Here is a 72089-nt window from a genome sequence, read left to right as displayed (position 1 = left end):
AGGAACTTGTGTTTCTAGCCAATGGTATTAGCGCATCTCGACTGAGATTTTTAAAGGAAAGCTATTAACACACGAAACCATGTTTTTCTGCAATTAGTTTGTGACACGTCATAATCCAGTACTAGGAATAAAATTAAATGTCGACTTATAAGAAGTTGGAGCACGTAGTCTGAGGAAGACTGCGAAAAGATATCCCGATTGGAACAGTTTAAGAAAAATATTCGAGCAGTCAGAACTTTAGGAAAATCTCTAACTTCGTATCCTTAATACTGTCCATGAAGAAATCTAGTCGACCTGCATTGTTAGCCCACTATGATTTATAGGAAATATTCGTACTAATCAGGTGGGAAGACATGGAACAGCTTCTGTCAGTAGCACATTTACCATCTAATCCTGATGACAGACGAGAACATTGCAGTTCTCAATGCTCGCCCAAGAACAATGACAGTCCACGAATTGTCTGTTTCGAGAGTAGACTTCCTGATACTTTCTGTTCATGTAACAAGCGATTCAGAAGTCGTATATTGTGAATACTTTGTTTCCTCTCACTCGCATTGGGTTCCAATAGTATATCCTTTTTCTAAAGCGTCATTAAACAATGCTCCTTTTCCAGATTACTGAAGTAGAAATAACTGTTTTTTCAGTTAACGTTTCGAGATAGAATATGTTGGAAGAGGATCTTAGATCGACGTAACATGTCAAGAAGACATAGGGTTTAAACTTTCAGCGACGAAAAATTTGCAGGAAAGCTAAATGTGGAAGACCGGGCGGAGTTTTGAACAGCTCTCCCCCCGAATGCGAGTCCAATGCCATTCCCATTCCGCGAGAGTACTTGCAATTTGCTACCAGAAAGTTCACCGGTTAATGAACACAATCATTTGTGCGAGACATTGCAGTTACTACGAAGACAAACTGTAGGAAGTTTCCTGCCGATTTTTAAGGAACTGAATGTGTGGCGAGTTACAAGGGAGCTAACATAAGGAGACTTAAGTAATGAAAACTCGAAAGAAGTACGGGTGCTATACAGAAGGGTATTTTGCATGAAATCCTTTTGTGGATTAGGCGGCGATGTACCGAACACGGAGACAACAAAAAAACTGACGTTTCGACCGTCTCTGCAGCGACCCACTTCAGGACGACGAAACTGTTGTTTTATAGTTGTTTTAGTGTTTCAGGATAACCCTTCCTATTACCGAAAAGGATGTTACTAAAATTGACACTCGCCGTTGAAGACTATGTAATATATATCGACGTTGTTCGAAGTTAATCTTAACCGGAGAATGTAGTACTGAGTCGTTCCTAACACTCGTCGCACATACGCACCGTCTTCATGGCTGTTGCTGCTCGTTGTGCTGTGAGGACCACTGTAGGTAGGATCACCGGATGGCGACTGATGCTGTTCCCTGCGCTTCCCCGGGTATTTATACCGTGCGGCGGGCATCCTCCGCTCCGCCCCCCACCCCACCCCCACAGCGGAGACGACGGCGGTGCGCGGGGACAGCTGCTGAAAAACGTCCCGGCACGGGCACGGTGGCTGTGGAGGGAGGCACGCCGACTCTGGGTGGCGGCTGCTGTGCCGTGTGTGTGTGTGTGTGTGTGTGTGTGTGTGTGTGTGCGTGTGCTGCTAGCACTCAGCGTCAGGGGTAGAGCGTGGGGAGATGAGGTCCTTTCTCCAGAGACGTGCGCATCCTTACCTCATCACCTCGTCCTCGTCGCTCTTGCAGCAGTAACCATAACGGTTCTCGTCACACACGTTGGCTCCACGAATTGTATTGCTAGCAATAGTGATGTCAGAAGTACTAATATAGAATAAAGTAGCAATTGTAGTCAGATGGGAAGGAAATACTTCCACAATCATATCTGGTAAGACGTACATCAGGGAAAGATAGTGTTGTAAATAAATGCACGAGTGAATGACTAATGGTATTCCCAAGAAAAGTTAATATCACTTTCGTGTAATTGGTGACTTTGCCGAGTTGATTACCGACGTGCCGTGCTTAGGAAACAGTGCCGGGGGGAAAAGGGTGGGTGGGAGGGGGAGGGGGGGGGGAGGGAAGACACTACCAGCTGCGCGTGTATCCAGAGCCCACGTTGCGACAATCGCCAGGCTTCGGTGCGCTCACGTGTTACGCTACTGGCTGTGGAGACGATTGGGTCCACGGAGTAGCATCAGTCTGGTGCCGGAAGGCGTTGCGTTCGGGCGAACTCGGCGGCAGCGTCGATCACGACTGTGTGCCGAGCGTACGGCGGGAATTCTCTTCGTGAGCGTCCTCGAGCCTCCTATTACAGCGACTTCGAGGGGATGCGACTTCTAACGGCAAAGAAGGATCCGGAGGATTTCTTGAGATGCGCATCGGGACGAGACAATTTTTACGTTGCAGTTTTCGAATGCGCAATGTTCCACCGCTATCAGGCTTTCGGTTTATGACGGTACAGCACTAAGTTCGTGCTTAGGTCGTTCGAGTCTCCTGGTGGCATTTGATAGTCCCAGGTGCTATCGATGTGCCTCCAGTGGTCACGAATTCGCCAGATTATCGCTGTTACCTACTTCGATTACTGAGAATGCATTTGAGATGCTGCTACATCAGGTAAAAAGTTTGGTTAGTGGAATTCTGGTAGTCAGATGGAGCCAGTTATGTCTACGCTTTCAGAAGTATGGTTCGGCATTTTCACCACATCGTGTTTTAACACTCTGGAATCACTTAACTGCTCCATGTCTTCTGAGCCCTGGATGCCAACATCGAAGAACACATACTGGCAATCGTGTTCCGGTAATGTGTTGTCATACAGAAGTCACCTTATCCTCAACAGATGCACTTAACTCTCTTGATGTTCCGTGCACAGTTCCACAGATAAGCCGTTTTTTGCAAGTGGGTGTAGTCTAACAGTTAATTCCTGTTCTTTCACTTCTTCATTGTATTGTTGTACGGAAAATATCATTAATTTCAACAGTTGTGCTTCTTCGTGTCAAATTGGTTGCTTCTTCAGACCCAAATAGATACGTAACTGCTTCACATGCTTTATTGTAATGACACATATTGTAACCTGGTGAGAGTCACTAATTCACGAAATTGATTTCAAGGTATCTTTTATGTACTTTGATCAAGACTTCAAATCAACTTTCCTCCACTCACTTTTCGACACTGCAAAGTTGTAAAATGCTGTTGATAATGAGTTGATAAGAGAGGGTCTCAAAGATCACATTATGCTAAGATTGGTCCGTATGTGGTCTGTAACCACCCCACGGAAACAAAAGAATACGTCTCTTACTAGGCGAAAGTAGCGTTCTGTTCCCAAACTAGCGTCAACTGCATTAATCCTTGGGACGGTGTCTACCAAATATGGGACTAATGCGACTACTCATTTTGGTACTGCCCCATGATGTAAAACTGCTCCTTTAATTCTCACTGGTACGAGAAGCAGGCGTAGATATTTTAATAAGTAAATTTGCTGATGCCTCCTTTTCGGTACTAAGAATAAATGAACGAAACTGTCATCTCTAAAGTGAGCAAAGGACGGAAATGATGAAGGTGGTATATTAACATCATATTGAGCTGATTGATCTCGTACTACACAGTTAAGGAAAATCAATACATTAATGTATTATTCCGGGCTTCGGATTAAATATCAGAGGCATTCAAGTGAAATCGATAGAGATGGAAGAAAGTAAGTAAACTGTTTACTATTTCAAAAGTAATCGCCGCTTTTCCCCACCGTGTGACAACATGGTTAATGCCTTCGTGGAAAAATGGTTGCTATTGCTTACGGAACCGTGATTGTACCTAGGCTCACACGTCTTTGTACAAAGCAAGTCAACGCATAGCTTTCATCAGGGCTCCAAAAACAATGAAATCTCATGGAGTGAGATCGGGCATCGGTTGAAGATGTGTAAAGGCTTCCCAGCGAAACGTCTGCCGCCTAGTCGAGACAACTGTGGCAACCTGTGGACGTACATACATGTTCCAAGGTTGTTTCGACTATGCAGCAGAAGCTACGCTGTGATGTCGACACCCTCTTCACAGGTCCGATCTCTCCCCATGTGATTTACATATTGTGGAAGCCCTGAGAAAAGGCATTCGTGGCCACCGATTTCCCTCAAAGAGGCGCACGTCTGGGTACAGCCATTTTTCTACGATGGGATTGACCACTTTGTCTCATGGTGGGGTAAATTTGTTAAAAATTACGGCGATTACTTTCAAAGTAATATACAGTTTACTTACTTTATTTCCATCTGTGTCATTTTCATTTGACTGACCCTTATAGTTAAGCACAGATACTAAGGTCGAAAAGCGGACTGGCAAAACTCCGCACTTCTCCATGTAGCTCTTGTTCAACTGATCTCTAGTAATGGTAAGGGGAAGTAATGTCAGGATATGTCAACGGATTTCGTAATCGACTGTACATTTCGTTTGCATCGTGCACGACATATTACTTACGGTTTCCACACTGCGTTTCGACCACTAAAGTACTGTGTCATGCCAACATAAATGATGTTTTTTCTCCTTTTAAATCTGTTGTAACCGAATTAAGTTACTGAAACGAGGCTTTCGGCAAATGAATGGTAGACCACAAAGTGTGATATGAATCAGCTCTCGCATTGCAACCACGTACAATCTTTTTGATGCCAAATTTAACAATGAAGGCTGGTGTGTGCCTCCCTCACTTCTTGTAACGATTCCAGCCACCTTGGAACACAAATTCAGCAGATTTATTAGATAACTAATTTGGAGAGATCCGCTTCAGGTGCACTAATATTTATTAAAACCACGACCGGTTTCGAGATTTTAAAAATCCTCTCTTCAGGTGGTTAAAATTATTGTAATGGTAACACGTAAGATGCCGTCTTTCCAGTCAGTGCAAGAACCCCAATCCACTTTTGGTTGGCGTTCCCGGGGTGGGAAGTTTTCTCAACCATGCACTGAATAGAGCTCTTGCATTGTCTGGCCCGACATAATGTTATGTGTTACTAAATACAATAAGTTCATACACCGGAATATGAGGTTTTAAAAATCCGAAACCGCTCGTGGTTTGAATAAATATTAGTGCAACTGAAGCCGATTTCTCTAAATTAATTATCATGCCTCTCATTTGCGGATGTCCTACATACTTAATCTTGTGCAAATTTCTAAGAGTATTTAGCAAGTAGTTTCAGACCCAACATTGTGAGCACATCGTTCTCGTGGTATTTTCGTCATTTTTCGAATGCCAATGAAAAGAAAGTTTGCTGTTGCAGTTTAAAAGCCAAGGTCAGGAATAAAAATGAAAAGAACAGTTGAAATCGCATATTTAGTTTTGTTCACCTGAGGATAATCGGTTTGGTTTAAAACACCCACCAGCAGAGCAAGAATAAGAAAAACCCATTAGGTGTTCTCAGAGCAATAGAAGACAATAACTTGTGGCATTACACAGCAGCTCCGGCGCAGGTTCTTCATGTACTGTGAATCCTTAGCCTTTGTTGATTATTATAACCAAAAGCGATTACCTCAAGTAGAACGAAAAGACATAACGATATGGACTGTTACTTTTTGTTTTGATACCAAGTACAATCGCTGAAGCTCCTGCATTATGCTGCAAATTCTTATTTCGCTGTAGATATTGGACACTCATTTAAATCTTTTGGACATGACAGGTTAAATCATCGCGCTGAAACGATATATCCTCAAACAGTACTTTAACGCCTCGCACAGCCTGCGAAAAATAGGTGTCCAGTTCGGATAGAAGTTTAAACACGTCAAACGGTATAGGGATGATTTCGCTAATGAACGCAAACAAGTGATGATGCACCTCGTTTGCTTGCAGCACTGGAGAGATTGGTGGTCTGCGGAGAACGAGAGGCAGGTCCGTTTCCCCGCGACAAACACCGCAGCCGTGGCTGGCAGTGGACCAGACCGAGCAAGGCCGGCCGGTACTCTAGAAAACCGTCACACGCGCTGCTGGGGCAGCCGCCAACAACGTCTCGCACGCGCATGCGCAAAGCCACAAGTGGTGATGCCCGCCGCTGCCAGGGTGCGTGACCGTTTAGAGTCCAGCCACTCCCACTACCTGCTCTACGACCGTATTCATTCTCCGTGCATCCCACAACACGATGAATTAATGTCTGGCGTACACCACCAGCACCCCCCCCCCCCACCCCCACCCATCCCGTCTAGGAATGAGGAATGTACTGCCGTGCTCCGGTAACTAAGTTATTCAAGGTGTTCATAATAAATTCCACTTACGACCAGAAGAAGAAGTTGTGTAGGTAATGTACAAGTTTGTAACGCACAACAGAGACCTCGTACACGAACAAACGTGTGAGACGTTGTGTCCTAATATCACTCGTTAGCTGGATTTACCTATCGAGTTCAGTGTTAATCGTCAATAGAAGTAGTAACATTAGCAGTCCAGTATTTAATATTGTAACACTGTTCAATGGTAACTGCATAACTGGATGGAGAACATCGTTGCAAAAGAGACACCGACTGCGTACTGTGAATCGTCAGTCTAGAATTTTACGTGAGCAGTTCCTTGGTAAAAATATGTTAATGTCGGTAGTAAATGTAAAATTATCTTGCTCTTTCACAGGATCAGAAGAATATCTCGAGTAGGACTAGAGGTGCTGTGCGTTTACAGATTTGGGTCCTAAGATTTGTTGAAGGGAATCAGTATCTACCGTCAGTGACTGCACTGGGTTTGTTTTTGGTAGAGTAAAAAAACTCCCTTACCGTCTGCAATAACGTAGTGTCTTACGGTAAAAAAAAATCGACTGATAGCCGCCTCTGTTACAATGTGAACATCACCGCAACACACGTCTACGGATTTGTGCAAGAAAGTCTCGTAATACCTTTCTTGATCCATGCAGGATGGCTCTAATAAAGGTCAGTTAATATAAGATATTTTTATTTTACATACAAAATATTAATCGCTGTGCTGTTTCCGTCGGGACTGGTTTATAGGTTTCAGAGTGTGATCGCGGAAGGATGCAGTTGTCCCGTCAACATCAGTGTCGTTCCACACACCTCACTGGATGTCTGGAAGGAAACCTGGACGATAAAGACCGGTGAAAATCAAGTATTTCGAGATTAAAGTGTTGGTGCACAATTAAACTTCACTTAAACATCGAGGGTAACACTACGAAATAGTCTAATGTGGTGACTGAAATCCATAACAGGAGAGCTAATAGTATATTGGGTTTCTAGAATTCCGATACTGAACAGAGTGGCTGTTAAGAATCAATCTATGCAACATTAAGAGTTCTGCTCCACTGTTTGGACACTGCCAATTCGGCCTGGTGGAACATGTTGAAGGGTTTATGAAACGCATAGGATAGTGTGACACTGATGTCCATAGAATTGTAAATGGTAATCACAGGAGAGAAAGGTGACGTAGTTCTTGCTAAACCATCCTGCCTAAATTTAGAGAAGCGGAGTTTGAGACAGGTTGTACAAATATTCTACCACCTCCATCATATATTTTGCGTAAAGATATGAAAACAGAGACAAATCGTGAAGGTTACATGGTGTACGGTCTCATTTTCTTCTCGCCATACAGGGTCACATAGTTTTTCACACTGTCTAAGGTAGAATTAAGGAATGAAAGAACATATTTTTGAATAGCATACCTATTTACTAGGTTAAGTCGTACGGATGGAAGGAAGCCTGGCCTTTGTGTGACCTTAGAACCACCCGTCAAGCCATTAGAAAAGGAACTATGGCTTAAAGTGGCATTTCCTGCGTACGAAATGCACGGTTCATTAAAAATTTTCGTTGAAAACTAGAAGAATGTCGTACAGAGAATCAGGAATTGAACTCTGGAGCGTACCCAAGAGTCGTGAGCTGACATTTAGTCGCTAGGTCACGAAGCCAAGTGCTAACGCTTCGGAAGGCGAAGGCATACACAAGTAAACTAGGAAGCGCAAATACATTCGCACAGCTTGTTTTCACTACTTGCTTGCGAAACTCTGCAGTGGTATCTGATTCAGAGTAGTTAGAACTTTGTAGTATCCTGTAACGTAAGAGCTTGCTGAGTGTTCAACAGTAAAGAATTGAAAAATGTAAGTGACATGGAAATGTCAGCAGGAGCTGACGGTACAAGAAACTGTCTGAAGGTGAGTAGCAACTAAGTTTCTGTCATAAGGACACTAAATGGCTCTAGGTACTGCGACGCTGCCGCTGTTGCCTGTACGAGTAGCTCAGTGACGTGATTGTCCTGCGAGTCTGCACTACCTTCTACTTCGGTATAGAAACTCGGCACGTTAAGTTTATTTTTTCGGAGAGTGGAAACCAATTTATGATGTCAAAACCTATATTGCACCAAGATGGTGTGCATTATAAATATTTGTTGTCATTAGCGTGAAACTGTATTGACTAAGTTTTGCTACGTCTCTACATGATCTTTTGTTTTCCGGCGGACTTTAAAACAACTGTTTTAATATCAGTCCAGTCTTCTTTGCCAGTAGGCCAATACTTCATATGCTATTAAGGCAGCAATGAAAGAAAGAATATTACTTCCAGTACTACTACTATTGTGTAGCATTACTGAACACAGTACAGAACTAAGTGTAATTGTAAAAAAATGTGCTGATCGCCGAGCTGGATTCCACGAGCACTCCGAGTACATTGATTTGTTGTCAGATAGTTTGGAACCGCTTTCAAACCTTCGTAATCTTATTGATAGCACTGGGAAGAAAATGATAAGCACAATGATTGAAAGATGTGGGGTACAGCCTATTTCCGATAGGTGGTTGAGGGATCTGCTCGACGCACCGTACTCACATTTGAAAATTCTCGTTGCTATGTTAGTAATTTTAGTTTTTTCCTTTGTTTTGTTTCCTTTACTTCTCCCATCGAGAAAATAGTAAACCACACTACTGGCCATTAAAATTGAGTGTACAGTTACAGCTGCCCATGCAGCTTCAACACGATACCACAGTACATCAAGAGTAGTGACTGGCGTATTTTGACGAGCCAGTTGCTCGGCCACCAATGACCAGACGTTTTCAATTGGTGAGAGATCTGGAGAATGTGCTGGCCAGGGCAGTATCGAACATTTTCCGTATCCAGAAAGGCCCGTACATGACCTGCAACATGCGGTCGTGCATTATCCTGCTGAAATGTAGGGTTTCACAGTGTTCGAATGAAGGGTAGAGCCACGGGTCGTAACACATCTGAAATGCAACGTCCACTGTTCAAAAGTGCCGTCAATGCGAACAAGAGGTGACCGAGACGTGTAACCAGGGGCACCCCATACCATCAAGCCAGGTGATACGCCAGTTTGGCGATGACGAATACACGCTTCCAATGTGTGTTCACCGCGATGTCGCCAAACACGGATACGACCATCATGATACTGTATAAACAGAACCTGGATTCATCCGAAAATATGACGTTTTGCCATTCGTGCAGTCTGTTTCGCCGTTGAGTACACCATCGAAGGCACTCCTGCCTGTGATGCAGCGTCAAGGGTAACCGCAGCCATGGTCTCGGAGCTGGTAGTCCATGCTACTGCAAACGTCGTCGAACTGTTCGTGCAGATGGTTGTCTTGCAAACGTCCCCATCTGTTGACTCAGGGATCGAGACGTGGCTGCACAATCCGTTACAACCATGCAGATAAGATGCCTGTCATCTCGACTGCTAGTGATACGAGGCCGTTGGGATCCAGCACGGCGTTCCGTATTACCCTCCTGAACCCACCGATTCCATATTCTGATAAACAGTCATTGGATCTCGACCAACCCGAGCAGCAATGTCGCGATACGATAAATCGCAATCGCGATAGGCTACAATCCCACCTTTATCAAAGTCGGAAACGTGATGGTACGCATTTCTCCTCCTTACACGAGGCATGACAACAACGTTTCAGCAGGCAACGTCGGTCAACTGCTGTTTGTGTATGAGAAATCGGTTGGAAACTTTCCTCATGTCATCACGTTGTAGGTGTCGTCACCGCCGCCAACATTGTGTGAATGCTCTGAAAAGCTAATCATTTGCATATTACAGCATCTTCTTCCTGTCGGTTAAATTTCGCGTCTGTAGCACGTCATCAACGTGGTGTAACAATTTTAATGGCCAGTAGTGTAGAAGCAGATGAATTACAATATTGGCGTTAAAACTCATATTTTTCCATATCTCGATAGTTAACTACGAGGGGACATCAATAATTAAGGTACAGATTAATATGGCACGCCAAGTAACTTTTATTGAAGAAAAGAAGGAAGACTTGGGTTCAGCGTCTCGCCGATATGAAGGTCATTAGAGACGGAGCACAAGCGCAGATTGTTTAGAGGATGGGCAAGGAAAGCGACCGTGTCCTTTTAGAGGAAATATCCCGGCATTTGCTTTGAGCGATTTAGGGAAATCACGGAAAACCTAAACCTGGATGACCGGTCGTGGATTTCAGCCTCCATCCTCACGGCTGAGTGTCCAGTGTGCTAACTACTGTGCCACCTCGATCGATAATTTTTGCCGAATGTTGCACCACACTTCAAAGGGACACAGATTCCTGACGCTATATTTAGCATATTCGTCAAGTCACTGTAAACAACGGTCGGAGCGCTCTACCATTCGTTCAGTTCTTCGAACATAGAAACCCGGTTCTTGGTCGGGGAGCCCATCCAAAATCAGCTGATTGGGCGTCCTCTTCGTTAGAGACCTCTTTTCTCCCGAAGATTCTTTCAGCTTGCCGAAAATACGGAAACAGCATGGTGCAAGATCTGAGCTTTACGACCAGCATCACCAACGACTGCGCAGTTTTCATTCATACACCGCGAGAATGTGTCGGCGAAGATATGTGCGATTTGGACGTTTCCCACACATAAATCGCACTGTCAGGCACGCTGCAGCTTTGGAGTACGTTTCCAGTTGCTGTGCCACTTCAGTCCCTTTTATTCTCAATATATCAGACGCTATAAAGACGGATTGTCACACTGACTGGTAAGTCCCTCAGATCACATAGTGAGTCTGCGCTAAAGCTATCGATATAAGCAAAGGAGGATTAAATTCATTAGATGAAGCTACATTAAAGGGTATATAAAAGGAAGAGGAACTTGTTCTCTAGCACGGTGGACCCATGTAGCTTCCATTGACTCATCGTATCCAATTCATACATCACACCTTACATGTCACTTACAGCATTACTGACATCTAAGCCAGTATATGATTTGTTACTCGTAGAAAGCACGTTCCGAAATGTGCGTGCAAGGAAACCAATATAACCTGTTCATATTCCTACACAGACGTAGACATCATGTTCCCGCCTGTCCCAAAAACGATATTGCCGAAACTAATAGGCTACGCACAAAGACATATAATTATAAGACCAGCACCCATCATCTTGTAACATGAGGTGACCAAGTAAGTATTCCGCGCCCGTAACGAGGATGAGGTATCGAGTCAGTTATCCGTTCGCCACGGCATTTACGACGCACCCCACTTAGTGAGGGGATGGTGTAACATAACTGAAGGTCCCTCGCTTAGTAACAATTTTGTCCGTTCCTTCATCATGCAACACGCGGAGATTATGATCTGCAATTTGCTTTATGTCTTCCTCGCTCTGATACGTCCTTAAACCTAATAAAATATAATATACGAGAATTCTCGTCGATGCTGACAGAGCAATCAAATAGGACGATGATAAAATACCGAAACAAAAATGGCTGTTTTATTCTGATATTGTTAATGCTACATGTACCACTATTCGTCAACGTACAGACATGCGAGGCGCATGTTTGGACTATGATGACGTCAAATAGAAGTAAAAATCATTCACAAGTCCTTCTTTACTTGCTGTAGTGTATGAACATGATATTTTTCTACTCCCATTGTAAGCTAAAATGTCCTCTGCTGTGAAGTGTCCCTGCTAAGGGATACATTCGACATTATTCCCTCTTCTCGTACAGCAGGAGTTCATTTTCAGTGCCTCATTTTCAGCAGTCATTCCGTCTCTCAATTTAGAGAAATTACTGGTTGACTTCGTGCATCAATTCTTCAGTGTGGGTTGTCAGTCTTCTGGCTGGTTTGATACGACCCGCCAAGACTTCCTCCACTATGTCAACCTCTTCATCTTTGGGTAAAGCTTGAGCCACTGTCCTTAAATATTTGTTGGCCATATTCCCTACACCTTTTATCCTCCACAGCTCATTCTTCTTGTGTTTGTTCTTCACTTGTTTATCAACTCTCCGTTTCTGCAGAGAACCTCATTATTTATCAATACACATGACTTTCAACATCCTACTGTGTAGTAGATCTGAAATTTTTCGGTTCTCTTGCTTTCCGATTATCCGACGGTACATGTCTCACTCCCACGCAATGCTGTGCTCCAAATTTACAAGCTAAGAATTTATTCTTCAAATAAACAGATTTGATCGTAGTAGACTAGTATTGGCCAGAAATGCCCAACATCATGTTTTCCTGTGCAAGTCTGCTTCTGCTTAGTCCCATCAAGTCATCTTTTGCTTCCCTGGTATCATAATTTCTTCACATTGTTACTTCGTGGGGCCAAATTTTCGTTTTACATTTATCGCGTATCGTATTTCTACAACTCCTCTTTGCTTTCGTCGTTCGAGGGAGTACTTTAAATTACTCTCAGTCCATGTTCTGTATTCATTAGAGTATTCACTCCATACAGTACGTGCTGTAACTCATCTTCACTTTCCCAGAAAGTTATTCAGGAATGCTATGATTCATAACCCTTCACCTTGAATTTTAATCTCGCTCCCGAAACTTCGGTGTATGGGGATAACAGCAGGGGTGAAAGACTGGATCCGAGCACTTTATCCGTGGTCTTCAAATTTTACTTTTCTCGCTTCTTGTTGTACATATCATAAAATAACCGTCTTTCCCTAGTGCTTAAACAAATTTTCCTGATAATTTCGACTACCTTGCACCGTTTTACGGCATCGGACACTATTCCTAGGCTAGAATGTGTCTTGAGTTTTTTTAAGTCTTGTTTCCATTAGCAAGTGCAATGTCATTTCCTAAATCCAAATTCATCTTCAGCTAAGTGATCATCAGTTTTCTTCCCCATTCTTTTGCATCTTATTAACGTCACTGGATTCGGTGCTAGGGCTCTTAAGTTAGATGGTTGTCGCACTTAAATGCTCTTGCTGTGGACGATATTTTCTCGAAAGTGTCATCGTCTATCTCAAAATTCTTAGATTCTACTAATCAACTTGTCTTGTCGTTTAGCTGCAACATTCCTTGATGATTTTAGAAATTCCGAAGGACAGTTTTCTATGGCTGTCACGTTATTTAACTGGAAGTCTTTCAAAGCTCTTTTTTATGTTGGACCCATATGTTCTCAGAAGCGATTCATCAATCACATCAAAGTCTTTAAAGTACTCTTTCTATCCCCCGCGAGTCTCCTTTCCGTTTAAAAGTCGAAGTTCCTCTTTCGGTCTTAATAATGAAGCTTATTTTTAATCTCAGTGAAGGTTGTTTCGACTTTCCTATATGCTGACTCAGTCCCTCAGGCGAACATTCTTTTTCCGATTTCTTCGATCATTTTCTACAGCCATTTCGCCTTAATTTCCTCAGGTGAACATTCGTTTTCCGATTTCTTCAAACTTATTCTACAGCCATTTGGACTTAATTTCCTACCTACTAATGATTAACGAGAGTTTTATGTTACTGAATTTTTGTATTTTACTGAATATTTTTGTACTTCCTTCTCCCTCAATCAAATGAAGTATTTCTTGTATTATCCAAGGTGTCCTGGCAGTTGCCTTCACTGTAACTATATCTGTCCACCCAACTTCCGTGATTCTCCGTTGTAGAGACTCCCTGTTCCTCTTCAACTCTACTCCGTTCTGTGGCTTTGAATGTCACAGTATCTACAGAATTAAATAGCTTCCAAAGGAACTACTCATATTCCATAACTGCAGTGTCCTACTTCTTTCCTCATTGATTCTTCCGGATAATTCACTTAAACTGCATCCTGCATTTCAACTTCACCAGTTGTGATCACAGTCTTTATCTGTTCCCAGTTACGCCTCACAATCCAATATTTGATATCGGAATATGTGTCTGGCAGAGGTGGAATAGAGCTGGTTTCTTCCCGTTCTCCAAGTATTTTCGAAGCATATCTTCTCTACTTGTGACTCCTGAAAAGCGCATTCGCTATTGCCAGCTGAAATTTGTTGCAGAACTGAATCAGACTTTGTCCCTTGTTATTCCGACTATCGAGCTCATATTGTACCGTCGGAATGTCTTCCGTACCTTCCTCTGCTACGAACTGCGCAATTACGCACGGATCTTAGATTATCAAATTTCTTTACATACCGTATTACATGTTCAATAGCCACATATCTGTCTCTCCCTCTTCATCTTCTGCTTGTGACATCGGTACACACATTCAGCTACATTTGCTGGCATTAGTTTGTTGTCGATTCTGATGAGAACAGTCCTCTCACTCAACTGTTGCCAGTAAATCTCTGAGCCCCACTTCCCAACCAAAGGAACCTTTCTCACATTGAACATTTATCTGCTACTGTTGAATATTTCTCCATATTCGTCTGAACAGAAATATTTACCTTCATTCCATGTCATTTTTCAAGTTGTATTTGTTTGGATGAGAGGTAGAAGAATATTGGCTTTGAATTTCCATATTTTAAAAATAAAAGAAGGATTGCTCCTTACTTCCTAGGGATCTTCCGCACAGGAATTTTTTAGGCTCAATTTCTTGTCCACATATATCGGTTAATTAAAGACACATACTGTCACCAGTTTGTATAGTGACGTTTGTCTCTATTGCTATCATTACCTTCAGTTCAAAAGCCAAAAGTCTATGTTTATTTTAGGCATATTGAGTGAGCTTTTGGAAATTGTTACTGCTGCAGGTATGATTCTGCGCTGAATTTCCGCAACAGCTTCAAATTGACCACTCGAGCTCACGGTGCGGTATATGGCTGTCCACATAGATTTGTAGTGTTTAATCTTGGCTTTCCAAATTCCTCGGAAGCTGCGCTGCTTGACTTGTAGATCTTACCGTCGTAGGACAGGTCTTATAGTTGACTTACCGGAAGTTTCGTAGGGACTTCTCTAATTTATTTCTGCAGAGGCATTCAACGAATATAATGTGTTTCGGGACACAGTTCTTCTTAATGGTTCACTGTTTTGTACCACAGGCCCAAGAAAAGATTGCGTAGAATTTTTTTACAAATATTTTGGAAGTGGCCGCGTCTCACATGCAATATTGTAGGTTACTGGATCAGTGGTGCTTAATTCGAAATGTGATGTAAGATTGTTTTTATTTTGTCTCGAACTCGCTAACTTTTTATTGTGTTTACATTTTTCTCGTAGTTTCAGTCGAATAGCTTCATAGAGTATTACTAATTTTCTGAAAATGAACGGTTAAGGCATATCTTTCGAGTCATTGCTTTATTGAAACTGATAGATGCTCCATTATCACCACAGTTTTAATTTTGGGCGTGTAACACAGAGATTCATTGAATAATGACAAATTGTTTTAGCTTCTAGCAAGTATTATGCTATTTTGACACATGCATGTATATTTCATTACAATTTTATGTCCGATTTTTTTTTAATCCTCTCGCACGATGTTCACCAGCATTTATACTGAAAGAAGCCATTGTTTCGAAATAAATCGCTTATCTCTTCAGGAAGATAGCCATTTAAGTACCTTAGTGTTTCTGAAGAAGATTGTTATAGTGAACGTTAAAAGGAAGTGTACATAGCATGAATAAATCTTGTGTTATGATAGTCCAGGCGGAGAATCGAAGAGCAATGATAAGGAGAACGATTCTTAAATGTACATATTGAGGATAGTAATTAGTAATGACTTCTTTCGAAAATTTCTCCTATGTTGTCGTTGTTACTCAGAATTACGGTTGTCAGTTATTTTCAGCAATTGTTCAACGCAAGCAGTGTGATGATAAACGCATATATCTGCTGTTGTTGTCTGGGATTCAATGTGCATGCACACCGGTTGACACCCGATTCAGAGCTACCTGTAACAGCACTTCTGTTTAACAAGAGTCGAACAGTCATTTCTTTCAATTTATTTCTTCCGAGCGGTAGGCTATTAAGTTTTGATGAACCTTTCAGTTAATAAGGAAAATGAAACACAAACTCTTCCCGACTGCACGTTAATTACTTTGTCGTCAATGCCAGCAGGGTATCCTCAACCTTGTCCTCAGCAGGAGGCCTTGTAAACCTGCTACTGCACAACCGTTGGCTATTATCCAGGCAGTACTGGCGCAGGGCGTCCATTTCCTGCTCGCAGTGACACAGCTATCAGAATCACCTCGCTCTCTCTGGTATCAGGTCGTCTACTAGGCACAAATTATAGAACATCGAGATGAAAACACTGCACTCACTTACCCCGATGTCTTCGGCAAGTTAAACGACAGTATTTCTTGTGTGACTTTCAGTACATCGAGTACCATAAAGTCAACCTATACTTTTCTGGAGACTATAAATCTACTCTGTAGGAGTCAGCATGGGTTTCGAAGAAGACGATCGCGTGAAACCCAGCTCGCGCTATTCGTCCACGAGACTCAGAGGGACGGACACCGGTTCCCAGGTAGATGCCGTGTTTCTTGACTTCCGCAAGGCGTTCGATACAGTTCCCCACTGTCGTTTAATGATCAAAGTAAGAGTATATGGATTTTTTTTTTGGTCGTCTACTGACTGGTTTGATGCGGCCCGCCACGAATTCCTTTCCTGTGCTAACCTCTTCATCTCAGAGTAGCACTTGCAACCTACGTCCTCCATTATTTGCTTGACGTGTTCCAATCTCTGTCTTCCTCTACAGTTTTTGCCCTCTACAACTCCCTCTAGTACCATGGAGGTCATTCCCTCATGTCTTAGCTGATGTTCTATCATCCTGTCCGTTCTCCTTATCAGTGTTTTCCACATATTCCTTTCCTCTCCGATTCTGCGTAGAACCTCCTCATTCCTTACCTTATCAGTCCACCTAATTTTCAACATTCGTCTATAGCACGACATCTCAAATGCTTCGATTCTCTTCTGTTCCGGTTTTCCCACAGTCCATGTTTCACTACCATACAATGCTGTACTCCAGACGTACATACTCAGAAATTTCTTCCTCAAATTAAGGCCGGTATTTGATATTAGTAGACTTCCCTTGGCCAGAAATGCCTTTGTTGCCATAGCAAGTCTGCTTTTGATGTCCTCCTTGCTCCGTCCGTCATTGGTTATTTTACTGCCTAGGTAGCAGAATTCCTTAACTTTATTGACTTCGTGACCATGAATCCTGATGTTAAGTTTCTCGCTGTTCTCATTTCTACTACCTCTCATTATCATCGTCTTTCTCCGACTTACTCTCAAACCATACTGTGTACTCATTAGACTGTTCATTCCGTTCAGCAGAACATTTAATTCTTCTTCACTTTCACTCAGGATAGCAATGTCACCAGTGAATCGCATCATTGATATCCTTTCACCTTGTATTTTAATTCCACTCCTGAACCTTTCTTTTATTTCCATCAATGCTTCCTCGATGTACAGATTGAAGAGTAGGGGCGAAAGGCTACAGCCTTGTCTTACACCCTTCTTAATACGAGCACTTCGTTCTTGATCGTCCACTCTTATTATTCCCTCTTGGTTGTTGTACATATTGTATAAGACCCGTCTCTCCCCATAGCTTAGACCTACTTTTTTCAGAATCTCGAACAGCTTGCACCATTTTATAATGTCGAACGCTTTTCCAGGTCGACAAATCCTATGAAGGTGTCTTGATTTTTCTTTAGCCTTGCTTCCATTATTAGCCGTAACGTCAGAATTGCCTCTCTCGTCCCTTTACTTTTCCTAAAGCCAAACTGATCGTCACCTAGCGCATTCTCAATTTTCTTTTCCATTCTTCTGTATATTATTCTTGTAAGCAGCTTCGATGCATGAGCTGTTGAGCTGATTGTGCGATAATTCTCGCACTTGTCAGCTCTTACCGTCTTCGGAATTGTGTGGATGATGCTTTTCCGAAAGTCAGATGGTATATAGGCAGACTCATATATTCTACACACCAACGTGAATAGTCGTTTTGTTGCCACTTCCCCCAATGATTTTAGAAATTCTGATGGAATGTTATCTATCCCTTCTGCCTTATTTGACCGTAAGTCCTCCAAAGCTCTTTTAAATGCCGATTCTAATACTGGATCCCCTATCTCTTCTAAATTGACTCCTGTTTCTTCTTCTATCACATCAGACATAGCTTCACCCTGATAGAGGCTTTCAATGGATTCTTTCCACTTATCTGCTCTCTCCTCTGCATTTAACAGTGGAATTCCCGTAGCACTCTTAATGTTACCACCGTTGCTTTTAATGTCACCAAAGGTTGTTTTGACTTTCCTGTATGCTGAGTCTGTCCTTCCGACAATCATATCTCTTTCGATGTCTTCACATTTTTCCTGCAGCCATGTCGTCTTAGCTTCCCTGCACTTCCTATTTATTTCATTCCTCAGCGACTTGTATTTCTGTATTCCTGATTTTCCCGGAATATGTTTGTACTTCCTCCTTTCATCAATCAACTGAAGTATTTCTTCTGTTACCCATGGTTTCTTCGCAGCTAACTTCTATGTACCTATGTTTTCCTTCCCAACTTCTGTGATGTCCCTTTTTAGAGACGTCCATTCCTCTTCAACTGTACTACCTACTGCGCTATTCCTTATTGCTGTATCTATAGCGTTAGAGAACTTCAAATGTATCTCGTCATTCCTTAGTACTTCCGTATCCCACTTCTTTGCCTATTGATTTTTCTTGACTAATTTCTTGAATTACAGCCTATTCTTCATCACTACTATATTGTGAGCTGAGTCTATATCTGCTCCTGGGTACACCTTACAATCCAGTATCTGATTTCGAAATCTCTGTCTGACCATGATGGTATCAAATTGAAATCTTCCCGTATCTCCCGGCCTTTTCCAAGTATACCTCCTCCTCTTGTGATTCGTGAACGGGGTATTCGCTATTACTAGCTGAAACTTGTTACAGAACTCAATTAGTCTTTCTCCTCTTTCATTCCTTGTCCCAAGCCCATATTCTCCTGTAACCTTTTCTTCTACTCCTTCCCCTACAACTACATTCCAGTCGCCCATGAGTATTAGCTTTTCGTCCCCCTTTACATACTGCATTACCCTTTCAATATCCTCATACACTTTCTCTATCTGTTCATCTTCAGCTTGCGACGTCGGCATGTATACCTGAACTATCGTTGTCGGTGTTGGTCTGCTGTCGATTCTGATTAGAACAAGCCGGTCACTGAACTGTTCACAGTAAGACACCCTCTGCCATACCTTCCTATTCATAACGAATCCTACACCTGTTATACCATCTTCTGCTGCTGTTGATATTACCCGATACTCATCTGACCAGAAATCCTTGTCTTCCTTCCACTTCACTTCACTGACCCCTACTATATCTAGATTGAGCCTTTGCATTTCCCTTTTCAGATTTTCTAGTTTCCCTACCACGTTCGAGCTTCTGACATTCCACGCCCCGACTCGTAGAACGTTATCCTTTCGTTGATTATTCAATCTTTTTCTCATGGTAACCTCCCCCTTGGCAGTCCCCTCCCGGAGATCCGAATGGGGGACTATTCCGTAATCTTTTGCCAATGGAGAGATCATCATGACACTTCTTCAAATACAGGCCACATGTCCTGTGAATACACGTTACGTGTCTTTAATGCAGTGGTTTCCATTGCCTTCTGCATCCTCATGTCATTGATCATTGCTGATTCTTCCGCCTTTAGGGGCAATTTCCCACCCCTAGGACAAGAGAGTGCCCTGAACCTCTATCCGCTCCTCCGCCCTCTTTGACAAGGCCGTTGGCAGAATGAGGCTGACTTCTTATGCCGGAAGTCTTCGGCCGCCAATGCTGATTATTTATCAAAATTTAGGCAGTGGCGTGGATCGAACCCGGGACCGAAGACGTTTTGATTATGAATCAAAGACGCTACCCCTTTTTTTTAATCTCATTTTGTTAGTTTTCGTTCGTTGAATATGCTCGGGGCGGACAACCGTTTAAGTTCGCTGTTGATCGATTAGCTCAGTTTTTTTGTTACAGCGGGCTGCTAACCCTCTGACCGAACACGCTGAGCTACCGTGCCGGCTACCCCTAGACCACGGGTCTATCAGACCAAGTGTGTGATTGGATTGCAGAGTTCCTAGATAACAGAACGCAGCATGTCATTCTCAATGGAGAGAAGTCTTCCGAAGTAAGAGTGATTTCAGGTGTGCCGCAGGGGAGTGTCGATGGGCCGTTGCTTTTCACATTATACATAAATGACCTTGTGGATGACATCGGAATTTCACTGACGCTTTTTGCGGACGATGCTGTGGTAGACGAGCGGTTGTAACAATGGAAAATTGGACTGAAATGCAGGAGGATCTGCAGCGAATTGACGCATGATGCAGGGAATGGCAATTGAATCTCAACGTAGATAACTGCAATGTGCTGCGAATACATAGAAAGAAAGATCCCTTATCATTTAGTTACAATATAGCAGGTCAGCAACTGGAGGCAGTTAATTCCATAAATTATCTGGGAGTAGGCATTATGAGTGATTAAAATTGGAATGATAATATAAAGTTGATCGTCGGTAAAGCAGATGCCAGACAGATTCATTGGAAGAATCCTAAGGAAATGCAATCCGAAAACAAAGGAAGTTGGTTACAGTACACTTGTTCGCCCACTGCTTGAACACTGTTCGGCAGTGTGGGATCCGTACCAGGTAGAGTTGATAGAAGGGATAGAGAAGATCCAACGGAGAGCAGCGCGCTTCGTTACAGGATCATTTAGTAATCGCGAAAGCGTTACGGAGATGATAGATAAACTCCAGTGGAAGAATTTGCCGGAGAGACGCTCAGTAGCTCGGTACGGGCTTTTGTTGAAGTTTCGAGAACATACCTTCACCGAGGGGTCAAGCAGTATATTGCTCTCTCCTACGTATATCTCGCGAAGAGACCATGAGAATAAAATCAGAGTGATTAGAGCCCACACAGAGGCATACCGACAATCTTTCTTTCCACGAACAATACGAGACTGGGATAGAATACGAGACTGGGATAGAAGGTACCCTCCGCCACACACCGTCAGGAGGCTTGCGGAGTATGGATGTAGATGTAGATGTAGAAGATGTGACGACGTGTGTTTGATGTATGCTTTACAATTGCGTCAACAACTCCGTCATAACAACAGACGGTGTCCCGCATAATTCTTTAAGAACAGCTTCGCAAAATGATAAGTAACAGGGTAGAAATGATCATAAAGGAATTTATTGTGAGACTCATCTACACACACAGGTATTTCATATTACTAACCCTACATCGGCAGAAAGAACCGCAGTCTACCATCTGAAAGCTGATCCCTGCGTTATAATCCTGCCTGCAGATAACAACTCCTCCATTGTTGTTTTGAACCTGGCAGTAGGAACCTGCTAGCTGTCAGATACATCCACCTGCAAACCTTGCCAAAGTGACCCCATTCCAGAAATCCAGCAGGATCTCCAGTCACTCCTCAAATCCTTAGACTCATCCCAGAACCTCTCTCCGGTGTCCATCTCTCTCTGCTCACCCCTACCACTCCCCGCACTCCTGCCTTCTACATGCTTGCTGACGTCTATGAACTGAACCGCCCAAGATATCCCATTGTGGTCGGTTACGGTGTCCCCACTGACAGAATGTCTGCTCTCTTAGACCAACATCTTCAACCTATTACACGGAACCTATATGATGAAAGTATAAGATACCAACCATTTCGCCTACCAACTCTCCACAGTACCTGCCCCTTTGCCACACAGTGGCCTACTCATCACTATTGATGCCACCTTCCTTTACACTAACAACCTTAGTGCACAACCTTAGTGCCGATGACCTTACCACTACTGAGCACTAACTTTCCCAACGACCTCCTTCCTAGTCGCTATGACCTACTATATATTCAGCATCAATTACTTCTCCTTTGAAGGCATTACCTACAAACAAGTCTGCGGTACGCCTATGGGGACCCGCATTACACCATTTTAACGCCTTGGTTCCACATAGCGCACTTCTTAAACACGCGGAACAGAACTCCCCCATCTGGATGCAACGTTGGTCTATTTCATTCAGAAATTGAAAGTGTTCTGACCAGTTAGATGCTTATTCCGCGAGTAACTGGAACAACATACAAGGTGAGGTAGGTAAGGCAATCCACCCAGCATATATAAAAAAACGAAGAAATAGGTAGACGTTCAGTTTTCGGTAAGTTATTGCAGAAACTGTGTCGAATTTTCTGACTTATGTAAGTAATTTAATACACTACTTGATCAGACGTATCCGGACATCTGTTTGAGGACAGTGGGGTTTGTACTCTCTTATTCTTCACAATGGCCTGAACTCTGATTTGTCTGAATGTCTGTGGAGGAGTGGCAGATCATTGTATCTCAAGAGTAGGAAGCAGAGATGGTCTGGTGCGAAGTCGTCCCAGCCCGTCCCATAGGTGTTCCATTTGGTACATATTGGGACTCTGGGCCGGCCAGTTCATTTCCTTGACAATCAAAGCTTCCTTTTATTGGAAATACTATTTTGACACGATTTCATCTCTTATTGGTATGAACGAGAAATTGACGATATACGAACACCGCATGGTTCTTATTTTCTCCTGAGCACGAATCACAGGGTACTACAATACCCCTTACTTTTGTATCAAGGCTTTTACTCACGTAACTGTGCATAATACTAATAACTTCATTCCGTCCTTTATTCCCTACATGTTGAGCCTAAGTGTAAAATATAGCTGTTAGACCTCGATGAATGCTGAAATAGCAAAACGATAATTCCTTGAAAAGCAATGAAGACTTTTTGACAAACAGGAATTTCCCTCATAGTATCATTTAATTTAATTCTTCCAGTATATCGCAAAGAGAAATCTCTGCCACTGGAATCATCATACGTAGGCCTTCTATGAGCAATAAATGTCACCGAAATTTAGCTGGTGTAACAGGAAGATTTGTTGTTCCAGTCACCTAACAAACTGATAATCTGTATCATGGGAGTGATTTGTTTGAAACACGAAAAAAAATGAGTATTTGGTGTCTCTGCCTAACTCATGAGATACACCCTACAAACGTTACTAATACTGTCATTTTTCTCGTTTTAGCTGATTCATTAACAGATGGCATCTCACCTTCACACTTTGATGTTCCACAGATTTTAAGGATCCTAAGAGGATCTTCAAACTATACACTACTGTTGTCCAAAGCAACAGAGAGTAAGAAACTCAACCGATCTTGTCTACATCCGCAGCCTGATGACCTAACAGGTGTACTTCAAACAGCTGAGGCAATCCTTTGACTTGCCTCATTCTTACCGTGAGAAGATCGACTTAGAACGTTCTTTCCGTCACCATTGAAAGTGAAATCGTTCGTACGTCGGTGCCTTCCTACGGTATTTGAAAGTCATTTCAACTGCCTTGTGGTACCGATGGCTGGCCATCATAATTTTCCATAAACTCATTTTTTAATGAAATAGACTTATCCCTTTTTTCCGTGGGGTCTTCATATGGTATTTGCTGCCTTATAGACGCTGCTTTACGACGTGGTGGGTTGTCGTAGTGACAAAACCTTCCTCTCCGAATTGCTGCTCTCCTTTACGCAGTGCACAGTACTGCAGGATGTGTCCTTATTCATCTGCTTTTAAAAGTTTCTTATCCTCCGTAAGGGGACCACACCCCAACCACGACAACTCTCTCTTCCGCACGTCACTGCTGGCACAACACAAGATGACAGGTGAAGTTCTCCAGGCTTTTGCCAAATCTAAACCTCTTCATCGAGCTGCCAGAGAGAGTAGCATGATTCATCATTAGAAATCATTCATTTTCAGTCATCTGCTGCCCAGTGTCGTCACTTTTTACGTCACCTCAAGTGTCGCATAATACTGACTACAGATATTTGTGGCTTATGAGGAGCTGCTCGACCAAAGTACAGTAATGCTTTTAACCGCTTACACACACTCATTGTGATAGCTGGAATGGTGGTAGCAGTGTAGAACTGGCGAAACTCACAAGTGATTCTCTCTGCTGATTCCACTCTATTTTTACAACCACCTTCCGCAATGTTCGACTGTCCCTGTCTGTCATTGCACGAGGCCTGCAGGTTCTCGATTTAGTCACACAGCTCTGCTGACCGTCCTTTTCTGTTCTTACTGTTTCTCTTTCGCAACACAATACTTCGCACTTCCTATCGTGACATTTAGTAGTAAATTTCGCGTTACACAGGAGTGTTCGGATACTTTTGATAAGATAGCGTATAGCTGTCTTATTGACACCGACATTTATCACACAGGGAATAATCTTCGATGGGTACTTCAGAATCATAATAGGTATGGAAGTTGATAAAACACCAAGAAGCTAAGAGAGCTGGAAACCACTGTCCCGTCCTCAGCTAAAGTGGTCCCCCAAACTTCCGTCTTAGAGTTCCAAATTCCGCTAACAGGAGAGCTGAATTTACACATCAATCTGTGCTGTGCTGTTTCAGCGGTCAGTGCGATCAATCGACCTGCTCGTAAAGTTACTAACACATTCACACAGGACAGTAACGAAATAGAACGAGTGTGTTTCTGGACTATTAAAGTAACTCCCATACAGGGTGGTCAGAAACAATTTGAAAACTCTTAAGAGTTTCGCAAGGTTGGTTGTGCTGATAAATATTTGTTAAGAAAAAAATTCGACAGACGTTGCACCGTAGCCGAGGTCATTAGCATTGAATGCGGATTTTCGCGGATGATGCTGTAGTATACAGAGAAGTAGCATCATTAGAAAATTGCAGCGATATGCAGGAAGATCTGCAGCGGATAGGCACTTGGTGCAGGAAGTGGCAACTGGCCATTAAGATAGACAAATGTAATGAATTGCGAATATATAGAAAGAAGCGTCCTTTATTGTATGATTATATGATAGCGGAACAAACACTGGTAGCAGTTACTTCTGTAAAATATCTGGGAGTATGCGTACGGAACGATTTGAAGTGGAATGATAATATAAAATTAATTGTTGGTAAGGCGAGTGCCAGGTTGAGATTCATTGGGAGAGTCCTTAGAAAATGTAGTCCATCAACAAAGGAGGTGGCTTACAAAACACTCGTTCGACCTATACTTGAGTATTGCTCATCAGTGTGGGATCCGTACCAGACCGGGTTGACGGAGGAGATAGAGAAGATCCAAAGAAGAGCGGCGCGTTTCGTCACAGGGTTATTTGGTAAGCGTGATAGCTTTACGGAGATGTTTAGCAAACTCAAGTGGCAGACTCCGCAAGAGAGGCGCTCTGCATCGCGGTGTAGCTTGCAGTCCAGGTTTCGAGAGGGTGCGTTTCTGGATGAGGTATCAAATATATTGCTTCCCCCTACTTACACCTCCCGAGGAGATCACGAATGTAAAATTAGAGAGATTCGAGCGCGCACGGAAGCTTTCCGGCAGTCGTTCTAACCCGCGAACAATACGCCACTGGAACAGGAAAGTGAGGTAATGACAGTTGCACGTAAAGCGCCGTCCGCCACACACCGTTGGGTGGCTTGCGGAGTATAAATGTAGATGCTGATGTAGATGCAGAATGTAGCCACCTAGGCCGTTTTGCGTGTAAATTCAAGCAGCCCGCCAGAAACGGTGTCGTCAAATGTGTTCTTTGTTTGATTTCCTAAAACCGAACAACACGGCCATCAAATGTAGGACATGCGACGGTAGTAAGGGTCGAACCCGAGACAAAGGCTCTGCTGTCTGTCACCTACTCTGTGAGACCGACTCACACTAATTCAATTTGACAGTCCGATTGACTAGACGCGGAAAAGACGCAACAGACAGAATTTTTTTCTTGACAGTTATTTCCGAGCATAAAGTGTCCTGCAACCCCCCTTACAGTCTTTTCAGACTGTTTCTTGCCACCCTGTATCAAAGCGGATACAATTTTACCCCCTCAGAGAAGACTTTATGTAAAATTAAAATATTCTGATTTAGAATAGATGTGGCTGTGTAGGAGAAATTGTTTCGCACCAAAAAATAACAAAATATAAGTTACCCCTGGGTGAGCTGAAATAAGAGAGTTCTTCTCCAAGCGGGGAGAGTTCGACAAGCTGGCCATTGTGACCGAGTGGTACTAGGGGCTTTAGTCCGGAACCGCGCAGCTGCTACGGTCGCACGTTCGAATCCTGCCTCGGGCATGGATGTGTCTGATGTCCGTAGGTTAGTTAGTTTTAAGTAGCTCTAAGTCTAGGGGATTGATGACCTCCGATGTTAAGTCCCATAGTGCTTAGAGCCATTTGAACCATTTTTGAGAATTAGTCAAAATCGTGCGACGTCTACCTCAGAAACCTTCGATTCGTTGGAAGATGACTGAAGTAACCATCATCCAAACGTCGAACCATTTCGGTTAATTCATCCGGCTGGAAACAACAAAACTCTTTATTATTAAAGCACAAGTATCTCAAAAAACGTACACTTGCGGAACTGCAGGAGTTACACAGAAAAAAATCTTTCCTCTTGTTTCCAAATCTAGGTTCACGGTGTCTTTCGCATTTTATACAGTATGCAGGTAAGTGATCATAGATGTTTGTAGTTCTGTTATTTATCCAGTTCTGATTTAAGGTCAGAACAAGGAAGGTAATTACTGCGTCCATTGTTGACAATTATGTTAACATTCATTTCTTCGGATCTGTAATGAGTTTTTTTTCTTTTTTAAATCGAAACACAATGCTGGCACTGCAAAGCTTGCCATCTCTTGAGACACTTCTCTCCAGAATACCTTTGTTTCGCTTCTGAGGGGTTGTTACCATCACACAGGTAAAGATTGCTGCCACCCTCAGTATTCTCACTGTTCGCAACTCACAAACTGTAGGACAGTTCCTCCAAAGAGTCTATATATCAGGCAAAGAAAACTGTCGCTCAGTGGTCACCTCTGCTGCCCTCTGTTGTGGTCCTGCGGTTGAGAACAGATAGACTAGGGTGGAAAGCTGCTTGGTCGCGTGACTAGGGCCGCCCGTCGGGTAGACCGTTCGCCGGGTGCAAGTATTTCGATGTGACGCCACTTCGGCGACTTACGCGTCGATGCGGATAAAATGACAATGATTAGGACAACACATCACCCAGTCCCTGAGCAGAGAAAAATCTCCGAACAATCCGGGAATCGAACCCGGGTCCTTAGGATTCACACTCTGTCACTGACCCTTCGACTTATCTTAGAAGAAAGATTAAGGAAAGGCAAACATACGTTTCTAGCATTTGTGGACTTAGAGCAAGTTTTTGACAATGTTGACCGGAATACTCTCTTTCAAATTCTGAAGGTGGCTGCTGTAAAATACAGGAAGCGAAAAAGCTATTTACAATTTGTACAGAAACCAGATGGCAGTTATAGGAGTCGAGGAACATGAAAGGGAAGCAGTGGTTGGGAAGGGAGTGAGACAGGGTTGTAGCGTCTCCCCGATGTTGTTCAATCTGTATGTTGAGCAAGCAGTAAAGGAAACAAAAGAAAAATTCGGAGTAGGTATTGAAATCCATGGAGAAGAAATAAAAATCTTGAGGTTCGCCGATGACATTGTAATTCTGTCAGAGACAGCAAAGGACTTGGAAGAGCTGTTGAACGGAATGGACAGTGTCTTGAAAGGAGGGTATAAGATGAACATCAACGAAAGCAAAACGGGGATAATGGAATGTAGTCGAATTAAGTCGGGTGATGCTGCGGGAATTTGGTTAGGAAATCAGACACTTAAATTAGTAAAGGAGTTTTGCTATTTGGGGAGCAAAATAACTGATGATGTTCGAAGGAGAGGGAATATAAAATGTAGACTGGCAATGACAAGGAAAGCGTTTCTGAAGAAGAAAAATTTGTTAACATCGAGTATAGATTTAAGCGTCAGGAAGTCGTTTCTGGAAGTATTTGTATGGAGTGTAGCCATGTATGGAAGTGAAACATGAACGATAAATAGTTTAGGCAAGAGGAAAATAGAAGCTTTCGAAATGTGGTACTACAGAAGAATGGTGAAGATTAGATGGGTAGATCAGATAACTAATGAGGAGTAATTGAATAGGATAGGGGAGAAGAGGAGTTTCTGGCACAACTTGACTAGAAGAAGGGATTGGTTGGTAGGACATGTTCTGAGACATCGAGGGATCACCAATTTAGTATTGGAGGGCAGAGTGGAGGGTAAAAATCGTAGAGGGAGACTAAGAGATGAATACACTAAGCTGATTCAAAAGGATGTAGTCTGCAGTAGATACTGGGAGATGAATAAACTTGCACAGGATAGAGTAGCATGGAGAGCTGCATCAAACCAGTCTCAGGACTGAAGACCACAACAACAACAACCCTGTCACGCTGACCATACAGCTATCGGGGGAGGACGGAAAGCCGCATGAAACCAGTCTTCACACTGAAAAGACGTGGCGGAATAGTGACAAAAGGCATCGAGAATAGTATGAGCCTGTCAATATTCGGTTTTCGATTACAGCGTGGTACTAAAGTATGTAACTAGAAGCCCCTCTCGCTGTCTGCCGGGAAACGACGCCGGCCCGCGGCAGGATGTGTTACAGATGCAGTGATGGACATCTGGGCCCCGCCCTGCGCCACAGCCGCCTAATTACTGTTACGAAAACGAGGAAGCGCCGGCCGATTGCTGGCGTATTGTCCGCGTCGCGCGGCGTTGCGCCAGCTCCAGACGCCGCTCCGGCGTGTGCGTTCCAGCGGCTAGCCGGCCGGCCGACCACTGTGCAGCGTGTCCGCCGTCAGACCGCACAGTAAATCGCGAGCGTCACATCTGCGGCCGGAGGGGGCAGCAGGTGGGGGAGGCTGACAAAGCACTGCGCTGGGCGGGAGAGCGTCTGCACGAGCTTCCCACCGGCCGCGAGGGAGATCTTCCGAGGCTATAGTAGCGAGGAGCCGACCCCTGTAGTCTGCAGCTGCTACGGCGCTGCCTTGTAAACCGCTGGCCGCAGTTTCCAGTCTGCGTTTTTTTGGTGACACAACTAAGACAGGCCACTCCGAATACAGATGCCACTACCGATGGTTTGTATGCAACCGGCAATGCCTTCAAATACCAAGAGCAAGACTGTAATACAGTCTCGCTCGTTACGTGCAAACTTTTAGTCGTATAGGAAAAAACTAAGAAAAGTAAGAATTTTTAACATGTTGCAGCCCTGTCAGCAAATGCGATAAATTAATACGTCAAGGATCCGCCTCAGTCGCGAAAAGTTACTGGTCTTAACCCAGGTTTCCGTTAATCTATCCTTCTTCAGAAGTATAAAATAAACTAATACATCCCATAATAAGGCACGGTCAAACATAAGAAGCTAAAGTACCGTGGTACCATCTGAAGCTGTTCCTTGGCTAAGTAACGTAGCTTGACATGGAACCACGGTACTTTAACTTTTTATGTTTGACCGTGCCTTACTCTGGCATGTATTAGTTTATTTTATGCTTCTGAAGAAGGATACATTAGCGGAAACCTGGGTTAAGACCAGTAACTTTTCGCAACTGATGCGGATCCTTGACATATTAACTAAGAAAACCTTTTAATTGGATACTTACGCTGGCTACCGACCGGCCGCCATGTCATTCTCAGTCCACAGGCGACACTGGATGCGAATGTGGACAGTCATGTGGTCAGCACACTGCTCTCCTGGCCGTTTTGTCAGTTTACGAGACCGGAGTCGCTACTTCACAATCAAGTAGCTCCTCAGTTTGCCCCACAAGGGCAGAGTGTACTCCACTTGCCAACAGCGCTCGGCAGACTGGATGGTCAAGTGCTAGCGTAGCCCGGCACCGCTTAACTTCGGTGACCTGACGGGAACCGGTGTTACCACTGCAATCACATATGAAGACATACATATACATGTACAATAAAATGTAATATTATTGTAATGTCAAGTGATATTACAATGTCACGTGATAAAACCACATTGATCATTTGGTAAGATGTATAAAATATGAAAATATTCATAGATATGTAATGCTGAACAAAATCCAGTTAAACCGCAATCATTCAAAACAGCAGCAGCAAAACAACTCAAATGTCAAACTCATATCAGAGATTTCAGGATACAAACAATGTAACGAAATGAGGAACTGCATACTGAAAACAGTATTATGTGATATAATAACAACATGATATCATCCGTGTGATATTACTATGCCACAATACAACAAATTAACCATTTGGTGAGAAGTACAACAAATTAAACATATGCTAAAACATTACAAGAGAACAAAAAAATAGCAATAAGGAACCCAACATCATGTCCATACCACAAAATCAAGGACCCATGTAGCATAACCAGTTGCAACACAAATGCACTCCTTTTATTACAACATGTATCACCTTACCATGAAAAAACTAACCACTTTTATTGAACTAATTTACCTTTCACATGCCCAAGACTCCTTACATGATCCAACAGCTTCACTTAAAAAATCTAGTAGTGTATTTAATAATCAGAACACATCTATGATCTTAAAAAAGTTAATCTAGCTGTGAAATTATTTCTACATAATAAAAATGAAAAAGTTTAAAAAGAGGAAGGTGTGGGGGCAGAGATGTGAGTAATATAAGATCTATGGCCTATCCCTTGGTATATACATTATGTAATATTTGTACCATGTGTGTGGACCTGTTATAGTATTGGGTCCTTAACGATAATGCAGGACACATATTAAAATTTGTAAAACTGTTCCGGCATCTTGGAAATGTAGAAGTTTAAAAGGAGGTTTGGAACGGGGGTAGATGTGCAAGTCCTTGTGTCTACAGCATAAGCAGTGTTAAAAATGTTATTAATCCTTAGCAACAGGTGTGCAGAGCCATTTCAATGTTACGTCCCTAGTTTAGGATGAGATACCACATTTCATTAAATGTATAACTTTTCTGTTATGAGGGACCTACTACTAGATTAGTTCTGCAAGCTTGTTGCATATATATATATATATATATATATATATATATATATATATATATATATGAATGAAAATGGAAATGAAGTCCCATGCTTCTTTACAGAGCGTAGGGGAACGATGCGGGAGACCCGCACCGCCTTACTAGGCAAGGTCCTAATGGAGGTGGTTTGCCGTTGCCTCCCTCCGGCCGTAATGGGGATGAACGATGATGATGAAGACGACACAACAACACCCAGTCATCTCGAGGCAGGAAAAATCCCCGACCCCGCTGGGAATCGAACCCGGGACCCCATGCTTGGGAAGTGAGAACGCTACCGCGAGACCACGAGGGTGGATATATATATATATATATATATATATATATATATATAGAGTAGACTCTAATCTGGCACCTTTGTCTATTACAGGAAAGTTCTCTACCAACTGAGCTATCCGAGCACGACTGACAAACCGTCATCAGAGCCTTACTTCAGCCAGTACTTCATTTCTTACCCTCCAAACTCTTCAGATGTTTCTCCAACGTTCCGTTAAGCGATTAGTACTCCTGGAAGAAAGGATTCTGAGGTGACATGAGTTATTGATTTCGGAATGAATTTTTCATCCTGCAGCGGAGTGTGCGCTGATATGAACCTTCCTGACAGATTAACACTGTGCGGCGGTCTTGGACTCGAACACAGAACCTTTACCCTTCGCGGGCTAGTGCTCTACTAACCGAGCTACCCAGCCGTGCTTGAGTAGCTCTGTGATCAAATAAAAACAAGCAAACAAAAAAAGAGAAACGAAAGATGCTAGTGATTTGTCCACGAGGCACCAAGGTCCTGGTTTCGGATCTCAGTCAGATGCACTGATTTAATGTGCCAGCATATCAGTGCTCACTTCGCTGCAAAGTGAAAATTTCGCCCTCAAAACTAGACTTATTTGGCCGCAATCCTTGTTTTCAAAAAATACCATTTTCCACTCTGTTCCAGACTGTCAGGTTTCGGGCATCGTCAGAACTGTTTAAATAACAGCACTCAAATTCGGAAGTAGGTAACGATAAACAAATGGCTCATTACACGGGGTTTCGATTAATTTATTACCCTTGTTCCGAACACTCACAGTTGGAACCCGGGATCTCCTGTTTACTGTGCAGGTGCGGTAACCACTGCGCCATACGGGACACAGCACCTGCTTAGTAAGCAGGAGATCCCAGGTTAGAATCCCGGTCCGGTACACATTTTTGTCCGCTCTCCGTTGATTGCGCTTGATGTCCCGTTCTAGTGAAAGCAGTGATCCCCTTTTAATGTTTCACAGCTGTAGATTCTTCTTGGTGTCTGTTCTTTCGGACAGAGGCCGCGCATTCACGTAATTGATAAGCCCAGCTGGGTAATGGATCCACATTCTACAGTGCGAATGCACAGATACGTCAGACCTCCTGTGGGAATCTGTAAATAGCGAACAGGAGTATATTGGAAAGGGACTGCGGTCAGGTGGCGCTCGATGGAAGTGTGGATCGGCCCTGAGGAGTACCGAGATAGTCCGTCCAGTTGCGATAATGCTGAGTCGTGGTTGGTGCCATGGTTAAATTTCCTGGCTATTAAGCAAGAGATCCAGAGTTCGAATTCTGGTCCGATATACACTCCTGGAAATTGAAATAAGAACACCGTGAATTCATTGTCCCAGGAAGGGGAAACTTTATTGACACATTCCTGGGGTCAGATACATCACATGATCACACTGACAGAACCACAGGCACATAGACACAGGCAACAGAGCATGCACAATGTCGGCACTAGTACAGTGTATATCCACCTTTCGCAGCAATGCAGGCTGCTATTCTCCCATGGAGACGACCGTAGAGATGCTGGATGTAGTCCTGTGGAACGGCTTGCCATGCCATTTCCACCTGGCGCCTCAGTTGGACCAGCGTTCGTGCTGGACGTGCAGACCGCGTGAGACGACGCTTCATCCAGTCCCAAACATGCTCAATGGGGGACAGATCCGGAGATCTTGCTGGCCAGGGTAGTTGACTTACACCTTCTAGAGCACGTTGGGTGGCACGGGATACATGCGGACGTGCATTGTCCTGTTGGAACAGCAAGTTCCCTTGCCGGTCTAGGAATGGTAGAACGATGGGTTCGATGACGATTTGGATGTACCGTGCACTACTCAGTGTCCCCTCGACGATCACCAGTGGTGTACGGCCAGTGTAGGAGATCGCTCCCCACACCATGATGCCGGGTGTTGGCCCTGTGTGCCTCGGTCGTATGCAGTCCTGATTGTGGCGCTCACCTGCACGGCGCCAAACACGCATACGACCATCATTGGCACCAAGACAGAAGCGACTCTCATCGCTGAAGACGACACGTCTCCATTCGTCCCTCCATTCACGCCTGTCGCGACACCACTGGAGGCGGGCTGCACGATGTTGGGGCGTGAGCGGAAGACGGCCTAACGGTGTGCGGGACCGTAGCCCAGCTTCATGGAGACGGTTGCGAATGGTCCTCGCCGATACCCCAGGAGCAACAGTGTCCCTAATTTGCTGGGAAGTGGCGGTGCGGTCCCCTACGGCACTGCGTAGGATCCTACGGTCTTGGCGTGCATCCGTGCGTCGCTGCGGTCCGGTACCAGGTCGACGGGCACGTGCACCTTCCGCCGACCACTGGCGACAACATCGATGTACTGTGGAGACCTCACGCCCCACGTGTTGAGCAATTCGGCGGTACGTCCACCCGGCCTCCCGCATGCCCACTATACGCCCTCGCTCAAAGTCCGTCAACTGCACATACGGTTCACGTCCACACTGTCGCGGCATGCTACCAGTGTTAAAGACTGCGATGGAGCTCCGTATGCCACGGCAAACTGGCTGACACTGACGGCGGCGGTGCACAAATGCTGCGCAGCTAGCGCCATTCGACGGCCAACACCGCGGTTCCTGGTGTGTCCGCTGTGCCGTGCGTGTGATCATTGCTTGTACAGCCCTCTCGCAGTGTCCGGAGCAAGTATGGTGGGTCTGACACACCGGTGTCAATGTGTTCTTTTTTCCATTTCCAGGAGTGTACATTTTCGTCCGCCGCCTCTGATTCCGCTTAGTGTCAAGTTGCAGTGACCACAGTGATCCCACTTTAATTCAGATATAATGAAATTTTAGATGGAATGTCCTCTCGCAATACCTAAATAACTCGTAGATTCGTTTACAATAATTATTAAAATAATAGCAAAAAAATCTTTTATTATAAGTGCACATAAATAATGCTTAATGCTTGCCAAAGGGCAATGCACTAATGAATGTAGGGAAAATGCATTATCTTTAAATGAAAGTACTGTTCTCTATGTCTACTCACAAGGGGTACTAATAATAGAAGTATTAGAATACAGGGGTGTATAATTAATTGATACCCACTCCGTCATCTTTTTCAGTATCTCGGTATCCACCCCTCAGCATAGTCTTCTTCGTGAGATTTCCATCTATGTCCTTGTTCGGCGATCTGGCTCCAGTTACTTCACGCATACTGTTGGATACTGTTCGTCCATCTCCCCAGAGCACGTTCGAAAACTTCCCTTTAACTGCCTCAGATACAACTGCATCAATATTTTGGTCCATTACAATTGAGTACTGGTTACGTGTTCTGCCCAACGCCCCTTTGGTCTAATTATCCGCTCCAAGACGTCGCAGATCCCGCTTCTCTTCTTCTTGTCTATTCATTCTTAACCCTGTGTCCTGAAATTAGGCCACCCACTGTTTCTTCTACCGTCCTCTGACAGACCGGTAGATGACGTGGTTTGGATATCAGTGACAATGTTTCGAGCTTATACGTTCTTACGGGCAAGTAATTAGCTTACCTCTTTAAGTTCATAGGGATAGTTGATTTGCGGAGAATGTAACCAAGTTTCCCGAATGTCATCCAAGTGAGGCCTATGCACTCGGTGATCTCTGCTGCCTGATTACCTTTTCCAACGCAGATGTCATCTTTCAGATAAATGTAAACAGACGTATGCCAGCCTAATTCCAAAGCGATCCTCCCCATACATAATTCCCTTCAATGAGGAGGGTTGGTCTTCCCTGAGGCATTATCTTCACTACGATTATCTTGACTCCGCAGGAAATTAAACACGTGCGTGGAGCATACAAAAGGCAATGAACCTTTTTTATTAAGGTTATTGTGAATATGGCAGCATTTTGAACGTTTGCTGAGGTATTTTTGTGTATTCCTTCTCATCTGCCTGTTTCTATTCGAGCCCTAAATATTTTCCTCTATTTGTATGTGTACTGTGAAGAAAAGTTATTCGCCTTGGTGATACAACTCAATTTATCTATAGTTTGCTTTCAGATAAACAAGGTTTGAAATGGATACGTTGCATTTTTACGAATTTAGTTTTATAAAACCCAGACAACGCGGAAGCCAAGGAAAATGAAGATGAGAAACCTTACCAAAAGATCAGCTTTACTGAAGACAACTGCGTCGACAACAGTACTTTCCATTGAGAAAGTAGACTGCACCCTTTGATGGTGGCGAAACTTCATCGAAATATGCTTGTGTGGAAAGTTTCAAAATCTATTTAATATTTTGTGATAGCTTCCCTCGTGTGTGGCTTTTTTATACTCTTTTCAAACTCATGTGACTAATTATTGCGTAAAATGCTATTTTAAAAATAAAGCAAGTCACTTCCCCCTTGAATATAATGCCATTCATGTCTATTATGCTAATCCATGGCACTTGTAATTTTGTATATATGCGTGCACTGGTAGAACGACGTTACTCCCGTTAGAAAATGTATCCTCATATATTAAAAAAAAATTTAATATTGTTCTCCAACTGCAGTATGCAGAAGGGACTGGTTAGCAATGGCTTGAAAAACTTTACAAAACTATTGTTGCCATTTGTCTGTTTAATCTTATAATTACTGTCACATTTGCTAGATAAAGTGTTTCAAACCTTTTATAGCCTGCAGTTCCAGTATACTGAAGTTCATTTCTTAATCTGTCTGACTAAATAATTATTAAGTCTTGCAGAGACAGCTATGTTCTTTCTTTTCTTTCAACAAATACTGTCCTTTATTACCTCGTGTGAACTTACACAAGAGTGTGTAGACTATGTGACTTCTTTTTATATGTGGACTGTAACATAGCCAAGTATTTTTTTCTTGATGAGAAGTATTCTCATGGGAATTAGATCACAGACCATAATACACAAATGAAAACAGTCATCATTAAGTCTTTACCTGTGCCAATGTAGCCTGAACTTATGCTCCAAGTTTTATTACTCCCTCAAGATCCTGCAACGACAAGAACTCCGCCTTGTTTCCGTATCTGACTGATATCTTCCTCCTCCACAAACATCGGGAACACCTTCGTCTCTCCTACATGTTCTATAAATTTGAGTCCCAACAGTGTAGTCTCCGCCGTCCTTGAGAACCCTACTTCTCTATCAGCTTATACAGCTTTCCCTCCGTATCCTAACACTTCAAGTCAATTCGTAACCAAATTCATGACATCTTAAATTCCAAGACCACAAAGTTATCCTTGCAACACATCCTTGAAATTACAAACTTCTCAACTCAGCACAAATGAAAACTACAACCCAAACTTTTCTTGCCGAGTTGTCTTCCCACTCGTCTGTCAACGTCTACAACCCATCTATGAGTTCTTTCACGCTAAAACATCACATACCAGTCAGGAGACAATCAGGAAAATGTCCAAAAATCCTGTAAATAGATGGGGCAGACAAGATCAAGGTTTATTGCACAGTCAACTTAAAAGCACATGCGTAGAAGTTTATGACAAGAATAGTATACAGAATCCTGGAAAATAACATTGTGGCTATGTTAGTTGGCCGGCCGTTGTGGCCGAGCGGTTATAGGCGCTTCAGTCCGGAACCGCTCTGCTGCTACGTTCGCGGGTTCGAATCCCGCCTCGGGCGTGGATGTTTGTAATGTCCTTAGGTTAGTTAAGTTTAAGTAGTTCTAAGTCTAGGGTAGTAATGATCTCAGATATTAAGTCCCATATTGCTTAGAGCCATTTGAACCATTTTTATCTGTTAGTTGATTATTAGTTTGAAAAGGGAAACGAACCACATAGTTAATTCTGTCTCTGAATATGATAACAGAAGCATGACAACTTCATAGCATTTGTGGAACTAAAATAAGTGACATGTTTCAAAGTCTCATAATAATAAGCATAAGCTGATTTGTCAGCCTATAAAAAGTATCTGACAACGTGAATTTGTGCCATATCTTTCAAAAATTGGGAAATGGGTATAGGGCATTGGGAAAGACTAGTAATACTCCATAGAGGATGTTAGGAGTATAAATGCAGATACTGTGATCATTGGTACTATAATATGTACCCACATCATTGTGGTAGTTTTTTTATTCTCTGCATCTGTCTTCCTACAAACAGGTCACATAATTTACTACCTGATGTTTTCTGCGCGGTCGTAATTGCACCACGAAGTGAGCTTCGACAGTCAGTATAGACTGGCTGTTTTGCGTCCACTCTTCAACTTCTAACCTGCTGCCCAGAAGAAAATTAGCTTTGACGACTTGCTCTTGCCATATGTACTTGAAGGTAATAACGAACCTTAGAACATACTACTCTTAATAGCTACGATTATTAGTTGTAAACGAAGTGAATGCTGACGTAATATTGTCCAGTACACTGTCCTTAGTATCTGCACTTGTACCTCTAATATCCAGTAAGTACCAAAACGTAAAGAATGGACGATAGGAAACGTGTGGCTGGATTAAAAAGGTCATAAGGCAAAGTTGCAGTATTTCTACAGTTCACCTTGTACGTCAAACAATCAAAGACGAAAATAAAACATAGATTCTTGACTCCGATTAAAATTAGGGATGAAAAGTAATAATTAATAAAATTTGCTGGACATCACACAACTATGGAAGAGTGAGGTCCAATTACAGGATCTGTTGAGTAGAATGAACCATATAACGAGCACAGCATATAAATGAGAAACCACAGAACTTAAGTGATGACGAATAGCAGAAATAATAATTATTAGCGATACCAAAATTTTTCCTACGTTGTAGTCAAAGCGAAGTTAATCTGCTATCTGTGATACGTGTCAATCCATTGCTGCATTGGCATGTCTCTTATTTCATTTATAACTGATTTACATTCATCAGAAGCGGGGTTCTGTCGTCAGTCAAATGTTTAACCCTGGTAATAAATAACGTCTGTGGTATCAAGGATTAAGTCATCTGCTGTTCGTCTCTGGTGGCAGTTATGCAAGTGATATTTGATGGGCCAGGGCAGAAAGAGGGTAACACGACTGTGACTCAGGATACAGTTAACATCCTCTAAGAGATTTGGCTTGACTCTCAGTGATGAAAGCGATGGGATATGGAGAAGTGTCCATTCGCCGGCAGTACTAAGGCACCTGCCCGTTGTCTTCTGCCAGTTTATCTTATAATGCTCTCTGCTTCTTTCGAAAGAAGTCGTATAATGTACCGTGACGAGCACCTGGGACTCGTGCGGAATCATGGTTTACACATACTGTGCCATCCAATTAAAATACGAACCTTCAACATCGCAGCGCGTCAGCAATCGTTGGTTAATATATTAAAAAACTAAAAACCCGCCTCGACTGCGAAAAAAGCACCTAGTGTTAACCCAGGTTTCGGCGTAGATAACTACACCTTCTTCAGAACAATAAAACCCACAAGTGCCTAAGAAGACCTTTGTCAATGCTTAAAAGAACACCATAGCTATACAATTTCTTTTTCGTTTATAAATGTATAGCTACGGTGTTCTTTTAATCATTGACAAAGATCTTCTTAGGCACTTGTGGGTTTTATTGTTCTGAAGAAGGTGTAGTTATCTACGTCGAAACCTGGGTTAACTATTTGTGCTTTTTTCGCAATCGATGAGGGTTTTTAGTTTTTTAATCAATTAACATACGTTTCAAAAGCACTGTGGCTTATGCAGACTTTTGGTTTTTACAGGCTGTGTCATCTGGCCAAAACATATTTCAAGAGCTTTGTTTTTCGCCTGTGGGTTGCCTTCCTAGAATGCTGTGGAGAGGGAAGTCAATCGCGGATACAGATGTCAGTGTCTGTTGGGAAGCAATGGTGCTGCATTTTGTTTTAGCATTCTCTTCTGGCTTTGTAAAAGAGATGTATCAATATTCCAGCACCGCTGCATGTGAGATGAACACCTTTTCGTCTAAAATAATGTACAGGGGCCCCTCAGAGGCTTATTTTAAAAATATAGCAAAGAAGAGGAAGTCTGGACGCTAATTTCTGAGAAATTTGGACGAGAAAACAAGCAGATTAGATGAAGTGAAAAACAGCAGATTGGGAGCACAACAAAGAACGGCTTAAGAACTGCGTTCATGGAAGTCAGATGATTGGCTAACATTGTAAAACTTTTCCCAGTGGTGGAGTTCGTTACTTTATTAGCAACATCATTGGGTAACTTTTTGAAGAGACTTTTAGTTGGCTCGCGGGCAGGTTTAATAGAAAGGAGAGACACTTTTTTCAGTGTGAAACCGTTTGTCTAGGAATTCTCAGTAGATCATTTCATCTGCAAATCTTCAGAGAGGCTTTTGATCCTCAGAAGTTGTGAAGAACACGTCACCCGCGTATGCAGAGAAGGGACGTTTCTGCTGTCAGTGTTTGTTATGTTGCGGTGATCAGCAGATCATGGCATACGCAGCTTTCTCCTCGTCAGTGAGCAGAATATGGTGAGAAACTGCAGCTTAGATGGGCATGGTAGGAGACTCATCGATCATCTGTAGGCGCGTTGTTAGGGTGAAACAGGTTCCGCAAATCATATACTTTTCTTCGGTGACTGATAGTTCATCCGATCAGTGATGCTGCCTGCCTGTAATGTTTTCCGTTCTTTTGGGGCAGTCAGAAAATCACTGTGTGCCCACCCTCTGACTGTCATTCCATATTTTTAAGACGCCTATCATTCGCATTCGCCTAACCTACACGATTCTTGCCAGGTCATTTAAGTGTTATCTTAGAACTATTACATACCTAGCAATTGACAACTTCCGAATTCTACCTCTATTTCTCAATCTGGAGCAAATCCTGTGAGTAAATCCTTTTGACATAAGTGATGGCAGGCATCTCAATAAATTAGGGCTAATATACACCATTATTTAATTTCACAGATTATCCGCTTTGTAATATATATTGTGAAATGCAACACCCATGCCTCATGTTTCCTAGGGCCACCCTTTCCTATCATTCGTCTGTTCCACTACAGTTTTTATTAAAGCACATGAGCTCATAGAAGGTTATGACTGTCCATCAGTCTAGCCGTCTACAGACCTATGAGAACAGTTCAAATGCTGCCTCACACATTTTGGGTAGATTTTGGCAATTATCCTCTTCAGCACAGTGTGTGTGTGTGTGTGTGTGTGTGTGTGTGTGTGTGTGTGCGGGGGGTGGGGGAAGTGGACAGACTCGATGAGGGCGCTCAGCAATGACGTAGTTAAAGCCCCTGCTGAAGCAGTCCTGAACGAGTTCTGTCAAATCTAAAACTTCACCTTAATTTCACTTAAAATTGCATTCAATATTTCCAACTTTCACTCCCACTCATCAATCCAGTCAAATCAATTTCAAACAATGTAAATTTGCCAGCTTCATGAATATTAAAATGTGATGTTATAATCCTAATGAATTATGGAATAAAGACTGACGCTGGAGTGTGTGACAGTGTGACCACTTACAAACTTGAAAAGAAGCTGAGTAAAAGCGACATGAACCAGACATCCTGATATCTTATTAAATGTAATGGCCTTAACTACTTTGTGGAACAGTTGAGGCGTGTAAGATATTCTTAAAAGACTTACTGTATTCAACGCATACTCTGCTAAAACAGACAGGTCCTCTAATACAGTACGTAACCCGTATTCTATTAGCGACCGAGATGGTGCTGTGTTTAGCACGCTAGAGTCGCATTCAGGAGAACGACGGGTCAAGTCACAGTCTGATCGTCCACACTGTTGTTTTCTGTGATTTCCCTAAATCGCTCCACGCAAATGGCAGATGGCGTCTTTGAAAAGGGCACTCCCGTTTCATTCCCATGAATTCCTAATCCGAGCCAGGGCTTCGTCTCAAGTAATCACACTGTCGGCGGAACTTTACATTCTAATCTTCCTTCCTTTCTTCTACTCTCTTGGCTTGAAATGAAATAAACCTAAAATGTGGCCTACTGTGATTTGTGTCACTAGACCGTGCCCCGTCCGAATGCGAAAGAGAAGAACTTTATGTATCATAAATTAACTAATCGCGCTATCAAAGCAAAATCGCATTGCGGCATATTACGAACCATGTTTATGTTTATGAAATATCTAGAGGGTGTGGATCCCCATTATCACAAAATTTAAATGCAAAATTGTAAGGCTTTATGTGTCGTCACTGACCGGGGAACGAGATACAGATCTGCCAGAAACTTGGTTTTACCTACCGTGGTCTTCTACCCACCGAAACCGTGACGATGTAAAGTATACAGGGACCGAACATTGAGGCATGTGATTCAGAATACACGCACCCTTGGCGTCCACGTTCTCTGATCCTTTTCCTTGAATTCCCTTGTACCACATTATTCTGCCGAATAACACCTCATTTCTCAGTGTCTGCACGAGGAAAAGTCAGTCCTGGACATTCTTCGAACCTATTTGTCTTCAGAGAGCATCCGTTGAATAGATTTAACGGCCCTTAGGAAGGCGGATCAAGCGGGGAATTTCTTAAAACGAATACATCTCCAATTCTCTGGCGACCTCAAGATTCCATACAACTCACAGTTAAAATCAGTGAAGTTCTTTGAGGACCTGCCAAGAGAGCCCACTGCTTAGATCCGTCTATGTATACTACCCCATAAAAATACTAACATCTCGCGTCGCCCGCATCTCGTGGTCGTGCGGTAGCTTTCTCGCTTCCCACGCCCGGGTTCACGGGTTCGATTCCCGGCGGGGTCAGGGATTTTCTCTGCCTCGTGATGGCTGGGTGTTGTGTGCTGTCCTTAGGTTAGTTAGGTTTAAGTAGTTCTAAGTTCTAGGGGACTTATGACCACAGCAGTTGAGTCCCATAGTGCTCAGAGCCATCTCGCGTCGAAGATGTGATAGTAGCTCTAAAAGTTTGTAAACTTTATCACGCAAACTACAACTGCACTTTAATCGTCTTGACATCACGATAGTTCAGTCCTGAACACTGTTTATGAAGGAAAGCGAAGATATCAGTTGAAGTGGGTGTCCGATTATGACTTATAATCAAACAAGATATATTATCAGAAGATACATCACAATACTGTTAGAGCTTAAATGTCTCTTACAAATGCTATATCCCGTTATGTAAAGGGAAAAGGTATTAACTAGCGAGCGGGTGAATGGGGGAGCGGCGTTGAGTCGGTGTTGCAGTCGTACGAGCCAATGTCTGCATTGTGGAGGACCAAGGTTGCAGCACAGACCCATTTTATTACAAAATTCCTAAATTGAAGGTAAGTGCTTTATCATTATCTGTATTGGTACGTTAATTCACATAGCACAATATCTCACTAGCAGGCAGCGTAAGTACAGAACAAGAGACCTGGTGTACAAAAATCCAGCAACAAATCGATTTATAGTGACTGTGGTCGAATTTGTGTTTTCATTTCCAGTCCATGTCCAATTCCGGTCCACCTCTAAAGAGACCCACAGCGACACGATGCTAAATTTTTATCTCTATAGTGCAATTTTTCAGTTGTGTAGGGTACTGTAATTTCCAGGTATTATATCCTTAGTTTCCTGCTACTTTTATGCAAAAAAACAAGGCTCAGGGTACTCATTGCCTTTCCAAGCACGTTCAGAAAACGAAGATTCGCAAAGTAATATGCTACTTAAACACTTGTGATAGTAAGAAAAACAGCAGGAAACTAATGTGAATACCAATGAGTTGTTTACTGCAGGTGGAAGATACGATGTGGGTTTTAGGAAAATTTACTGCCTGCTACGTCATTCTGGAGACCGCGCCATACATTACATCACGTCTATAACGGAGAAGTCTTCTCAAAGCGGTGTTTCCTCCTGCACAAAACGTAGCGGTGTTTCCTTGCAGAAACAGTTAAGTTTCAGTAATTACACGGGGGTGATACAAATTTATGATTCTAAGTGAGAAAAGTAATGCGCAGCCGCCCATAAAGTGAAAATTACTTCTGCGGAAAGAGGCGTTTGTCAGTGTTAACCGAGATTCCAAGCTCCCAAAAGACAATAAATTTATGTGAGCCACGCCGGCTTTGCGGCTACCAGTATTTATTCAGAGGCGCTAACCTTTCGGCACCTGTGAGTCGGTCGCTTGGTGGCGCGGTGTGAGAGGATCGGCAGGCGAGCGTGATGAAGTTTAGTTGGGAGGTGGAGAGAAAACAATGCTATTGCTCCAGGAGGGGAGGTAATCCAGCCGGTGAAGAGTAGTTCTGAAAAGGATCGTCAGTTTCTGGTCTGCGCAGCCAAGCGGTTGATGGCCGTTAACCCATTACATCTTATTGGGAGACTGTAGAGGCGACCTACTTATCTGATGCTGTTGGACGATTATTTCTCTGGCCTCATAAGGTGACATCATCGTAGTTATATTTTTCACTGGGCATGCTCTTTCTGCCTTCCGTACGGTAAGTGTACCTCATCTGAGGCAAACTATTTGCGAGTGCTGAGTTATGAAACTCTGTTAGCAATCCATATAGTGGTCGGACCCTACGCAGTTTGTTGCACCACTTTGATTGAACTCTTGTTGCTTGGTGTCCAGTAGCGTCGGCATTCTACCTTACCATCCAAGCCGTGGGGCTTTTTGTGTTCAAATGTGTGTGAAATCTTATGGGACTTAACTGCTATGGTCATCAGTTCCTAAGCTTACACACTACTTAACCTAAATTATCCTAAGGCCAAACACACACACCCATGCCCGAGGGAGGACTCGAACCTCCTCTGGGACAAGCCGCACAGTCCATCCCGCGCGACGGCTTTTTGTGTACAATGTTTTACAACTGAGTGTTAAGTTTGTTCCAGACAATCTGGTGGATTTGAACTGTATGATATACCAAAGTACGCTAACTCCGTGAGACACTTGTGCGGAGGTTTGAATGTCGGCATCCACCAAGGGCTAAATTAGGATAAGGATAAAATATGATTTGGTGTGTTTTGGGGAGTATCACGTGTGAAAGTGAGCTAAATCGGTTACTTAAAATATTTCAGCCCTGAGTGTGTTTAATTATTACTTTTAAGCTAAATTTAGCAGTCGAACTTTTGCGACACTGCTGCTATGCCTTTTTATTTAAAGTTGAGTTGATTTTGGTTTTAGTAACATAGCGCTGTTTGAGACATTTGGTGGCAGCGTGTTGTTACTGCGTCAGCACACGCAATTTTTTGGACTACAATTGTTGACAATTTGTTATACATCTGTGCCTAGGTGGTGGGTCTGGGCTACATCTTCGGGTTCTCGCTTGTTCTAGAAACCGACGGAACTGAACGTTCAATTAAGACCCAGGTGCACCCAATAACAGCCGTCCGTATTAACCGTTTGGCGGGCAGGAGAATCCGGGAAGTAAAGTCGGACGCACCTACTGTACTCTGCGACCTCGGTTGGGCCAATAAATCGGGCCCGAACGGCCCCCGAACGGCCCATGTTGGCCGCTTTGCAGAACGTTCATGTGCGCACTTGGCAGATGCCATGAGCTGGGAACTATTTGAAAGAGAAATGCCTGATGTAGATTATTCCGTGTCCAGTAGTTCATATGTATGGGTGGTCTTTCTTTTAAATGAATATATTTGGGCAAGGTTTTAAAAGTATAAGTGAACTTACGATAGCGCTTTGGGCTTGCAGTGTTTTCTGTTTTCTACAAAAAGGTATTACCTGTCTCAACTGAAAACTTGTTATACATCTGTTAGTAACTAAAGCCAACTGATAGCCTTCATGCATAAATGGGAGTTTATTATTATAAATGTTATTTCTTCACTATTTGTTAATGAAAAATAGTTATTCAACGTGTGTAAGGTTACTCTTTCTTTTAAATGAGTATATTGGGGCAAGATTTTCAAACTGTAAGTGAACTTACTTGGCCCTTTAGGCGTTCAGTGTATTCCATTTTTTTTTAAATATTAAAAGCTATTATCTTTCTCAGCTGAAAAGTTGTTATTCTTGCCTTGCTAACCAAAGCTAAGAAGTGGCTTTTATGTACAAATGTTCTGATCTGAAGTTTATGACAATTACTACCTGTTGATTGACTTTAATAAATATTGTGAACATTTAAAGGTGATTGGTCCCCCAGTCCCACCCTAAGGTTCAGTTCTTTCACTTAGAACCTTTCGGCATTTTATGAGACTCCGAGCTAATACCGGGTTCAGTATGGTAAAGAGTGAATACAATTTGACTAATGAGGCAAAGTAAGTAGTTGCTTAATAATGTGTTGTTTCACCTTTGGGACGCAATACAGAACCTATCGTATGTGCTGCGGAGTCGAAATGTCCTTCGTGGGTCTACGGAGGTATGAGCAAAATATTTCTGTGCACAAGTTACAGACCTTCCTCAAACTGCGGGCTGGTGATTTGCCAGTAAGGAGAGGTGTCGGATAACGCCCGAGAAGTGCTCTATTGAATTCAAATCTGGTGAATTGGGTGGTAACGCGAGTTCCCTATAGCGCTCCTGACACCAGTGTAAATCGAGTCTTCTCTTGTGACATCTACACTCCTGGAAATTGAAATAAGAACACCGTGAATTCATTGTCCCAGGAAGGGGAAACTTTATTGACACATTCTTGGGGTCAGATACATCACATGATCACACTGACAGAACCACAGGCACATAGACACACGCAACAGAGCATGCACAATGTCGGCACTAGTACAGTGTATATCCACCTTTCGCAGCAATGCAGGCTGCTATTCTGCCATGGAGACGATCGTAGAGATGCTGGATGTAGTCCTGTGGAACGGCTTGCCATGCCATTTCCACCTGGCGCCTCAGTTGGACCAGCGTTCGTGCTGGACGTGCAGACCGCGTGAGACGACGCTTCATCCAGTCCCAAACATGCTCAATGGGGGACAGATCCGGAGATCTTGCTGGCCAGGGTAGTTGACTTACACCTTCTAGAGCACGTTGGGTGGCACGGGATACATGCGGACGTGCATTGTCCTGTTGGAACAGCAAGTTCCCTTGATGCCGGGTGTTGGCCCTGTGTGCCTCGGTCGTATGCAGTCCTGATTGTGGCGCTCACCTGCACGGCGCCAAACACGCATACGACCATCATTGGCACCAAGGCAGAAGCGACTCTCATCGCTGAAGACGACACGTCTCCATTCGTCCCTCCATTCACGCCTGTCGCGACACCACTGGAGGCGGGCTGCACGATGTTGGGGCGTGAGCGGAAGACGGCCTAACGGTGTGCGGGACCGTAGCCCAGCTTCATGGAGACGGTTGCGAATGGTCCTCGCCGATACCCCAGGAGCAACAGTGTCCCTAATTTGCTGGGAAGTGGCGGTGCGGTCCCCTACGGCACTGCGTAGGATCCTACGGTCTTGGCGTGCATCCGTGCGTCGCTGCGGTCCGGTCCCAGGTCGACGGGCACGTGCACCTTCCGCCGACCACTGGCGACAACATCGATGTACTGTGGAGACCTCACGCCCCACGTGTTGAGCAATTCGGCGGTACGTCCACCCGGCCTCCCGCATGCCCACTATACGCCCTCGCTCAAAGTCCGTCAACTGCACATACGGTTCACGTCCACGCTGTCGCGGCATGCTACCAGTGTTAAAGACTGCGATGGAGCTCCGTATGCCACGGCAAACTGGCTGACACTGACGGCGGCGGTGCACAAATGCTGCGCAGCTAGCGCCATTCGACGGCCAACACCGCGGTTCCTGGTGTGTCCGCTGTGCCGTGCGTGTGATCATTGCTTGTACAGCCCTCTCGCAGTGTCCGGAGCAAGTATGGTGGGTCTGACACACCGGTGTCAATGTGTTCTTTTTTCCATTTCCAGGAGTCTATATTTGTCCTGCCGGAAGATACCACCCTCGTTTTGGACGATATCAAGATCGACGGGATGCAGAAAGTCCAGAATACAGTTCTCGTAATCCGCGCTGTCATCGTGTCTTTGATCACCACACGCCCCAAGGAAGCCAAGGTGAATGTCCCCAAGGCTAAATGTTGCCCACCTAGCCTCATTCCGTGGCGCGACTCACGTCTCGGGCAACCATTCGCCTGTATGAGACCGCGTCTGGACACGACCGTCGACCAGGAGTAACAAGGAACGTAATTCAGGCGACACGTCTCCATTGATCTACTATCCATTTTCGATGGCTACCCGTGCCCAAAGCTATCGTAACTGATACTGCTGTTTGGTCAACACGAAGCTTCACGTTCAACGATGCACACTGAACGGAGTGTTCCAAAACATTAGTGTCTACATCAGCACTGGATTCTATCGACAGATGCTCTCGATTGCACGAAGAGAACAGCCAACCACCCTCACTGTTCTCCAGTTTTTCGTTCCCAGGTGCTGGGTAATCAAAATCTGCCCTTCGTCACAGTCGCTTTCAGTAACGGGTTTCCCTACTTGTGCTTCGTATCGTCGGTAGAAATCTCCCGTTCGTCTCTGCTCCGCTTATATGCTTTCCTTGCTACGTCACATACCAGTAACGCCGTCAGGAGGTAATCAGTCTCGCGCTGGGCAGTAGTCATAATGTTACGTATCGTCAGCTGAAAACCGTAGATCTCTTTATTCACTAACGAAGCATTTATACCAGTAGAGATGAAAAACTATTACTACTCAAGATACTATGTAAGAAATTGTGGTGAAACAGTAATGGGGTCGGCAAATGTCATTTTTCAGTTTCGAAACAACGTAACACATACAACACCAATAACATATTCCATGTACTGATGTGGGTACCTCGTGGGTACATTTCTAGTGGTGGATGTACAGCTGCAAAAAATCGTTTATGGCAATCTATGTGAATCTAATTTTAATCGAGAATCAGTTGCACCTTTGAGACCAAATGCTTAATTTGTTGTGCGCAACGGATTTACTAAGAATCTGAAGGTGGGGAATTGACATAATATTATTGTTTGAAGGGACTACTTATGATATTGAAATCAAGATTTAAATAATATTATGGCCTGTCATCGAAAACGTGACTATCAATGTAGTAAAACACAATATGATAAGTATGTTACAAGTATGTATTGCTAGCTAAGGTCCTGAGATGGCGAAGTTACTGAAGGAGGTGGAGTTGCGTCGAGTGTTGGCTTTAATTCTGTGAGACAGGCACATATAGACTACGATGATCACAGTGGCAGTTTGTCTGGAACCAACACCCTAATGTCCTACTCAACTAAGGAAGAGCTGCTACATGAGTCAGTGATGGCGCTCTTGCAACTAAATCGCCACACTCAATGTTTGCCTAATGTGACATAGCTGTAAGCGGTGCTTTTCTGAACTGTGAACACAGCAGAGTCCCAGCGACTCCGCAACTCGAAAGTGACGCCACAATTTAACCTCCACATCTCCCGATCGACTATTCTCTTCCATGTTTCATTGGCAAGGTATGACGTCCAAAAATACCGAAATGCCGACAGTTTAATGAATTCCACCTTGTTCCTCTCTTTTGCTGGTTGCCGACTGTTACGCCCACAGGACGTCACAAATAATATGCCAATCTGCGTTCATTCTGTCATACGCTAGCCTTCCATCAGATGTCTCATGAAAATGTAAACAGCTTGCTACGAGGCTAGTAGCCTCCGCTGCAACAGCAAATTACATCAGATCTATTTGTGAATGTCTTAGGAACGCCTGAGGATGTTTGTCTCCACGAGTATGTCACTTCACAAACATCCAACACCTAATGTCCCCTAGCGTAGTTACGTTTTTAAGACCGAAGTCCCTTTTGTATCAGCCGTCCACTGACCATCATAAACGAACTAAGGCTTGCTGCCAGCGTTTCGTCCGCCCAAGCGACTTTCATCCCCTAGGCAGGAGGCGGGCACCACTCCTGACATTCTTCTCCGTTTCTGTGGAGGGTCCGTGACTCGTTTTTCGGGGCTCTCATAGTCACAGCACTCCTCACTTCAAAGCAATACCAGTAAGCAAATGAAAGTACCCAGCACCAATTTAGATTATAAGAAAATCAAGAGGAGCAAGTGAACTCAACGAATTCCGTCATTTCGGTACGATGTATGCCATCAAGTTAGTTCATCTCCCTTCATTTGCACAGCTAAAGATTCCCACGGAATCACTGTTGGTAATAAAGCTCTATATAATTAAGTAAATATCACTTTTACCACATAAAAGTACAATATACAACTTTCTTATTAGTATGAAACTCCTTTGAACCTGAAAGGAATCGGTTGACAGCTCTTGATAAGATTCAGAATGTAACAAAGTTTTCAGAAGCACTGTGTCGTTTCATACCAGGAATCTTTCTGATTTCCCTTAGTAAGTTCTTCACAATCACACCTGTCCCGAAGCACTGTATCTTCTGATTCAAACTGGAAAAAGTCTTTTAAATGCTGCAGTGAACATGACAGCAGTGTACATGAAATGTAGTGCTTCATATCTCAAAAGATCGTTCACTTAAACAGGTATAGTTGACGCTATTAAATACACTCCTGGAAATGGAAAAAAGAACACATTGACACCGGTGTGTCAGACCCACCATACTTGCTCCGGACACTGCGAGAGGGCTGTACAAGCAACGATCACACGCACGGCACAGCGGACACACCAGGAACCGCGGTGTTGGCCGTCGAATGGCGCTAGCTGCGCAGCATTTGTGCACCGCCGCCGTCAGTGTCAGCCAGTTTGCCGTGGCATACGGAGCTCCATCGCAGTCTTTAACACTGGTAGCATGCCGCGACAGCGTGGACGTGAACAGTATGTGCAGTTGACGGACTTTGAGCGAGGGCGTATAGTGGGCATGCGGGAGGCCGGGTGGACGTACCGCCGAATTGCTCAACACGTGGGGCGTGAGGTCTCCACAGTACATCGATGTTGTCGCCAGTGGTCGGCGGAAGGTGCACGTGCCCGTCGACCTGGGACCGGACCGCAGCGACGCACGGATGGACGCCAAGACCGTAGGATCCTACGCAGTGCTGTAGGGGACCGCACCGCCACTTCCCAGCAAATTAGAGACACTGTTGCTCCTGGGGTATCGGCGAGGACCATTCGCAACCGTCTCCATGAAGCTGGGCTACGGTCCCGCACACCGTTAGGCCGTCTTCCGCTCACGCCCCAACATCGTGCAGCCCGCCTCCAGTGGTGTCGCGACAGGCGTGAATGGAGGGACGAATGGAGACGTGTCGTCTTCAGCGATGAGAGTCGCTTCTGCCTTGGTGCCAAAGATGGTCGTATGCGTGTTTGGCGCCGTGCAGGTGAGCGCTACAATTAGGACTGCATACGACCGAGGCACACAGGGCCAACACCCGGCATCATGGTGTGGGGAGTGGTCTCCTACACTGGCCGTACACCACTGGTGATCGTCGAGGGGACACTCAATAGTGCACGGTACATCCAAACCGTCATCGAACCCATCGTTCTACCATTCCTAGACCGGCAAGGGAACTTGCTGTTCCAACAGGACAATGCACGTCCGCATGTATCCCGTGCCACCCAACGTGCTCTAGAAGGTGTAAGTCAACTACCCTGGCCAGCAAGATCTCCGGATCTGTCCCCCATTGAGCATGTTTGGGACTGGATGAAGCGTCGTCTCACGCGGTCTGCACGTCCAGCACGAACGCTGGTCCAACTGAGGCGCCAGGTGGAAATGGCATGGCAAGCCGTTCCACAGGACTACATCCAGCATCTCTACGATCGTCTCCATGGGAGAATAGCAGCCTGCATTGCTGCGAAAGGTGGATATACACTGTACTAGTGCCGACATGGTGCATGCTCTGTTGCCTGTGTCTATGTGCCTGTGGTTCTGTCAGTGTGATCATGTGATGTATCTGACCCCAGGAATGTGTCAATAAAGTTTCCCCTTCCTGGAACAATGAATTCACGGTGTTCTTATTTCAATTTCCAGGAGTGTAATACAAATTATTTGCTAAAATATCTGTGCTGCGATTTAGCAGTACACACTATGTGATCAAAAGTAACCGGAGACATGGCTGAAAATGACTTACAAGTTAGTGCCGCCCTCCATCGGTAATGCTGGATTTCAGTACGTTTTTCACCCATCCTTATCCTTGATGACAGCTTCCACTCTCGCAGGCATACATACATTCAGGCATGTGCTGGAAGGTTTCTTGGGAAATGGCAGCTCATTTTTCACGGAGTGCTGCTCTGATGAAAGGTATCTATGTCGGTCGGTGAGGCCTGGCGTTCCAAAACCTCCCAAAGGAATTCTATAGGATTCTGGTCAGAACTCTGTGCAGGCCAGTCCATTACAGGGATATTATTATCGTGTAAGTACTCCGCCACAGGCCGTGCATTATGAATAGGTGCTCGATCGTGTAGAGAGATTCAATTGCCATCCCCGAATTGCTCATCAACAGTGGGAAGCAAGAAGCTGCTTCAAACATCAATGTAAGCCTGTGTTGTGACAGTGCCACGCAAAAAAACCTGGGGTGAAAGCCCCCTCCAACACGACAACACCATCACACCACCGCTTCCGAATTTTACTGTCGGCACTACGCACGATGGCAGATGACGTTCACCGGGAATTCGCCATACCCACACCCCGCCATCGGATCGTCACTTTGTGCACCGTGATCCATTACTCCAAACAACGTTTTTCCACTGTTCAATCGGCCAATGTTTACGCGCCTTACACCACGCGTGGCGTCCTTTGGCATTTAAACGCGTTATGTGTGCCCTATGAGTGGCCGCTCGATCATGAAATCCAAGCCTTCTCACCTCCCAAGAAACTGTCATAGTACTTGCAGTAGTTCCTAATTCAGTTTGGAATTCCTGTGTGATGGTCTGGATAGATGTTAGCCTATTACACATTACGACCCTCTTCAACTGTCGGGTCGGCCTGGGTAACCGAGCGGTTCTAGGCGCTACAGTCTGGAACCGCGCGACCGCTACGGTCGCAGGTTCGAATCCTGCCTCGGGCATGGATGTGTGTTAGGTTTAAGTAGTCCTAAGTTCTAGGGAACTGATGTACTCAGATGTTAAGTCCCAAAGTGCTCAGAGCCATTTGAACCATTTTTCAACTGTCGGCGGTCTCAGTAAACAGACGAGATCGGCCTGTACGCTTTTTTGCTGTACTTGTCCCTTCAGATTTACACTTAACTATCACATCGTAAAAAGTGTGTAAGTGTATTGTAATATCGCCCGTTTGGTTGCGGAGTATTTTTCAAAAGCGGCCGCGTTTTATAGAGTCGAACACGTGACACGGAGCTATTGTGTTGTGGGTAGCTCTGCATGAGAGAGGCATTATTGTTATGGAAGTTCAAGTGTTGCTACTACTGCTATTACAGTAAAGTGATGAAATATGGAAGTGGATTCAGAGGAAAGTGCGTAAAGATGTAAATTAAAATGAGCAGTGCCGTCGATAACGTATTTGTGTGTCCTCTCGTTGCATCTCTTTCCGTAAATGAATCTTCCGCGGCCTGTTCGGCCTCTTACAATGAACTAATGTCGATCAGCAATATAGTTTACCACAAAAGAGTGCAATCAAGTGCCAGTGTCTTGTACCGAGCGTATGAACGTACGTTCGGTCATCACGTTTCCGCATCGTCAACAACAGCCGCGCCGCGACGGTTACGCGCATGCTCGTACAAGTGAGAACTCATAAATGAAAAATTAACTTTATGAACACAGTTATATCATTACTAGTGTCAAAGAGGACGTACCAAAAAATATGTGTATGCGTGACGAGACTAAAAACTTTCGTTCGATCATTCGGCTTCCGCATCATCAACAATCACCCGCTTCGCGTCGGTTACGCATACGCTCGTCCAAGTGATATTGTGGACAGGTAACCATCAGGAGGTCCGCCCTCGTGGTCTCGCGGTAGCGTTCTCGCTTCCCGAGCACGGGGTCCCGGGTTCGATTCCCGGTGGGGTCAGGGATTTTTCCTGCCTCGAGATGACTGGGTGTTGTTGTGTCGTCTTCATCACCATCATTCATCCCCATTGCGGTCGGATGAAGGCAACGGCAAACCACCTCCACTAGGACCTTGCCTAGTAAGGCGGTGCGGGTCTCCCGTATCGTTCCCTTACGCTCTGTAAAGAGGTATGGGACTTCATTTCCATTTTTCCAACCATCAAGAATGTTAAATGGGGTAAGCAGTTCTGACTTAGAATGTAAACAGTGCAACCTGTGATTTCTTATCGTCTCAGGACATAGATGTCCATACCAGACGTAGACAGTACTGTGCTTAACGTTGAGTGGCACCCCTAAATCCCCTTGGATATTTCAATACATGATTTCAGGCAAACCAGCAGCAGTGTGGAGCAGAACAGTACGACCGCCGCGGGATTACCAGGTACGTGGTGTGAACAGGGCGCACGGTCAAGAAGCAGCAAGAACTTATACCATTTAAGGGACCCCCGCCATTTGTAACTTCGGGCGTTTTACAAGTGGACCTAAGGATGTTTAGGAGTGTGGAAATCTCACTTACAGACGTATGACACCCAATCACCTGACCGTGTTCGAAGTCCGTGAGTTCCGCGGAGCGCCCCATTCTACTCTCTTACCTTGTCTAATGGCTACTGAGGTCGCTGATACGGAGAACGTGGAGCCAGGTGGCAGCACAATGCACCTAATATGAAAAACGTATGTTTCTGGGGGTGTACCGATACTTTTTTGTGTTAGCAGAAGAGCCAACACTGTGTTACGAGTGGAGGCCAAAATGCACGCGTTTTAGCCCACGCAGGCTGGCGTGAGGAGGGAAGAACTATACTGACGTGAGGTCTGGAACATGACAAGGAATGAGAATTTAGAAAGCGGACGTAATTAGTTTGATACTTAACTTTAATCCATTAATGATGAACGTCGCTCTTGACGGTACATGATTCACAATATTATCTGTTCAGAATACATTCTTGATGTAGTTATAGTAACTGAATATGGCGCCTTGGTAGGTAGCAGCAAATGACGTAGCTGAAGGCTATGCTAAACTGTCGTCTCTGCAAACGAGAGCGTACCTAGACAGTGAACCATCGCTAGCAAAGTCGGCTGTACAACTGGGGCGAGTGCTAGGGAGTCTCTCTAGACTAGACCTGCCGTGTGGCGGCACTCGGTTTCCAATCACTGATAGTGGGGACACGCAGGTCCGACGTATACTAACGGACCGCGGCCGATTTAAAGGCTACCACCTAGCAAGTGTGGTGTCTGGCGGTGACACCACGCTTTTGATCATACAGTTTACATATTGTTAATTACTCATCAACAATACTCAGTCCCAGATGAAAAAGTAATTTCTTGATCATAGTTTTTACTACTGCATTCATTCATGCAGAACACTGTCACTACTAGCCAGCATAAAAACATAACCCACAGCCTGCTGTCCACAGAGTGCAATTTTACCACTCAATAAACAAGTTGCAAGCTCACACGATGTTTATCAGTTTATTGTGCTCGCTCAGTGCTATAATTCTCAGAAGAAGTAAATGAAACACTTTTTAGGAAACTACTAGTGCACAGAGCAATATGACCTCACGCTACTGAAGCTAAATCGCGATATTTGACAAATGTGTGCAATCCCCTGCTGGTCGCAAAACGTTTTATCATCCTCCTTCCATACTGACTGAAGCATACTGTAGCTAATCATCTTCATAGCTTCTCTCAAACATCGCTTGGTCCTCAACTCCGAATCTTAAACCAAAGTTTTGTATTTTCCAAAAAAAACAAAGTAAATTCAAAATCAATACAATTTCGCTTGTCTTAAGTTCAGAAGTTAAGATTTCGTTTCTGAGATACACGAAGTGAGAAATTTATATAATTTCGTGTCATGTACGTGAATAACTGCAAGATAACTCAATGTGGTTCATACACTCATTCATAATAAGTTATTAAGAACATCCAGATTTGACATGGCGCATGTATGCTGCATTTAACCCCTTACTCACTCTGGCAGCATAATAAATGAAAATATTAACGCCATGCAAATGAAAACTGTAATTACTTCTTCAAACTGGAAACTTTTGTTATGTTTAGTTTTATTAACTACATTATGTTTAATTAATTGTCTTGTTACGAAGTGTTTAGTTAAATCCTCTGATGGAAAACAAAACGCATTAACGTATCAAGCAGTTTATTGTAATGTGGAGTTATAAAATCTAGTAATTTAGGACATATCAGATATTATTTTAAGAATAGAATTGGAATTCGGACAGCAGTTAGCTGTTGCTATTCTGAAAGTGTACATAAAACTTCGTGAGAGTTGGTGTATGGAAGATTATTAAGTCGCAGATTGACGTTTGATTCCTATAATCTGAAAAGAGTGCATCTGTGTGACTATGCTTGATGCATTCGAGCGTAGGGACAATACATAGCCACTTCTCAATGTGGTATCACATTCCTTAGGGATCCATGTCACTAAGAGGAGAAAGAAGAATCTTACATATCGCACCCCGGCAGGATCAGTGAGACAACTCAAAAATGCAATACACGAGAGAAATCGACTTAACGAATTCCATTGAATTTACATTGAACTAGTATAAGCTTCCTTTAAATTTCAAGTATGTTAGACAGATAATTGCGTTATATTTTACACAACAGTAACATGGAAATGAAGTTCTGTTCTCGTCGAATGTGAGGTATTATCAGGTAATTACTAATTATTTCTTTGAATTGTGTCATTTTTCTTGCTTTTCTAAAAAAATTTCGTTTTTGTTATGTCACTCATATAATACTTTTGCCACTTTTCCATTCCAAATAATATATATTTTACTTACTATAATATAATACGACTTTCGATCTTCCATCAGGAAAAATTAGTACTTAAGTTAGAATAAAAATTGAAAAAGTAGATGCTTTATTAGAAAAGTAAAAAAAACGAAATTATAATTGAAAAATTAATATAATTTAATAAGGAAAGTCAGTGAAGTCCAGTGTAAGGAACTCAGTTTATGAAATCATAGAACCACAAATGTGCTTACCTAATGCAAGAATGCGTTTCACTGAGAAAACAGTTTCAATATGAACTTGCTTTATAGGAATAATATCAATTTTTCTCGTAGGCTGCAATACACGACATTTGGTATTATTTACAATAGTTGTAATCGTCAAAGCAGAGTCTGTTCCTTCAGACGCAGTATAAACACAGACACCGTAATACTTAACCATATTAAAAACTGTGTTGAACTTACGTTGTACATCATAACTGTCACAATTCAAAATGCGTCCCTCTTCTTGAATGAGCTATGCACATCTGCTGGCATCAACGCTGAGGTGACCTGTTCCTGCTGTAGTGAAGCATGAACTGACACAAACGCTCTGAAGTTGGTAATTTGATAGATAGAGATGGGACGCTTTCGTGCGCATTAGAACATTTCACATGTATTTTGCAGTGATATAAACTAAAAATTGCCATTTTCTGGCTGCTGTCACTATTCTTAACGGGGTGCAGTAAGCTAACACTGTTACCGTTGCTGTAAAAGAAATGGAGTTTGCAGCCATAATCCTTTAGAATCCTTAAATATTTTTTTAATTACTAAGAATTACTTCTGAACACTTGAAGAACAAACATTTACAAGTCTGTTCATCTCTACCTTAGATACATCTGATCTGCTATTGGCGATTCATTGTGTTTTTGCATTAATAGTGTCTCGACACCACTTAACATCATTCATTTCTCCGTTCCTTTTCTTTTGCGCTAAATAAACATGTTTCTCATGTATTCTCAAACAAAAGGTGATGTGCCTTTGTGATTCACAAAAACATATTGAAGAAACGTAAATTTTGACTTGATATTTTTGCTGCGTTAAAGAACGCTACACTTTATGAAGGTATTTCTGTTTACGTGATTTTCAACTGATTTCTGTAAGTCAGTGCAGACATCGCTCAGCTGAATTTTCTTCATATTTTAGATCTGTGAAATACGTCTGTTAATGAAGAAAACTGATTCCATTGTTTGGTCTTGGAGTGACGTCTTTGATCAGTAATCAAAACATCATCGGTCCCGAGTTCTAAACCTGCCACCGCTTTAATTCTGATTAATAATCTGCTGAAATTCTCATTAATGATCTGCACTGGCAGCCGAAGACTTCCGGTATAAGAAGTCATCCTCATCTAGGAACCGTCTTGTCGATAAGAGCGAATGAGTGGACAGACAATCACGGCACTCTCTTGTCCTTGCGGAGTAAAACTGTCCTTAAAGGCGGAAGAATCAGCAATGATCAACGGCATGGTGATGCAGAAGGCAATGGAAACCACTGCATTAAAGACACATAACGTGTAACCACACGACATGGGGCCTGTGATTCAGAAAGTGTCATGATGATCTCTCCATTGGTAAAAGATTCCTTTATAGTCCCCCATTCGGATTTCAGGGAGGGGACTGCCAAGGGGCAGGTGACCATGAAATATAGATTGAATAGCCAACGAAAGGATGACGTTCTACGAGTCGGGGTGCGGAATGTCAGAAGCTTGAACGTTGTAGGGAAGCTGGAAAATCTGAAAATGGAAGTGCCTGAAACTTAGCAGAAGGAATTTATAGCACCTGGGTTTTCAGCCGCGTCTCTTTTCAAAACAAATGCAAGACTTTGCATTGCTTAAGAAGTCAAAAACAGAGTAATACTTGCAGTAAACACGTAAATAATCTCCTTTAAAGGCAGTAAATTTGAGTACTCTTGCATTCTATCTCACCATCTGCAAGTATAATTTTGTAACTATAGTAATGAGGTCTCCGATAAAAAGATAATTTTTTAACAAACAGATATAACATTTGACGTATGAAAAATACGGTTTCGCAGCGTTTAGGTTCTTAATACATTATTTAAGAACAAATTTCACAAACGAGAAGTGTATTAACATTCCTGTCGGCTTCCGCAGATGAGTTGTCAGTGCTGCTGACTGTCATGTGGTAGACCCAGGGTCGATTTCCGATGCCACCAGACTTTTCCTCGGTGCGAGCCACTCAGCCACGTTATGTCCACTAGGCCGAATAGTGAAGGCCCCAGGTCACAGAAACTGGCAACGACCTGGAGAGCGCCGTGCTGACCTCACTCCTGTCCTACCACACTCAACGACGCAATTGGTGCAGGATGACACGGCCGTCGGTCGATCCGATTTTCCTACCAGGGTTGAGAACGAAGTTTGTTTTTACGTTAGAAACTAGTTTTCATGCACACATTAAGGAAGAAAGGCAGATTGGGTGTAATCCCCCCCCCCCCCTCGATATCGAGGTGATCAGGGATGGACCACAAGCTCGGGTTCTGACAAGGATGGGGAAGGAAACCGGTCCTGCCCTTCCAAAGGGGGCATCCCAGCATTTGCCTGGAATTAGTTAGGAAAATGACGGAAAACCTAAATATGGATGCAGGACGCCAGCTATAACCACCCATAAAGATTAAGTTGTTGGCACAAATATATTTCGAGACTATGGTATCGTATGTTACCAAAAGTTAGATCAAATAATCTGTCACTGTGGCAAATCTCATCAGATAATGAAGCAAATGTTTATTTGTAAAAGCAAGAAATATTTAATTTGCTTGATTGTGAAACTATTTCCAGAGGTATTAGATCCTCCTTGCTTAGTCTGCGAGAAATATATTGCAGGTACGAAATAAGATAGCCTCTAGAGCTCCTTCTACATTTCTCTTGAATATCCAATGTTAATGAACTTATCAGGAATGTAGCCTCAAGACCATATTGCGCTTTATCAGTAATTCACTGATGAAAAGTTTTCTTATTTTGGCTGTAATATATAGTTCTAGGTGTCGATTTATGGAACTGAAAGAGGGAATCTAATAAAACTACCTGTCGACAGAATGCGCACCCATGCAGCTGAAGGAACAGTGGAGCATGTAGGCAAGCACTTCGAAGTGGCTCATATATATTTAGAAGTTGGAAAACAATACGATTCTGATGTGAGCATGTTGCGGACAGAAACTATTTACATTGTGATTCTGCTTCCCCTACCGATGTCGTTCTACGCAACTCACAGTGCTATATCTTGCCTTCCAAACCACGTGCGAGATTTTGACATTTCCTGGCTCGCTACTCCCAAAGTATTAATCATAGAAAAAAATGAACAGTTCCTTTTTGCAGAAAATTTAATGCAGTTAAATTTGGAAATAGGATATCTTTTCGCAGGAGACCACAGCTCTTAAGTCATTCAAAGAACCATTCCTACACTCATATCTTACCAGTCAGGTTTTCTAGCATGTTGTGCGTGGCACTCCCTTCTACAACCGTGAAAAAACTTGCAAGTACACGAACTATTACTGATATTCGACCATTTGTGGTCTCTAGTAATGGGCTACTGCGCCACTAGCATATTCGGCATTTCCTTATATTTATTAATTGAAGTGTGCTCGTGACTGTAATGAAAGAAAAACGAATTTTGTAAATCTTACGCTGAAACTGATTATTGTCAATTCGATAGAAACTTAATCCTTACAAATACAGTAGTTGCGTAGTCGGACGACCTGAAGAATACAACGATGTAATTGTTTAATTAATTCTGTGCCGGCCGGAGTAGCTGAGCGGTTCTAGGCGCTTCAGTCTGGAACCGCGCGACCGCCCAGCTTCGAATCCTGCCTCAGGCATGGATGTGTGTGATGTCCTTAGGTTAGTTAGATTCAAGTAGTTCTAAGTTCTGGAGGAATGATGACCTCAGCTGCTAAGTTCCATAGTGCTGTGAGCTATCTGAACCATTTTGAACCAATTCTGGTAAAATACACAAAATCGTTAGGGAAAAAGAAGTGCTCGCTTAAGCCGGTGGTATAGTAAGGACAGTCAGTGAAGAGCAAAAATGGCTTAATGTAGAAAATAACTCGTGCAATTCCATAATTTTGTACAGTGGTAGGATTGAGTACTATGAACAACATGCTACAGTTACTAACTGGTGGAGAGTGGGAGTAGGGTATATCTGAAGGTCACTTTCGTATGTTTCTTTGAATAACTCGAAAACTAAGACCTCTAGCGAAAACATATCCAAGTACAAAATGTAGCTACATTAAATTTTCTACAAACATGATTCTATTTGTTTTTTCTGTATGACTAATAGTTTCCGTGTAGCGAGCCAGAAAATATGAAAAATATAGCATGTAGTTTTTGAAGGCATTGCGGGTTGCATAAAGGGACATCACAATGGGCAGCTGAGTCACCCTGTACACATGTGATCGCAAATCTGTAGAAGGTCTGTCTTTGAGATGATAGTAGTCTTCACACAACAAAACATGAGAATGAGTTCTTTATCAGACGCTGGTTTAATAATTATTTCCATGCATAGAGTTTGAGAGGGATGCTACACCTTCAATGAAACTTGAGGAACCTTGCCTATTTCAGCAAGAGGCTACTGATTAACTGTCTTAGATAGCTGTATCATAATCGTCACTAGTTGTAATAATGTCCATAAATTAAGAGTAACGTGCAGAGGAAGAATCGTGGTTTAAGATATAATTTAATTTTTTGCTTTTGACTGAACATTTTCTTTTCTTTACTTCTTTTTTTTGTTATCAGTCTTCTGATTGAGTTGATGCAGCGAGCGACGAATTCCTCTCCTGTGCTAACCACTTAATCTAAGAGTAGTACTTGTAACCTACGTCCTCGATTCTTTGCTGGATGTATTGCAATCACTGTCTTTTCTACGGTTTATGCCCTCTACAACTCCCTCTACTACCATTCCCTCATGTCTTAACAGATGTCCCACCACTATGTCCCTTCTCCATTTCCACATATTCCTTTCCTCTGCGACTCTGCGTAGAACCTCCTCATTCTTTACCTTATCAATCCAACTAATTTTCAGCTTTTTTCTGTAGCACCACATCTCAAATGCTTAGATTCTTTTCTGTTACAGTTTTCCCACAGTTTATGTTTCACTACCAAACAATGCTGTACTCCAGATGTACTTTCTCAGAAATGTTTTCTTCAAATTGAGGCCGATGTCTGATATTAGTAGACTTCTGTTGGCCAGGAATGACCTTTTTGCCATTGCTAGTCCGCTTTTGACGTCCTCCTTGCTCCGTCCGTCACTCGGTATTTTACTGCCTTGGTAGCAGAATTCTTTAAGTTCATCTACTTCGTGACCATGGATCCTGATATTAAGTTTCTCGCTGTTCTCACTTCTGATAATCTTAACACCTTCGTCTTTCTTCGATCTACTCTTATTCCATAGTCCCTACTCATGAGACTGTTCAATCCATTCAGCACATCATGTAATTCTTCTTCACTTTCACTAAGGATAGCTATATCATCGGCGAATCATATCACTGATATTCTTTCACCCTGAATTTTAATTCCACTTCTAAAACTTTCTTTTATTTCCATCATTGCTTCCTCGATGTACAGACTGAACAGTAGTGGTGAAAGGCTACATCCTTGTCTTACACCCTTTTTAATACGAGCACTTTCTTCTTGGTCATCCATTCTTATTATTCCCTCTTGGAAGCATTACATACTGTATATGATCCGTCTCTTCCTATAGATTCTCCCTACTTTTTTTAAATTTCGAACAGCTTGAACCATTTTACATCGTCGAACGCTTTTTCCAGCTCGATAAATACTATGAACGATTCTTGATTTTTCTTTAGTCTTCCTTCCATTAGTAACTGCAACGTCAGAATTGCCTCTCTCGTGCCTTTACCTTTCCTAAAGCCCAACTGATTGCTGTCTAGCGCATTCTCAATTTTCATTTCAAGCAATTCATGTAAGCAATTTGAATGCATGAGCTGTTAAGCTGATTGTGCGATAATTCTCGCACTTGTCAGCTCTTGCCGTATTCGGAATTGTGTAGATCATGCTTTTCCTTAAGTCAGATGGTATGTCGCCAGTCATACATTCTATACACCAACGTAAATAGTCCGATTATTCACGAAAAAATACACAACTTCCGTATTTAACTTTCATTTATTTGCCTGATGGATGGCGTTAACATCACACGAAGTGTTTATCTTCAATAAATGACGTCACCAATGACGTCACACTCAATGCCGCCTACATGATGGCAAGAAATTCTAAAATCCAGACATGAATACTAAACAGCAAACGAAAGCATGACATTTTACGAGTGTTAAAGGGAAACAACCATCAGCATGTCGCCGGCTTGTTCAGAAGTACTTCAGTTATCTGAATCTTGAGCCGTATTAAAAAGTATCTTAACCACTTGTATTATTTAGAAAAATACCTAAGCTTCACCTAATTGAGTAACTTGAAGTTAGACACAGAAGTATCCGAACTATCTGAGTTATATACCATGTTCAAAACTATCTGAACGATCAGACTGCTGAGCTGTATTCAGATGTATCTGAATGACTTGGATTTTGTACCATGTTCAAAAGTAATCTTTTGTTTATGAAAAATCCGTACAGATATTAACAATATTGTTCTACCTTGACACTAGCGATAATCTACAGGTTACGTAGCATTAGTCATTGCTATTTTTTGACCTCTGTACCCCACTTAGTACCAAAAAATGGAGGCTTCGATTTGAACGTTTCCTCATCCAAATTGCCAGTTATATTTAGCGTATGCCTATAAGCACGCATGCACACACACACACACACACACACACACACACACACACACACACACACACACGGACGCACAAACATGCCTGTCAAGTGTCACAATATTATTTTTGTATCTAAAATATCAAGCTATAGAACAAGCAAACAGCCTAATACTTGGTGATTTCTAAGACTTGAGTGTAGACTCTGACATTAAGTGCCCAAGTGGCCATAAGTTTATACAGCACATAGGTCGAAAAATAACGTGCCAATCAGATAGATATACACTCCATCGTAGGTCTAAATGGGACTTTGTACAAAAAGAGCTTCACTGAATGTACAAAACACATGTTTACTAAAATACTGTGCTCGACAGGCAAACAGTGATATTTAACAACAAGTATTAGGCTGTCTGCCTCATTGTTCTATAGCTGTCAGCTACTGGAACAGTGCAGTTGGTGTGCAGCTTCCACTTGACGCATAAAATATGACTGTGGGCTCTCGAATTTAGTGCCACAATCCTATTTTCTTGTCTAAGTTATATGTAACGTTTATCAAAATCCTTAAAGAAGTTCTATTTCGATTTAGCCATGCATGAGGCCACGTTACTACTGATGCAAAGATCGAATTTTCATCACCTGATGATTTTAGAAGTTTTTCAGTTATCTCTTACCTCACAAAGCACTATTTTAGCCGGAAGAAGATAATGTGTCATGTTCTACAATGGAAAAATATAATCAGTAATATGCCGGATACACTTCTTCATTGCATTAGATATGGGACCTACCTGGAGCAGCATGTTTACCCACCAACCTTACATTTTCCAACAATTTAGCACAACGAACTGTGCAACAAACAATTCTCATGAGCTGTTCTACACTTTCTGTCACTAAATTACATATTTTCGTAATACTTAAGGATAACTTCATAACGTACCAAATGCAGAATGTAAGCTTACAAAATGGACAATGAAAATGATGGACAAGGTTCTGTACAGAGTGGAAAGTTTGATATCTCTACAATACTATGTTTGCGCTAATGTAAATTTATTTATCGTACAAATACAGATTTTGAATACGAATACATGCTGGTTACTTTTCGTAATACACTTGTGTATGTACAGATCACTGATCGGGAACAAATAAAAGAAATTGTCTATAGTATTTATCAAAATATATAAATATTTCGAGTACAAAATATATGTGACACTTCTGTTGTTATCTAATCAATTACCTGCAGCATTAAAGACACATGGTTTACATAGTAGCAATACGGGACTAATTAGAGTTTTGACTCACGTGTTTTGCACTCGAAGTCTTTGTGTATTTCGATAATCGATATAGATGATATTATTCTGGTACAAAGAAATAATTTTCATTAGCAGTCACATATTTGTAATGTTACACTTACGTGTTGCAATAAGACACCTGTTCTTTTTTTCGGGAAAACTTTAAGCGTTGGATAAATAACTGTATTCTTTTGCTAAGATCGTGTTTTAGGGGTACGGAACCCCACTCTCTGTGTGGAACTTTGTCCATCATTGTCCTTGCTCATTCTGCCTGTTTATGCATTGAATCTGGAGCATTATGAAGTCATGCTTGCGTGTTATTAAAATACATATAATTAAATGTCTCATCCAAACTCTCTATTTTTAGTACCGTTTGTTGTGTTAAACTGTTGGACAAGTATAATATCGCTGGATGAACATGTTACTACCTGTAGGTCACATATACAGGGTGAGTCACCTAACATTACCGCTGGATATATTTCGTAAACCACATCAAATACTGACCAATCGATTCCACAGACCGAACGTGAGGAGAGGGGCTAGTGTAATTGGTTAATACAAACCATAAAAATATGCACGCAAGTACGTTTTTTAACACAAACCTACGTTTCTTTAAATGGAACCCCGTTAGTTTTGTTAGCACATCTGAACATATAAACAAATACGTAATCAGTGCTGTTTATTGCATTGTAAAATGTCAAATACATCCGGAGATATTGTAACCTAAAGTTGACGCTTGAGTACCATTCCTCCGCTGTTCGATCGTGTTTATAGGTACAGAAGACACTAGAACAGCACATTACGTCCACATGCTAACACCTTTTTATTGGTCTTTTTCACTGACGCACATGTACATTACCATGAGGGGTGAGGTACACGTACACACGTGGTTTCCGTTTTCAATTACGGAGTGGAATAGAGTGTGTCCCGACATGTCAGGCCAATAGATGTTCAATGTGGTGGCCATCATTTGCTGCACACAATTGCTATCTCTGGCGTAATGAATGTCGCACACGCCGCAGTACATCTGGTGTAATGTCGCCGCAGGCTGCCACAATGCATTGTTTCATATCCTCTGGGGCTAGGATTGGTGGGCTACATTGTGCCATACACCAAGTGTAATTCTGAGACAGAACTAAGCTTGTTGATGTGTGCTACGTAACGTGTAATTAAATCAATAGTATCAGGTTACCCCAGTTTTGCCAATATTTTCAGGGAAGAAAAAAATAATACGCGCACAATAAAAAAAAGTAGTTCATAGTACTGACCTGATACCGAACCCATACTTTGAGAAAAACATTTTATTGCGTAATTACTGAACCACTGAGACATAACTCCATTCAGACGAAATTTATAAAAAATTTGCTCACTAAGTTACATCTGACACTATTAACGGTTGTGTTACTGTCGAAGCATATGGTGCAGGTATTAGCAGTAGGACTTTTCGTTGCAGGTTCATTCTGTAATCACTAACGTAGCATGGAGACGCTCAGCCAACTCTACTGCCAGATGCTGAAAGAGAGGCGTTCTGCGTCGTGCTATGATTTACTGTTCGTTTTCGGACTATGTACGTTCCTAGAGGAACCAATTAATTTATTGCTGACTCTTACATGTATTTCGTGAAAATACCATGACGGTAACTACAGTAAGAGGGATTCCAGCTAACACAGAGGCCTAGCAACAATACTTCTTCCCGCACGGGCCGACCGTTGTGGCCGAGTGGTTCTAGGCGCTTCAGTCCGCACCCACGCGGCTGCTACGGTCGTAGGTTCGAATCCTGTCTCGGGCACCGTTGTGTGTGAAGTCCTTATGTTAGTTAGGTTGAAGTAGTTTTACGTCTAGGGGACTGATGACCTCAGATGTTAATTCCCGAAGTACTTAGAGCCATTTGAACCATTTTTTTCTTCCCGCACACAACTCACGCCTGGAACAGGAAATGGGAAAGTGACGGTGGCACAAAGGCTACCCTTCGTCACACAACGTGAGCTGCCATGAGGAGTATAAATGCGAATGGCCAGCAGTCAACCATTCTGGATGAATTATGTAGTTACAGCTACTCAAATCTAAAGATCATTTCTCTAAGATATGTTTAATCATAACTGGCCAGTGTGAAGGCCAATGTCGAGTTTTATGTACTTACCTGTCGACTGCAAATCTTTCGAGTTTCCCTTCCTTGTTCTGCTACTATGAAACAATTTTAAACTTTTTCAGATTAATCACGATTTACCTTACAGATTTCTTACAAAATTATTCCATACACTCATTATAGACATGGCCCAATATCTTCCTTAACCTAAGATTACTAGTCGGAAAGGTCACTATGAACTTTAACTGTCTCCGATCGTTAACAATAATTTTTGTATTATTTAGTTATTTTCAACTCACATACATAGAAAATGCAAACCATCCTTAAGTAGTGTCCCAAGACTGTGATCAACTGAGCCTGACTGGACCACAGAAATTTTGGTAGTCAAAGTTGATCCCTATTCACTGCAAAAATTATGAGATTTGCGTTTATACGTCGCAAATGTGATAATCTAAGACCAACTACTTATGCTATCAGTCCTTAATGTTTAACTTAGTTTCATTACAGGTGTACTTATTTTGCGAACGAGCGGCCGTCTCCATCCAGAGTGAAGATGCTGTACCTAAGTCACAAGAGACATCAATGTTCTAGTTTTAGCGCCTTTGGCTGCTAAACAGTAACGTTCTGAGTTGAGAGTCGAACCCAGCTACTCCTTAAATTTCGAATAAAAATCATCAGCCGTGGCGACCGAAAACTTTGGGCGTCGCCTTGTCAAAGAGGGCAGAGGAAGGGACAGAATTTCAGCGCACTTTCTTAGTCTTGGGGATAGAAACTACCCTTGAAAGGTAGGAGAACGACCAATGATCAACGGCGTAAGGATACAGAGGGCAAAGTAAACCTGAAATCTGGTTTCGCAGGACAGAGCGGATCAGGTTATAGAAAGGGGCCCAAATCACTTGCTGTTAGTTGCACAAACATACAAACTTTATTTTGCTAAAACACTCAATCACACGTGCTCTTAAAATAACTGAGAAACAATACAGCTGAAGGCCCGAAAACAAATTATTAAAATTGCCTTAAGGAATACACATGGCTGAAGGCCTTAGTTACAAAATAGAAGAAGTGAGGGCTTAAGGCCTGGATAACAAGAATTTCAGTAAGAAAATTTTTAAAGATTTTAAACAAATTAACTTTCAAATTTTAATTTAAGACGGCTGAAGGCCATATACTGAACATAAAACAACGGAAGGCTTAAGGCATGGATAACAAAAATAAGATAGAGGGGAAAATTTTCAAATTTTCAAATGATTTTTCAAATTTTTATTAAGATGGCTGAAGCCTTATGTTCAAATATTTCACAGAAGGTTCGGCTGAAGGCCATATACTGAACATAGAACAACTCAAGACTTAAGGGCTGGATAAGAAAATTAAGTTAGAAACGAAAATTCTCAAATTTTCAAATGATTTTTAAAATTTCAATTTAAGACAGCTGAAGGCCTTATCTTAAAATATTTCACGTAGAAGTTCGACTGAAGGCCACATTCTAAACATTAAAAAAAAACTAAATTAATGCACAGCTGAAGTCCTTGCACAGTACTTGAGACTAAAAGAAAATTACAGTCCATAACAATAGAACAGTGGTGTTCACAAGTCTTCCAAGGGTCGGCTTTGGGAGGAAACTAACATAAGTTTAGGTGAGAGACGCAGCCAAGCGGAATACTAAATAAACACATGGCAACTCGACCTAGTAGCGGCTGGAGAACCAACCAACAACCTAATCAATTCCATTCCACCCGATCTGCGGCACGACAAACGAAAATGTCAGCGAGGACAAAAATACCAGCAGCACTTCATAATGGCAATTGGCGTCTAAATACAGTGGAGGCAAAATAACCACTCAAAAAAAAAATGAACAACACCAAGGCTGTTGAACTACATGCCATGCCGGACAGCATCAGCATGGTGGGAAAACACACCGCTGGAAAACTATGCTAACGATTAGGGCATGTGTAGGAATGTTAACGGCCACAAGGCAGAAGATACTGCTGGTGTACTTCACTAATAAGTTGCAATCAATTCAATCGTTAAACACCATACAGGAAGACCACTGCAAAATTGGGCAGACTCCAGCACGCCATATGTTCCTGCTTGTGGGAACGGCCCAGGAAGCAACGACCAGCAATTAATGAAGGGATGCCACAGCAGCTGAGGTTTCATAACAGGTTAACTGATTACTCAACTCCAGTATCGAGCTTCGGTGGGTGACGAACTTTGCAGCTCTCACAGCTAGTGCCTCACAAATCCGACCGTGCGTGCACACCACCAGGAGCCCCGACCTGACCTCGCGCCGCTGAGATTTCCTCGCCGCTCTGTGGCAACCGACCGACTGCCACAGCCACACCACCACACGGAAATATAGTGGTCACACCAAAGATGGTTCAGCAGTACTAGTATCGATAAGTGATGCTGCTGCCACAATGGAGGCAAGTCGGCAACTCGTTATGGTAGTAATTCAGGGAGCAATAAGACGCCACTTGATTGTGATAAAAATGCCAAAGAAGAAGCTGCATCAACGCGAGCCAGCCATGGTTCAACCTCCCATCCCCCCCCCCCCTCAAACACCAACCTGGGTATGGTGGGGGGGTTACTCAACAATAAGACTAAACAAACCTGGATAAGGAGGACCTGGTACTGCTTACTGGTGTGGTTATTCTTAGCCAGCAGATTCACTGGGCTTAAAATATGTACAACGATGCAAGGCCCCAAAAAACGGGGAGTGAATTTACTAATACTTCCGACATGCACCTGCCTCCTGGGAAAATTACGGACGTAGATCTGATCTCCTGGCCTTCCCCTAAGGCTTCGTCGATTACGATTATAACGCTCAGGTGGTTTATTATGGTCCCTGAGTATATTATGTCTGGCACGGTTCTAGTTTTCCTTGACGGCCTGAGGGGTAATTTCCGCCGGAATTAGACCTTGAATTCCCCACAAGTTCGAAAGAGAGGAATTAACAGGGTGGCAAGTATCAAGGAGGCGGCTGTAGCTTTTAAGACCTCATGATTGGCGGTATTGAAAGAAAACTAAGCCAAAGCAGACTAGAGTCCCACTTACTAGGCGTCTTCTGTTGGTAAATAATCAAAGCGGATTTAAGATTTCGACTGACCCTCTCCGCAAAAGATTCCTCCGGATGATACGGTGTAGTAGTGATATGCTTAACACCGTTCCGAAAACAGAACGCCTTGAAGGGAGCCGAAAGGAAGGAGGGCGCTTTATTACTATTTGTTTATGGGGTCCAAAGATACTGGAAACATTAGTTACATGCGAAATAGTGGTGGTAGCAGTCACGTTACGGGTCGGAAGGAGCCAGGTAAATCTTCAAAACGCATCGATAATAACCAATACATACCGATGACCTCTCTTAGTACGAGGTAAGGGCCCTACATAATCGATATAGATCTTGTACATAGGACAGTATTCGCGCTCAGAACTCAACAGACTCTGTTGAAATGCATTCTTAGGTTTGGCTACATTACACATCCGACATCGCGAAACCATCTCTCTCACATCACGGTCCATGTAGGGCCAAGTCCAATGCTCCTTAATTTTTTGCAACGTCTTATAAGTTCCTAAGTGCCCACCCACCAACGAATCATTAAAATAACGGAAAACAGATCTTGAGTTGCTTAGAACGTCCCACATTTTTACACAAAATGCCCTTCTTCATAACATACTCATCCAATAGTTCCCCAGCCAAGAGGCGTTGCTTAATGGGTGCCCAAGTAGGGTCCTGATCCTGATGCTAAGCAAGATCATCAAATAAAATGGGAATCTCACCTAATAACACACTACAACTAAGACTGCCTTCCTCTGTCTCTGGGGTGTCCTCACTCGGTGTAGGTTCAGTGAACAATAGGCTGAGGACATCTGCAAGGACATTTTCAGTGCCCTTCACGTGTTCAAATTAAGATGCAGAAATCCGTACTGGTCACCTGCCAATATGGTCAGTTTTACGTGGCCTGCCTAACACCCAGATCAATGCCTGACTGTCGGTTTCTAGCTGAAATATCCGATGCTCAAGATAGCGGTACTTTTCGAGCGCAAACAAAACGCCCAACGCCTCACACTCGTAGACGGAATATTTAAGTACAGTACCAGTCAACCGACGAGACGCATACGCTGATGGCTGCCTCTGACCCTCGAACTGCTGGAGGAGCACAGCCGAAATACCGGCATTAGATGCGTCAATTTGGACAGTAAAATTTTTATTAAAATCCGGTACTCCGAGAACGGAAGGGTTGGCTATAGCTGCCTTAAGGTGCTCAAATGCGGCCTCTTGGGCAGGTCCCCATTCAAAACGCACTCCTTTCCGGTGCAATTCGTTTAAGGGGGCCGTTAAGTGAGCAAAAATAGGGACAAAACGGCAAAAATAGTTGGCCATGCCAATGAACCTAGCAATTCCACGTTTATCAGTGGGCGGAGGCAGTGCTCGTAATGACTTAGTACGCTCCTGGTCGAGGCGAATACTCTGACCTGACACTAGGTGACCTGAAAAAGACACCTGCTGGCTGGCTAACGTCAATTTACTGGGTTTAACATTTAACCCAGCTCCTTGCAATCTCAAAAAAATTTGCTATATATGCTTCAAATGGTCCTGAAACGAACAGCTATAAATGACTAAATCGTCCAAATAATTATACACACACACTAATATCAAGTCCCCAAGGATATTATCCAGAAAACGAATAAGAACGACAGCACCAGTAGCCAAACCAAAGGAAACCCAATAAGTACAAAATGCAGTAACATGTTCACATTCTTCAGCTAATGGAATCTGATAACAGGCTTGGTTCAAATCAAGAACAGTAAACCAATAAAAGAGTTATGAAGATCAGGCAGAGGAACAGACTCGAGGACAACCTTAGTGAGTCAAGAACACGCCTGAAATCCCGCCCCTGATCCTTAGGGATAAGGAATATGGGAGAAGCATAGGCAGATGTCGAACGCCTAATAGCCCCTTGCTTATGGATTTTGGATATTTTAACTCTCAGTATCTTCACCTTAGGGGGTGAGAGGCGATAAGGGAACTGCCTAACTGGAATATCGTCTACTAGATGGATATGGTAATTAAGAACATAAGCAACCCCCAACCTATCACAAAGAGGCTCTGGGAACCTCTGCAACAAATCCTGTAAGTCAGAGGTCTGATGTGGGGAGAGATGGGCGAGATCTAACTCATTAGGCAAAGCCTCAACAGCCAGGATACCGGCATCCCGATGCACAGTATGCTTATTACATTCACAGAAACCAAACTTCTCCGCAGGAGCAAACTTAAAGAAGAACGTATGCACAAAGTAATCCAAGACTAACCCAGTTTTATTGATGAAATGACACCCCAAAATTAAATCGACTGGCAGCTTCTTAACCAAGGCTGATAATAAAGGCCAGGAAAAATCCCCAACCGATATACTCCACCGGACCCAACCATGCAGAGGCAACACCTGGCCATTGGCCACCCGACATCTCTGCACCGGAGAACTGACCGACAGAAATTTCGTAAGATGACCAAATTCAAGAAACCATTCCAAGCTCAACAACTAAAAGGAGCTACGAGAATCCAAAAGAGCACAAATAGGTTCGCCACCTACTCGAGAACAAAATATAAGGCAGCGATGGAGATGATCGAGCAACGACATGAGCACACCAAGGTTTAAAGGCTCGATCCGGAGGTCGCTGCCCAGCCCGACGTCATTTATTGGCTCTGGGTGCGCGAGGTGGAACGCAAGAGCGCTCCAAATGAGCGCTGCTACCGCCGATGTTGTTAATTCGGAATCTCCATCTCCCCCCCATGAACCATGGACCTTGCCGTTGGTGGGGAGGCTTGCGTGCCTCAGCGATACAGATAGCCGTACCGTAGGTACAACCACAACGGAGGGGTATCTGCTGAGCGGCCAGACCAACGTGTGGTTCCTGAAGAGGGGCAGCAGCCTTTTCAGTAGTTGCAAGGGCAACAGTCTGGATGATTGACTGATCTGGCCTTGTAACAATAACCAAAACGGCCTTGCTGTGCTGGTACTGCGAACGGCTAAAAGCAAGAGGAAACTACGGCCGTAATTTTTCCCGAGGGCATGCAGCTTTACTGTATGATTAAATGATGATGGCGCCCTCTTGGGTAAAATATTCCGGAGGTAAAATAGTCCCCCATTCGGATCTCCGGGCGGGGACTACTCAAGAGGATGTCGTTATCAGCAGAAAGAAAACTGGCGTTCTACGCATCGGAGCGTGGAATGTCAGATCCCATAATCGGCCAGGTAGGTTAGAAAATTTAAAAAGGGAAATGGATAGGTTAAAGTTAGATATAGTGGGAATTAGTGAAGTTCGGTG

General features: G+C 43.2%; 1 protein-coding gene across 1 annotated transcript in view; it reads right to left on the bottom strand.

Annotated features, from left to right (window-relative positions):
• LOC126100404 (endocuticle structural glycoprotein SgAbd-8-like) overlaps positions 1 to 1402 on the bottom strand; it is a 15636-nt gene extending 14234 nt beyond the window's left edge. Inside the window, exon 1 of the mRNA XM_049910998.1 lies at positions 1324 to 1402. Within this exon, the coding sequence (XP_049766955.1) occupies positions 1324 to 1332 (9 nt within the window). The 5' untranslated portion in view covers positions 1333 to 1402. The remainder of the gene's footprint in view (positions 1 to 1323) is intronic.
• Positions 1403 to 72089: the final 70687 nt, after the last annotated feature.

Source organism: Schistocerca cancellata, chromosome 9 (genome assembly GCF_023864275.1).
Source record: "Schistocerca cancellata isolate TAMUIC-IGC-003103 chromosome 9, iqSchCanc2.1, whole genome shotgun sequence".
NCBI lineage: Eukaryota > Metazoa > Arthropoda > Insecta > Orthoptera > Acrididae > Schistocerca > Schistocerca cancellata.
Note: the sequence above shows the minus strand (reverse complement) of the source record. Positions and strands in the feature narration are given on the sequence as shown.